At 46.1% G+C, this 72,089-nt stretch overlaps 1 protein-coding gene and 1 pseudogene across 1 annotated transcript; both read right to left on the minus strand.

The window, feature by feature from the left end:
* Positions 1-8,996: 8,996 nt before the first annotated feature.
* On the minus strand, positions 8,997-19,814 carry LOC124703297 (MACPF domain-containing protein CAD1-like). Its single transcript, XM_047235524.1, has 7 exons — positions 19,201-19,814; positions 18,212-18,450; positions 17,956-18,151; positions 17,799-17,876; positions 16,744-16,930; positions 10,795-10,958; positions 8,997-9,882 (listed from the first exon to the last, which is right to left on the minus strand). The coding sequence occupies exons 1-7, from the start codon at positions 19,462-19,464 to the stop codon at positions 9,247-9,249; spliced, it is 1,764 nt and encodes a 587-aa protein (XP_047091480.1). The 5' UTR covers positions 19,465-19,814; the 3' UTR covers positions 8,997-9,246.
* A 40,097-nt stretch (positions 19,815-59,911) lies between these two features.
* Positions 59,912-64,531, minus strand: LOC124699336 (annotated as a pseudogene).
* Positions 64,532-72,089: the final 7,558 nt, after the last annotated feature.

Genomic DNA, 72,089 nt, shown 5'->3' on the forward strand with positions numbered 1-72,089 from the left:
TCCTTTTCTTCGCGAAACCCTTCGTCCCGAAGACCTAAGCCACGAGAGGAATCCTCACGAAGGGTTACGGCCGCCTCGCGGGGCGGAGAACACCAGAGAGAAAAGAGCTCTCCGGCGGGCAGGAATCCGCCGGGGAAATTCCCTCCTGGACGGGGAAATCGACGCCATCGTCACCGCCATCGAGCTGGACATCATCTCCATCACCATCATCATCATCTCCACCATCATCACCGCCATCTCCACCGCTGGACATCGTCACCGCTGTAGCAATTTGGGTTTGATCTTGATTGTTTGATAGGGGAAACTCTCCCGTACTGATTTCTACTTGTTGTTTATGCTATTGAGTGAAACCATTGAACCAAGGTCTATGTTCAGATTGTTATTCATCATCATATCACCTCTGATCATGTTCCATATGATGTCTCGTGAGTAGTTCGTTTAGTTCTTGAGGACATGGGTGAAGTCTAAATGTTAGTAGTGAACTATGGTTGAGTAATATTCAATGTTATGATATTTAAGTTGTGGTGTTATTCTTCTAGTGGTGTCGTGTGAACGTCGACTACACGACACTTCACCATTTATGGGCCTAGGGGAATGCATCTTGTACTCGTTTGCCAATCGCGGGGTTGCCGGAGTGACAGAAACCTAAACCCCGTTGGTATATCGATGCAGGAGGGATCGCAGGATCTCAGAGTTTAAGGTCGTGGTTAGATTTATCTTAATTACTTTCTTGTAGTTGCGGATGCTTGCAAGGGGTATAATCACAAGTATGTATTAGTCCTAGGAAGGGCGGTACATTAGCACGAGTTCACCCACACAACACTTATCAAAACAATGAAGATTAATCAGTCGTATGTAGCGAAAGCACTAGACTAAAATCCCGTGTGTCCTCGAGAACGTTTGGTCATTATAAGTAAACAAACCGGCTTGTCCTTTGTGCTAAAAAGGATTGGGCCACTCGCTGCAATTATTTCTCTTGCATTTTACCTACTCGTACTTATTTCATCCGTTACATCAAAACCCCCGAATACTTGTCTGTGAGCATTTACAGTGAAACCTTCATCGAAACTGCTTGTCAACACCTTCTGCTCCTCGTTGGGATCGACATTCTTACTTATCGAAGATACTACGATACACCCCCTATACTTGTGGGTCATCAAGCCTCTACTAGCAACGGAGAGCATGCAATATCATAAACAACACATATATAATAGATCAATAATCAACTTGACATAGTATTCCATATTCATCGGATCCCAACAAACACAACATGTAGCATTACAAATAGATGATCCTGATCATGATAGGCAGCTCACAAGATCTAAACATGATATCACAAGAGGAGAAGACAACCATCTAGCTACTGCTATGGACTCATAGTCCAAGGATGAACTACTCACGCATCAGTCCGAAGATGGGCATGGTGATGTAGAGCCCTCCGGTGATGATTCCCCTCTCCGGCAGGGTGCCGGAGGCGATCTTCAGAACCCCCGAGGTAGGGTTGACGGCGGCGGCGTCTCAGTATGTTTTCTCGTATCGTGGCTCTCGGTACTAGGGTTTTCGCGACAGAGAGATTATATAGGCGAAGGGGCAGAGTCAGGGGACGCTCGAGGGGCCCACCCCATAAGGCAGCGGGGCTAGGGGTGGGGCCGCGCCCCCTATGGTGTGGCCGCCTCATCGCCCCTCTCCGTCTCCTCTTTGGTGTTCTGGAAGGCTCCGTGGAAAATAAGACCGTGGGCTTTTGGTTCGTCCAATTCTGAGAATATTTCCTGTGTAGGAATTCTGAAACCAAAAACAGCTGAAAACAGAACTGGCGCTTCGGCATCTTGTTAATAGGTTAGTGCCGGAAAATGCATCAAAATGATATAAAGTGTATATAAAACATGTGAGTATTGTCATAAAACTAGCACGGAACATAAGAAATTATAGCCCGTTTGAGACGTATCACCCGCCACCGCTCTCCCGCCATTTTTTTGCCGCCACAGCTCACCCGGCATATTTTCCCGCCACGCTCTCGGATTTTTTCCTATAAAAGCAGGGATCGACACTCTTAGCTGCACAAGTGCTTATATCTCTTTTTTTCTGTTGGCTCACTCTTAGCCATCATGAGTGTGTCGTGCTCTGACCATGAGTTTAGGCCGGTGAAGGCGAAGGCTGCAAGTTTGCCCACGGGTGTGACTGCGGAGCGGTGTTGGTGTGGCCGGCTTGCTAAGGTTAAGCAGGTGGAGGATTTCTCCGATTGGTTCGGTATAAAAAATTCATGTGTGCGAATTATGATCATGATCCACCCCCAAGCTCAGCTTCGTCGTCCACCAGGCCTCCGGCATGTTTTGACAGAATTTGGTTTAGGCATACTTGCAAGTCTTTATTTTTCTAGTTTAATGTTATTGTTTGTGTTGCAGTCTTCCCAGCCTATATGCAAATGGTTTCACTAGATAGACAAGGGGCAGCCGGATTGGACGCGCAAGGAGGTTGAGGAGAGACGCGTGCATCGGCAATGTTTATTGAGGAGGAGCGTTAGGAAAATGCTCGTGCTAATGAAAAAGCAGATCGTGAGGGGCTGATTCAGAAATTAAGGGTGGAGCAAGCTCGAAATCGGGAGTTGAATCAGAAGAGGAAGGATGATGAGGTTGCACGTAGGTATGCAGAGAAAGAGGTGCGCAGGGAGGCCCATGAAGCGGAAAGAAAGAGATTAAGGGAAAGAGCTGCTGAGGCGCAAGCGGCAGAAGAACGCAGCGACAAGTCTGGAAAATGGCCACACTGGACGCGGGGAAAGTAGAGTGATGTGTCGTACTAGCTATGTATCTTCATTTCAGTTTTAATTTGTCGTTGTATTTAAAATTCCATTGTAGTGATAAGCCGTATTAATTTCAGCTATATTGTATCTTAATTTTGGTGGGAGATAAGTGGCGGGAAATTTTGGCGCGAGATACGTGGCCCGACATAGTTCTGTTGCGTGCTGTAATATTTCATGTGCTGCTCCCCATGAAGGATTGGACGCAGTATGCTGCGTGTATCATGTGGCACGAAACATAAGTGATGTCAAACGAAGAGCATTTCCACTCGTCCCCTCCCCATACGGTGTCCGGCGCCTGACCGTATGGGGGGTGCGGACGCGTAACCCCTAAACAGGAGGGCACCGGCACCCAGCCGCACCCCCTATACACCCACCCCTAAATTCGAAACTTGAAAACATAGGCTGATCAGATTTCGCGCACACGAAAACATACACCGGGTACTAAATATGGCGGGAGAGCTGTGGCGGTAAAAAAAAATGGCGGGAGAGCGGTGGCAGGGGATACGGGCGGCAAAATGTTTACCAGGAGATGACGGGAGGGAGATATCACCCGGAAATATTTGGGAAAGAGGAACCCTACTAACCTTAAACCCAAACCATGCAAATCATCGGTCGTTAGAAGGCTGGTTGGGTGCCGGTTTTCTAATATCTGATCGGTCAACAGCTGACGGACCGAGCCAAAAAATTGAAATTTCGTAAAAACGTGTGCTATTACTGGAAATAAATAATAAATTTGTATTATTAAAAATTCGCGGAGATCTCGTGCATTCCTATGTAGAGAAGGTAACTTCTATCCTGACGGGGGTGTACTTGGTCATCTTTTATGGGCCTAGCTTAACATATGAACCCAGCGACCCCGGCCACCATGCAATTAAGAAGACCATCTCTGGCCGTGTCCCCCAAAAGAAATTGGGGGCGCCGAACAGAAAAACGTTTTCAGCCGTGTTTCCCAAAGCCTCTTTTTGTCCGGCGCGGTCTGATACGATGTCCGATGTCCCAAACCCGTCCCCGCTACACAGAGGACGCTCCGGGGACGTCGGACATAACGAAAAGCGAGGTGAGGCGTGGCAGGCCCGACGCGTCAGCGGCACATTGAAGTTTAACCTAACCGTCGCTTACCTCGCGATGGAAGTTATTGGCGCGCAGCGACGATGCAGTTCCCGCAGAGGCGCAACGAAGCGTCTCGTCGCGCCTAGCTCTGCGTGCCGGCGGTAATGAGCACCACCGCTCCCCTGCCTCCCTCCGGTCTATAAAAAGGGCCGCCTCTCATCGTCTCTCTCACACACAAACCCTAGCGCCTCTCTCCCCAACCCTAGCCGCCACCATCTCAAGAGTCGACGCCATGGCTGGTAGAGGCGGAGGACGAGGTCGCGGGCGTGGTCGTGGCCGTGGCCGCGGCAAAGCTGCACACTCGTCGTCGCCTGCGATGCCGTCGTCTTCATCGTCGGACCTGCAGGAGGAGGAGCGGCAAGTGATGTTCGAGTTCGTCGTCGTCCTCAAGGGCGACCCACACGGCATCCAGAGGTTGCCGGACACGTTCGCCGACTTCGTCGCCGGCGACGAGCCGGGCTCGCTGCATCTGCGGGAGGCTTCCTGCGGCTGCTGCCGGTGGATTGTGGACGTGATCTACGACGCGCGCACCGTCAACAGATGGACTTTCCAGTTTGAGTGACTAGGAGTTCCTGAGAGTGTTCTTTCTTTTTCGATAAAGGGAATATATTAATATCGAGAGATACCAATTACACCCAGCCTCTGCAACAACGCACCACCCTAATGGCACTACGGATGCACACAGCCAAAAAAAGGAAAAGAAAACTAAGAAACAAAAGTCCCGCTACAGTATCACCGACCTAACAACAGCAATACGACCACCACCATGACAACACCTGAATTGCAGACTCTCCAAAAAACGACGCCTCCAAGAAGGGAACAGTGCTCCAACACCGTCGTCGCCCGATCAAAGATCTTAGGTTTTCACCCCCACTCTCAAAACAATGCCTCCACTAAGGTCACTGCCAGGCACAACCAGTTAAGGCCAGACCTTGGGTTTTCACCCTGAAAGGTAGGACTCTGCGCTTCACATGTATTGTCGCCCCCACTTTCATACCGCTGCTGTGAAGCCCGGACACCAAGCAAGCCCCTCAACAGCACGGAGACTTGAACCTCCCTTAGCTAGTCCTCCCCTCCGGCCTTCATGAAATTCTCTTCTTCCGACTTTCATCATGGATCCATAGTCACTTGATGTCAGCAGAGTGTTCTTTCTTGGCAGCGAACACATGAAATCTTCGATGCCAATACTAGTTAGGTTTAGTTATTTTGCAATGTTTTATATTTATGTCAACCATGGTTCAAACTATGTATTAGTTTGTGAAAAACCATGTTCCAAATTATATCTTCGTGTAAACCATGTTCCTAATTATGTATTAGTTTGTGAAATATTTTTCTCTTTATTGAAATAAAAATGCAAAACAAAAAAAATAGTATTTTAATGTTTGGGGACGACGTTTGGAGGACGTGGCTGGGGACCAACGACCCCCAACGCGGCACAAACGAAACACATCTCCCAAACGCTCGATCTGGCGCCGTTTGGGGAACGGTTTGAAAGACGCGAGTGGAGATGCTCTAAGCACCGAAAGGTGCTTGCTCCGCGCCTGCCTCACCCACATCATCATCAAATGTCTTCAATGCGACCTGTAGATAAATCTGATACTTACCTAGCAATAATCGCGGTTAACACTAACTCATAGTTGAACTCGTGGCGTAAAACAAAAATATATGATGTTCCATCTTGTGAAGAGTCTACAGAAAAAATGAGAAGAGTCATACATGCGTGCGTGTTGCAGCACATTTTCTGGTGCATATAAAACCATGCGTTCTTGTGCCTTCTGAATGGAGTAAGAAACCAATGTTGATGCCAGAAAGTTGCTGTATATTTTAGCCACTTATCTTTGCCTTCAGATCACAAGCTCCACGTGCATTCATGATTGCTGCACTGTGAGTCTGTGACGTAGATCTGGAATGGATTATAGTTCATCGTGAGAATTTGTAAGTACTACCTCCGTTTTACAGAATAAGGCACTCTCTTTTACATGTTTTTTCTTTGATTAAAAATTACTTTAAATATATAAAGATTGTTGGTTTAAAATTAGCATCATTAGAAAGTGTTTTAATGTGAATCCAACGATATCAGTTACATACAATATAATTAAGATTTTGTTGCTCAATTTGTATGATCAAAGTTCGTTTTGAAATGCGTGTGCACCTTATTCCTTGAAATGGTGTAATACTACCTAGTGAAAAATTCTCTATATTAGTTTTTTTTAATTATCATAAATATTTTCATTGCCACTTTAATAAAGAACACATGCGAACTCGAGAGCGAATTTTTTTGTTTGAATTGAAGCACATTTGCCTAAAAGGAAACAGTTAAATTTAGAGGCAATAAGACAATTGGCTTATGGAAAAGCAATAGGGATGTGGACACCTAGGCGCATATGCACTCTTTATTTGAAATGCATTTTAAACATATTTAAAAATGTTAAAAAATACAAAAACAATGTTTTGTGTATATCTTGACATGTTAGGGGCGCCACAGTGTATGCCAAATAGGGGTTTCAAATCTTGTATTTGGTTTTTGGCATTGGTTCACACCATTGTAGAGGGTATTGCCATAGCTAAATATTAGGATGTGGGAGAAAGTAGTTGCTTCTACAACCAAAAATTTCCTGTCACTACTGTCTCTCTTTGTTGCGGGCGAGAGAGAACATTGATTCTTTTGACAATCCACACACTGTGGTAAATCTAGCCATTTGTCATCAAAGCCATTTTTCACTATGTGATGTATTTGGCTTTTTAGCAACATCGTGGATGCTCTTACATGCTCACAAAGTTGTTTCAGCAAAGACCGACATGTTTTGTGCCATGTGTAAAAAAGAAAAAAATTGGTGCTAAAATATCCATTTCGCGAGACATTATTTTGTCGTTTTTCATAAGGTACAAAAAATATATGTTTTATGTGAAACTTTACGTGCACACATAGAACATGTCCCTCTACATGTAAAATTGGTTTCCTATTTTTTTAACTTTTTTGAATATGTATTGTATATACCGGGTACATATGCACTCAAGATCAGTTTTAAGTTTATGACATAGCCCTTTTGCGGAAATTCAATTCAGCTCCCGGGTGCGTATGCTCCATCTACCAAAAAGAAAGTATTTCAAACTGTCAAAAAAATTTAACAAAAAATTCTACATATACATCTCCATGATATATGTGCGTTCGTCAAGTTTCACGAAAAGCCGATATTTTTTGTGTTCTATGTAAAAAAAGAGAAAATTTATCTTGTGAAAAGCTTTATTTTTAGCACTGAATTTTGTTTTTTTCACACACATCACATGATAAGTTGATTTTTTATGAAACGATTTTGTGAGAGCGTAGCACGTGAAGATGTAAGTGCAAATTTTTTGTTTCAATATTTTTTTGAAATTTAAAATGTGTGCAAGATGCATTTCAAAATATAGGGAGCATATGCCCTATTGCAACATTTGCCATTTAGAAATATGCATGTCTACACGGATAGGAGGGAAACAAAGAAGAAAATTAAAATGTGTTAATCCGTTGTTGCATGCCTTCTTTAAGACTAACATTTTCTCTATATATAACAAAAACAAATCATTCTTTGAAAAATCTGAAGCAACCCTGATCGTTAATTATCCGACCATCAAATTTTAATCTATTTCATTGTATTTTCTGAACTTCAACATCCAAGGATGAGAACTTATTTGAAGCAAATTAGATTGCATATGTTCCTGTAGCATACCCTTGTTAGCAGTACAATACGTATCCACTAGAGATTAGAGATATGGCTAGAAATAGGATTGGTATAAACCTACTACGGTTTGCCTTGTACTCCAATCCTCTACCCTTTGTACCTCTATATATACTTCTTGAGGGTCGCCGTAATACAACAACAGAAATTAGGATCAATATTTTCTACAACCCTAAAACCGGATATCACATTTCCATTCAAGATTAGGACTCGGCCAGAATTTTGGCTAAACTCACGTTGGAAGGAGGGGTTTAACAAGGTCCCACACTCCCACTGGTTTTCTCCTTGCACAAAACACAAGAAGAGGTCTCCAAATAGAAGTTTTTCTGACCAAAAGATCACTAGTGTTTAGCATGTCTTGTAAGAGGAAACAGAAAAAGAATGCATCGTGCAGATGATTTCCATGTCCACGTCATGGGGCTAGGATTCATGTATTTTCCTTATTTCTGAACAAAGTAGGCAAATTTACAAAATTCTTATGTTTTCAATGTTTTGTACGGAGTACATACTGGTCATCGGGCACTTAAAAAAAAACATGCATATGGGTCATGCTGACAGATTGACAGTCGACTCTGTTCATCTGATCCTGATCTGTCAGGATAGATAAATCACATGCACATATGACTATATGAGCCCAAACATACGTGCAGCCCTTGCTTCCATGTCGTCGTCGTAGATCGATGACTCGATGCCGCCGGCCGTAAACGACAGTCAACTCTGTTCATCCCATCTTAGTCACGAGATTGATCCCGAAACATTCGAGCGGCAGGAGTTTCATTCTACAAAATTTGATGAAAACTTCGAAATTAGCACAAGATTTTTTCGACAGTTCCGATGCAATCTCACTCTTCCCTGCTTTCTCCGAGACACTTCAAACTTTAAAGATGACATGTCATCTACAGTCAACTTAGAGTCAATATATAAAATAGTGAGCTATAAAAATATAGTACTTTATCAATATATGATCCACCTTTTACTCTCACAAAGTGACTAGCAGCACGTGCTAGAGCTGGCTCTTGCATAAGAATCCACTCTCATTCTCTCTCCTCCTCTCTCCCCTCCAACTAAGCAGTAATATACTATTTTAATCTTTATAGCCAGCTGACTAAAATTCATTGTACTTGGTCTAAATCTTTTCTAGACAACTCTTAGCGACTGCTCATTTCTGCGGTTGCAAGGACTTCACAGACATTATATAATGGTCCACTTTGTCACCAGGTAGTTAAGATATTAAAATACAGATACTCTACCTCTCCAAAAGCAAAAAAAAACAAATAAAACAAATAAACCTTTAGCTTTGAGACTCAATGAAATGATTAGCTTTGACATTATCTAGGCATGATTGCAGATATTAAAAGTCGGACAAGGAATGACGAACATGCATTTACAATACTGAATTCCTGTAGAAACACAGGATAGAACTCCGCCAAAATGATTGTCATTACATTGAGAAAATCTCATGTAAAAACTGTATAGGAACAGCAATCAGCTGCAAACAAACTAACGGATCAATCTAGCACTGGTTTTACCAACAAAAATAGTGGAACGCTAACAACTACTACTGCACTTACAGCACAATATGCTGCACTACGAAGTTCTCGATAACAACAGCCACTGCTGTCAGTAATTCAGCAAGGAATACTTCACTCTCAGAACAATCCTGCCCTTCTCAACGCCAAGCTTCCCACCGGTCACCAGCCAGTGCCCTGGCATGTCATCGGGGCCTTTGCACAGCTCCGACCTGTCCACTATTTTCACGAGCTTCCCCGCATCGCTTGAGCCTGCACTCGAGTCCCCCAGATCCGGATAGGCGGTGTCAGAAGGGGTAACCGTCGGATGGTTGCTGGTGGTGGCAGGGCTATGATCCCACAGCGATCTCCGGGTGGTGCAGCCGGGCACCCTTGAGTAGAGAAGCTTCATGTACAGGACGTTCTTCGATCCAAAGTCCCACACCCCGAGCTGCGCCCCAGTGACAATATACGCGCCGGAGGCGTCACCGATGAGTGTCTCATGGTGTTCCACTGGAGCTGTGCTGACGTGGGAAAAATTCTTCCACTTCACTGCCTCGAACCAGCGGCTGTCCTGCTCCTCTGGCCCCTGCCATTTCAGCGCGCCGATGGTGATGTGTGCATCCCAGTAAGGCTTGAGAATCTTTGGAAGAGATGCTAGATGCTGCAGTTGGATGCATAGCCTATTCTGCTTAGCACCTTCCAAGCATAACCTTAGGCCAGTTATTGGCTTGCGACCAACTGATACCTGAAAAGGTATGACATGATATGATGCATAACCAAAGCCTAAAAGATAACTGTAGGAGAAATCGTGCAGATAGTTTGAGATAAGTATCCACCGTTACAATCAAATGCATATACTAGTATTCAGCTGGTTGCTTGAAGATTAAATGTTTCATATTTGATGGATATGGATGACTCAACCACAACTTTGGGGTGTGTAAATGGGTTTTGGATAGAAGCGTAAGCTTGGTCAGCAACATTTTAAATCACTCATAAAACATAACGCCCTTCAGGTCCTGTAACAAGTCCAGGGAGAGAGCAGTGGATGGAGGCTGCAAGGATCCGAGAAGCTCGACAAACTGATTAAAGGTTAGTCTAGTACTCCCTCCATCCCGTGAAACATGTCGAAGATTTGTCAAACTCTGAATGTATCTAGACACTAAATAGTAGTAATAGATACATCCAAATTTTAACAAATATTCGACATGTTTCGTGGGACAGAGGGAGTAATTCTGATTTCTCCGTTGCTGCTTGGTTTGTTCTCCATGTATGCTAGGCGCGAATTAAAACTGTAATATGTGATCGTCTCTAAAAATATACAATGTCCTTGGATGGAGTGCCAATATTTCATCCTTTTAATCAAATGATACACAACTCTCCTACTTTGAGAGAGAGAGAGAGAGGGACATATCCAAACATAGGGCAGTATCAGCTAAAACAACAACCAAGATAACATAGCATTTTTCTCTTAGTTTAATAGGGACAGGTACGACTACAAGTAAATTTGTTCAAGTATAAGTCAGGCTGACACCAAGGAAATACCGAAACGGATGGACAAACTGCATTCTAATAGCATATTTCTATCTCCACATGTTAATGTCGTCTATGAATTAAGCTTCTGATGAAATCAAATGACATAACCGCTATATCTAAGTACCTGTTCTTGGCTGATATACAGCTTTTTCCCCATCAAGCTGAACTGCAAGGATGGACACACTGGCTCCTTTCTTTGATAGCCAGGGTGCTCATCACGAACTGGCGCCCAAACTCTGGGAAGCTGGAACTCCAGGAAGTACCGCAGCTCCTCAATTGGAGGTTTATCTGAGGAAAGAAAGAAGATAAATGGTCAATAATCAAACCAAACAATTATTACTTTAGAGGACAATTCAATAAACAGAATGCAACACTAAGGTCCTGATTTTGCAAATATGATATAGCTTTGTTAGAACTGACAGCTCTACTACTTAGAGTTGTTGCTACTCACACATATAGTAGACACACAGACTCAAATAGAACTGAATGACACGAGCAGTTTTGGTGCAGCAAAAGAAGCTGCGTTTTCTTCACTCACTTGGTTACTGCTTGGTGTCCTGGACTGATACATATGGGGCTTATTTATACTAGTAGTGAGCTTCATAGAACAGCTCACGTACAACTATCCTAGGTGTGAACACTTGACTAGTGGAAGCTGAGAATTTCAGCCGTTATTCTCTGCTACCCTATCCTGACATTCTTCAGCTTATCACTGCAGCTTATCACCTTCCATCTTTGGCAGTCTATCTTCTGCAGCCTTGCAGGTTCTTGTTTGCTTCGTGCCCACTTGCTCTTCCTAGAAGTTTCACACTAACAACAAACTACTACTAGTAGTAGATGCACGTACAGGAGCATGCCTTATTTGTGGCTAAGCAAACTTGCTACTACTACTCTACTAGCAACTGATTAAACAACAATTCTCCCCCTAATCTAGTTGCGGTAGAGGTTGATAACCCCAATTCTTTCTCGCAGATTTTGAAACTGAATGCGACCAAGTGCCTTGGTCAGAATATCTGCGAGTTGGTCTTCTGTGCTGATGTACTCGACCGTGACAGTTTCATCCTCAATGCAGTCCCTGATGTAGTGGTACCGCGTGTCGATGTGCTTGCTACGGTCATGGTACACTGGATTCTTGCACAGTTGGATCGCAGACTTATTGTCCACGAGCAGATCAGCGACGAGAGGAGCAGATCCCAACAAGTCGCCAAGCAAACGGCCGAGCCAAACACCTTGACATGCCGTCGTCGCAGCTGCGATGTACTCAGATTCGCAGGACGACAATGCCACCACCCTTTGCTTCTGGCTCTGCCATGACACTGGGCAATTTCCGAAGAAGAAGAGTGTACCTGTAGTACTCTTCACTGTCATCGATATCACCAGCATGATCTGCATCGCTGTAGCCGATCAGGTGTGCACCTTCTGGCGCGGAGGAGAACGAACAGCCGGTGTCGATCGTCCCCGCAATGTAGCGGAGTAGGTGCTTCACAGCACTCAGGTGCTCCGTGGTGGGCGCTTCCATGAAGCGGCTCACCATGCCAACAGCAAAGCTGATGTCCGGCCTCGTGTGCACGAGGTAACGCAGACTGCCGACAATGCTGCGGTACAGCGTGACGTCGACCGGAGGATTCGTGCTCCTCTTCGAGAGCTTCAGCCTTGGTTCCATCGGCACATGAGCTGCGTTGCAGTCAGCCATGCCCGCCTTTTCGAGCACCTTTGCTGCGAAGGCGCTCTGCTTCAGCGTGATGTGGCCAGGAGCCCGACATACCTCGATTCCCAGTGCAGGGTGAGCAAGCCCGGGTCGCTCATCTTGAACTTGCTCGCACATCCGCTGCTTGAAGCTTGAGATTGCGGTGGTGCTCCCTCCGTGACGACGAGATCGTCGACGTAGACGCCCGAGCGAGGAGTCGTGAGTCACCCTCTCCACGAGTGTACACGGCATGCTCCGAAGCACTGCGCACGAAACCGAGTGACACCGGCACGGCATGGAGCTTGGTGTTCCATGCGCGCGGGCCCGACGGAGACCGTAGAGTGCCTTGTGGAGGCGCATCACCTTGCTCGAGTTGTTGCCGTCGACGAATCCCGGCGGCTGAGTCACATACACTTCCTCCCCCAAATCACCGTTGAGGAATGCCGTCTTCACGTCCATGTGGTGGACCTCCCACTTGAATTGGGCAGCGACGAGCGATCGGGAGCCCGACGAGTCCGGTCGCGCAACAGGGGCAAAGACTTCATCAAAGTCAATCCCCGGCCGCCGGACGTATCCCTTCGCGACAAGCCTGGCCTTGTGCTTGAGGACGTGACCATCGGCGTCGCGCTTGAACTTGAAGATCCACTTCAATCCAATGGGCTTGTGACCGGGCGGCGGATCGGCAAGCGACCATGTCCGGTTCTCCTCGATTGACCGCAGCTCATCGACCATGGCGAACCGCCAATCTTCGTCTCCTTCGGCCTCGGCGAGCGTCCGCTGGCTCGCCTGTGGGAGTGAGGAGGAGGCGCTCCGCTCGCCCTGGATTCTCCTCATCTGGGTTGAGGAAGTCTCGAATGCTGCGGTAGCGAGCGAGGCTTGGGTCAACGCCGGCATCCAGATTCTCGATGCCTCCATCTGCTGGTGGAGAGACGAAACGCACGGGCTCGCCTGATGGCGCAGAGATGGGCCGACCCACCATTGGCGGCCCAGTCGGAGTCGATGCTGCCTCTGGTGACGGCGAAGGAGAGCTTGATGCGAGTGCCGCTTCGCCTGGTTTCTCCGGCGGTGCTGCCGTTGGTTGCGACATCGTCCAACTCTCCACGAGCGAGAGTGGCGGCGTCGTCATTGTGCTCTCCCCAATCCCAGCTCGCGGCCTCGTCGAAGATGACGTCGCGGGAGACATGGAGGCACTTCTTCTCCGGGTCATACGGGCGATACGCCTTGCTTCCTTCCTCATACCCAAGCATCACCATCGGGCGGCTGCGGTCATCGAGCTTCTTCAAGCCTGGTTTCGTCTCCTTCGCGTATGCCTTGCGGCCGAACACGCGAAGAAAGTGAACACTAGGTTTTCACGCCATACCAGGCTTCAAATGGTGTCTTCCCTTCCGGGCTCCGTGTCAAGGATCCGTTCGGGACGAACACCGCCGTTGCCGCCGCTTCTCCCCGAACTTAGGCGGGACGGATTTCGCCTTGAGCATGCTACGGACGGCGCCGATGATCGTCCGGTTCCGCCGTTCCACTACCCCATTCCGTTGTGGAGAATAGGGGGCGGTGAGGTGACGCCGGACGCCATGCTCGCGCACCAATCGGCGAACTCGTTCGCCGTGAACTCGCCGCCCGATCGGTGCGGAGCACGCGCGAGAGGACGTTGCGTCTCCTTCTCCGTCTCGGCCCGAAAACGCCGAATTGCCGCAGCTGCCTCATCCTTTGACCCGAGCGGTACAACCACATGTACCGGCTATTGTCGTCGACGAGCAAGAGGAAGTACTTCTTCCTCCCGGTGTTCTTTGGCGAGATTGGACCGCGGAGGTCACCGTGCACGAGCTCAAGAGGCTTCGTGGCGCGGTACTTGGTTCGTTGCGGGGAAATGGGGAGCGCCGGTGCTTCCCGTGATGCGAGCTTCGCAAAGCTGCTCGGCGTGGGCTGATGGTGGGGAGACCCCGCACCACTCCCTTCCTCGACATCTTCTCGAGGCTATCGAAGCTCTGATGGACAAAGCGTGAGTGCCAGCGCCACGCGTCGTCGTTGGCGTGCGCCGCCAGACACACTGGCTGCACGACTTGGAGCTGCGCCACGTAGAGTCTGTTCATCGTCCTTGGCACCTTGGCAATCAGGACCTTGGCACGATCGCGGACCTCCATGTAGCCGTGCTCGACGTGGGTGGGGTACCCGAGCTCGTCTAGCTGCCCAATGCTGACGATGTTCGACTTGAGCCGTGGGATCCAATACACGCTGGCCAGCTCGTGATGTCGCTCGTTGTTGATGACGAAGAGGACGGTTCCGCGGCCGCAGATGTCGACGACCGATCCATCGCCGAAGCGCACCTTGCCGGAGACGGTCCTGTCCAGCTCGGCAAAGACGCTGTCGTCGCCGGTCATGTGGTTCGACGCTCCCGTGTCGAGGTACCACGCTGCGTCAGTGTCGTGCGCCGTGCGCCTGAACACGACGCGGGCGCGCTCCTCATTGAGATACACCTGCTCCCCGTAGGCGGTGCGGGTGGATCGGTCGATGTCGAGGAGGCTGCACCGGCGGTGCGAGAGATGCGAGCTCGACGATGGTGGCCATGTGCAGCTCCGGGTGCCGCTTTCCGCCATTCTCGTCCTGGATCAGGTGTGCCGCCGCAGCAGCTTCGTCCCGCTGCTTCTTGCGGCAGTCACGCTTCCAGTGCCCCTTCTTGCCACAATAGTGACAGTTTACACGGTCAGCGTTGCCGCTGGAGCCTTGCGATAGCGAGGACTTGGGCGGCGGCTTGCCACCTTTTTGTCCACCGCCACCGTTCCTGCCAGAGTCGCCGCCCCGCTGCTGCCTCCTTCTGTCCTCCCACTGCTTCTCTGTTAGCGACGAGTTGCCGCCGGAGGCGGTGTTGCCCTGCTCGGGGTTCGAGGCGATCCTCGACGGCCCGAAGGTGTCCAGACAACCTCCTCCACGGTGAGTGTGGCCGGGTTCATCATCGTCTCCATCGAGAAAGCGATCCGCACAAGCCGATTAGGGACGACGGAGAGGAATTTCCTTACTATCTTCTCATCATCACGGTATCCCCGAGGAGCGCATGGTGGCGGCGAGGTTCGTGATGCGCAACCCGAACTCGTCGATGCGCTCGCCATTCTTGAAGGCGATCGTCTCGAATTCCGTCCGGAGCCGCCGCACGCGTGAATCGCGCACACGATCGTTGCCCTGGTGCTGCACCTTGATCGCCTCCCAGGCCGCCTTGGCACTCCCCTTCCCGATCAGCATCGGATGCATCTCAGGTGGAGTGGAGCGGAGCAGTGCCGCCAAGGCTTGCTTGTCCTCTCGCCGAGAGACTGCGGCGTCCTCGATGGCGTCCCAGAGCGATGCCGCCTGCAGGTTCACCTCCATCACCATGGCCCAGTTGGTGTAGTCTCCGCGCTTGAGCATTGGGAAGACGAGGCTCGTACCGCCGCCTCCGCCGCTAGTCATCTCGCGGATCACCTCCCGCTGTACCACGACCTCGCCCCCGCCGTGTCGCACCTCGCTCCGTCCCCGACTTGGCGATCGCCGTCGCTCGTTTGCCGGAGGAGGGGTTGCGGACGCACGCCGCTGCTGGAGAGGTGGTGGTGCCGACATCTCCCAGGTTGCTCTGATACCAATTGACAGCTCTACTACTTAGAGTTGTTGCTACTCACACATATAGTAGACACACAGACTCAAATAGAACTGAATGACACGAGCAGTTTTGGTGCAGCAAAAGAAGCTGCGTTTTCTTCACTCACTTGGTTACTTGCTTGGTGTCCTGGACTGATACATATGGGGCTTATTTATACTAGTAGTGAGCTTCATAGAACAGCTCACGTACAACTATCCTAGGTGTGAACACTTGACTAGTGGAAGCTGAGAATTTCAGCCGTTATTCTCTGCTACCCTATCCTGACATTCTTCAGCTTATCACTGCAGCTTATCACCTTCCATCTTTGGCAGTCTATCTTCTGCAGCCTTGCAGGTTCTTGTTTGCTTCGTGCCCACTTGCTCTTCCTAGAAGTTTCACACTAACAACAAACTACTACTAGTAGTAGATGCACGTACAGGAGCATGCCTTATTTGTGGCTAAGCAAACTTGCTACTACTACTCTACTAGCAACTGATTAAACAACAAGAACAGCATATTTCTTAGATAATATACCTGGTAGACCAGTCCAGAAATATGCAAAGTATATATGTAAAATGTAAACTGAGGGACCATCTTTTGTTATATATATTTGTTTTCCTTGAAGAAATAGTTCTATTATCCCCATATAATATCTACGGACAATTTTCTTTCAAGATTGACGATCTACGGACAATTCTTGGAAGCAAGCAGGACATCTATCTAAACAATAATTTGTGGAGAGGCTCATTCCAAAAATAAATATAGGTGAAGACAGTGCTTACATTCTAGATAAAGGTTGATCGCCCGGATAAGATGGTCTTTTCCAGGGATGGCTGCTTCGAACAGAGTTGTTATAGGAATAAAAGTCATATGTATAACATCAGGCGCTGAGTTAACAGTTCTTGCCCATTCCGCATGACTTTGAACTAAATCATCTCCTCCTCTCCTTCTGAAAATCACAGTGACATCCTGCAGGATAATCCATCTCAAAGTTCCAATATGTTGCACTAAGGTACATTACTTAAGTAACACAGCATTGGCGAACGAAAAGAAATGATAACCAAGATGGCAAGGTTGATTGGTTTGTTCACCAATTTACTACCAAGAGAGTTTGTTCTAGCAAATGGACACAAAAACGCAGTGTGCATCCACCAATTCAGTCATGCAGCATATTTCAGCATATGCTAACCACGCTCAGCACCCATGAGCCAATTTAGCCTAGAATAGTAAATTACTGTTGTTGTCAATCTCAGATGCAGGAGTTGTCGGTTGTGGCCATCTGCTGGCAGTTTCGGGCTTGATACCGATATTTTAGCAACATTCCTAATAAATCTAACTGCAGTGGTTGGTGTTTTGATTTTCTTTTCTGGAAGGTCTTCTGGCAAAAATATATGAAGGGACATTGGCAAAAAATCTGCATGCGAACTGTGATATTTGACAGTCAAGTAGCTAGAAAAATATGTAGAAGCATAATGATGATGGGTATATAGTGCAATAGTGGAGTGGAACGGACATGGAATTAGTAAATTCACATGCCATGATACATAGTGAACTGTTGGCACGAAAATATATCAAACAGAGAAAGGATAATCACGATTGCAATGACTGGTCAGGAGGAATTTGATCAAACGGAAATGGAGATCCTACAGGACACTGTCTGGCTAGCCAAGTTGGGGTGCTAGCTCATACTCTGATACCAATTAAACACCCCCTTAATATTTTGTTGAGAGGAAACTGACAAAAGATTGTTTGTAAAATATATTAATTGCTGCTCAGAGTTATTCAAAACATAAAAAAATGCAGCATGGAAAATTTAATTAGGTTAGCATGTCCTTGCCTCTTTTGCAGGAATATAAGGTGTAGTTGCAGGTTGTGGATATACTCCTTGGCTGTTGAACCCAAGGGCTTCTGTTTCCTGACCAAAAATCATAACTGAAGTACAATAAGATTACTTCACTTGTACTGTTGATGAGTGTAGCTAAAGAAAACCAAACCTTATTCATTGGTCTTATAGGGCCTGAGCCTGTAAGGGTTTCATTTTCGGAAAACCTCTGATATCCAAGATCATGTAGATAATTTTTTATTTCCACCGCAGAAAGTGATGATGACGTATGCTGCTTGATGTAAATCACATCCTTCCCACCAATGGTGATGGAATTTATGACATGTGTTCCATAATTCTGAATGAACCTGTTGAAAACTGTTAGGGCCTAAATATCTTCTTAGAGCAATCTGCATGTGTTTGTTTACCTTGCTAGAGATGATGGTTCCCATGAGTGTGGAACTGCATGCTTAACTTCCTCTACCAGCGTTAAAGGCTGTCGCACAAGTTGGACCTTATATAAAGAAACAGTCTTCCCCTCCATCCCAAGACTTTTGGTAGCCATAGCATCAAATTTCTTGGATCCAGTGAAGCTATATGCTGAATTAAAGCTTCCAAGAGGTAAATTTCCTGCGATCTGGGATTTTTTGTTGAAATGCCCAGCCATCTACAATCCCTCGCAAACAGGAAAGGAAAACAGAACACGTGAGACTGAAGACTGCATGAAGCAAGATGGGAAATAACTACGCAGTTGATGTTGGACCAAAAAACGACATGTTAAGCCATGATTAATAGAGAGTTATATTTTATACTCAAGTGCCAATGGGGCAAAAAAAAACTAAAGATCCAAGAAAAGTATTACTGAACTGTCGGTACTAGCCTGCAAGATACATTATGCAGATTTCATGATCGGTCCCGGTCGGAACCTAAATTTTTTTCTGGCAGGCTAGCAGTAGAGAAGATTAAGGAAAACCACAACAGAAAGAGGCATCAGAATTGTCCCAGAATTAAGTCTGTGTTACGTGATAGAAAAGACGCTACTTTCGATCCTGTGAACTCTGGATTCTCTATTCGAACACCTGTACTCACTTTTAGTGATACTACACAGATCCTGAATTACCAGGTCTTACAGTTTCACTAGCTAGACAAGCAACGCAAAGCACCATGATCCTCTTATCACTGATATACTAGCAATTCAAAGTTTCAGATAGACATGTCACGGTAAACGAAAGCACGGCTTCAACAAGTAATTGTGACGCTTGTCCAGGGCACGTGTATCCAGCTATATCCCGACTCTACCAGGATACCAAGAACAGTACAGAAACAGCATGCATTTAATCATACAACTAGTGATGATTGACGAAAACCAACAACAAAGTTCAGAGACAAAGAAAAGATTACTGCCAGTCATGAGCACCTCGTAGAAGCCGCACGGGCCGGCGGTCTCCTGCCCACCAGTCCCACTGTCAGCCGAGAATTCAACATCCTTGGGCACACCGGGGACCGTGAGCCCGTCAGACACGACCAGATCCCTGGAGCTCAGCTCGCCGTCGTCGACCTCGACGAGGCGGGACCCCTTGCAGTAGAGCAGCCTGGTGTCGAGGTTGGCGTCGAACCCTCTCCCCAGCGCGTCGATGCAGCTCCGGATCACGCGCAGCGCCGCCGGGGCGGCCTCTTCCATTTCGGAAACTGGTAGTGGAGGATGTGGTCAAAGATTCAGCTCTCGGGGCGAGAGAGCAGCGTAATCCTCTCGCGAATCCGCGGAATTTTCTCCGGGATTAGGTACTGCTAGTACTCCCGCCACGTGGCAAACAAATCCGCAGCGACGAACTGGATGGATTGGACAGCAGAGGAACTGAGGAAGGGGTCAACAAGATTGAGAAGTGAGAACAGTAGGTGCAAGTAGAGTGGGACGACGACGGCGACGGCGACGGCGAGGAGAATTTTTCGTCGGAGGCGGCGGCGTGCCTCGGCCTTCGTCGGAACGCGGGGGAAAAAGCAAGAAAGAGGATAAAGGGTGGTGGACTCGTAGCGACGAGGGGGGAGACTTTGCCGGGTCTTTCTTCCCATCTTTTCGTTAGCGGACACAAAAGTGACAGATACAGCTTCCTCTTGTTTTGAGCAAAAAATACAGCATTCAGTCGTGCTAGAACACTTGCTGGCGTATCCTGCAATGCTGCACAGCTCGTCAATGTTCACATCAGACGTGGACAGTTAGTAGGAGCCAAAGATGCCCATGACCACAAAACTGTATCATTTGGAACATGGTAATTGAATGTCAACAAATCAACAGAGCCTCAATCAGGCTTGCTGGTGGGTTTTTCATTAACATTGCTAGCGCAAAACATTGTCAGACTCAGCAAGTCAGCAAGTTGAGTGCATAAAAATGAAACCTTTTCCACCAAGATGGCCCATTTTCATTTTGATTGTTTCAAAAGCCAAAGTCAATTCTTTAAAACTGCAATAACTCCACTACCAAATATTTCAAATTCCTCAAAACGTACAACTCAATTAGGTTGCTCCAGAAAAAGGAAGGAAATGAAGCGTTTCCAAGGGTTCCAAGGCTCCATCTTGAAACAGGCAATATTTTTCAGGTTAACAGGGCCATCTCACGTCTGATGTGTAAACGGATTAACCAACACAGCCTCCGGTCTTCACTTGGAACTTGGAGAGAATTGAAGCAGCAACCTGCGGCCTATAAAATTACATCCACCAGCCATTAAAGATGTGAATATTATCACAGTATACAGAACAGTGGAATCAGGAATGCTGCCTGGCTTCCAAAATCCAAAAGCCAAAAAAAGCACCTATTTAGGTGCTTTTGGTGGCTTTTGCCAAAGCCAAAAGCCAAAAAAAGCCACACCAAACACCCCCTAAGTCACCTGCCCAAGCTGCTGCCTGGCTGTAGTATCAACACATTCGATTTGAAATAGCTGGTCACATATACCGCGTGGTATCTGAAGTTGGTCATTGTAGGCTTCAGTTTCTGGCAGAAAATATTGGCTACGTTACATTAACTAGACTGTGTGCGGAATGCTTCCAAACCCTGGTTTCGATCACCTTCGTTCTCAGATGCTCAACGTCATCCCATCTATTTGATTCTGCATAAACATTTGATATCGTGATCACATCCCCATCATTGACTGGCACCAGCTCACGCAGTTTGTGGAAAACCTTGTCAGCGACGTCCATGTGCCCGTGCACTCGGCATGCAGCCAACACCATCTTCCACAGCACAGAGTTTGCCTTGATGGGCATATCATTGATCATTTGATAAGCTTCTGAAACTTTCCCACAGCGGCATAGCATGTCTATCATGCAGCCATAATGCTTCACATCCGGCACGATTTTGTAGCGTGCAGTCATGCTATCAAAATATGCTCTCCCCTCGCTCACTAGGCCACCATGGCTGCAGGCAGTCAAGACACCGAGAAATGTGACACGATCAGGTTCAAGTTTCATCGAATCAAAGAGCCCCAGGGCCTCGCGTGAGAGCCCATGGACTGACAACCCAACGATCATCGCATTCCAGCAAGTAATGTCCTTGGTTGACATGCTTTCAAAGACCTGCCTGGCAAGCTCCAATCTGCCACATTTTGCATACATATCCACGAGCGCGTTACCAACATACCCATCAGCTGCAATGCCTGCGCTGTCAAGGTAACTGTGGACAACCTTCCCGAGTTCCAGCTCGCCAATCTCTGCGCACGCGCCAAGAACCGACACAAGTGTTAGCTCAGTTGGTTTGACACCATGGTTCTGCATCTCTTGGAAGATCTCCAGTGCTCGCCTATACCTCCTAAGCTTTGCATAGCCACCGATCAAGGAGTTCCACGACACGGCATCCCTATCAGGCATCTCTCTGAAGACCCTCGCCGCCGCCTCCATATCCCCGACCCTCGCATTCCGCATGATCTCGGCATTCCACCATGAAATGTTCCTGTCTGGCGTATCCTTAGACACTCTCGCTGCACCCTGCGAGTCCCCCACCGCACCGTGTGCCCCCACCAGCGCGTTCCAAGAGACAGCATTCCTGACTGGCATTTCGTCGAACACCATGCTCGCGTCCCTGAGGCGGCCGAGCTTGCCATACATGGACACGAGCGCGTTCTGCACGTACTGATCCGTGCCGTAGCCGAGCTTCAGAACGCGGCAATGCAGCTCCATGCCCTTGGACGTGAAGGCCGCGGCGGACTTGCTGGCTCGGGAGCACAGCTTGAAAGCGCGGGCGCAGGATTTGAGGAGGGCGGGGAAGGCAGGGAGCGGGGTGGGGAGGGAGAAGGAGGAGACGTGGTTGAAGATGACGAGCGAGGAGTACGGCACGGGGGAAGAGGAGAAGGCGGCAATGGCCGGGCAGAAGATGGACGGGGAGAGGACGCCGGGCGGGGCGGAGAGTAGGAGGGAGAGGGACGACGGTGAGGCGGGCAAGCGGGAGAGGAGGGCGCGGAGGAAGGGCGGGTGGTGGAGGAGGCCATGCTTGGTGAGGAGCGCGTGGAGCTGGTGGCCGGCAGCAGCGCTCCGGGGAGAGAGGCTGCGCACGGCGGCGGCCGGCGTGTTTGGGCCGGGAGCCGTCGACTGCATGAAGCCACCAGGTCCACGACGACCACTAGTGGCCCTGACGTGTGGTAACTGGTAACTTGGCTCTGACGGGTGGGCCTGGCAATTCATCCAGATGCGCCATACTTCGCTTTTGGCGCATCTTTAGCGGCTCGACGCATTCCAGTGACAAAATGGCCGCATGTGTTCGTTTATATCGAGTTGTGTACGTTAAAAATGGTCTTCGGACCATGATTGTCGGTTTGCTTCTGGGGTACCGCCAGACTTATTTTCTCTGCCTAGGCCGAAATGTTTTTAGGCATTTCACAAATGCATCATAAATAGATTAATTCTAGCCATGAGCGTTGTCATCCATGTTGCTCAAGTCGGTAAGCATGATTTTAGTGTCCTCCATCAACATTTGGCCTCGGCGTCAAGTGTCATTCAAAATGATGTCATTATTGAGTGTTTATATTTCATAATACTATCTTATAAATAATATTAGTAACTTGTCTCGCGAGATGCAAGACACATTAAAAAGTTCACTTACAACGATTACAAATTTATTCAAATCAATAACTAAGAACGTCGATGATAAATGTAGAGGCAGAGTGTTATCCGCCATCAACATTTTGCTCGCTATCAAACACGCGCGTCTCCTCCTTTCCCCACGGCAGCTCCTCGATTGGAAGGTCCTATTTTCATGCAAAACAGCATAAGTATCAAATACTTAGTAAACTACAATAAGTGTTGGTGCTACTTCCAGAGTAAAAAACTCATCCATAATTTCATGAAAGGTGAACCATTCTCCGCATGAAATATATTCCATGACATGATTTTCGTAGCTAAGGGGAAGCGAGCGCAACACCCCGGCTATCACAAGATCATCGGCTAAGTAGTAGTCCCAAACGTCTACAAGGTTTGAATGAGCTTTATGTAATATCGCCATATGGCTCCCCAAGCAGGTGTCCTCTTCCATCTTAATAGAAAAGAATTCGTCCAGGCATTTGTACTCAGGATCCATGTTACAACGCATAGTACTTTCAACTTTGATGAACAAGTCAAGGCGCATTTGGTAAGACAATTTATCAACTTCACTCGTTGGAGTTCTCACGTCTATCTCCTAGAAGTTCTTCTAATACAAAGAACACACCATTCACCCAGAGCATACTCCTTAGGCGTAGGTACCAATCTATGAAGTTTGATCCAGCATTTTTAAGGTTGTACACCGTACATAAAATGTTTGTCATCAAGATAAACCTCCGGTAATCCATAATCTACAAAGACATTATGCAAAGACATTGTTATCACCAGATTTTGGCTAAATCAAGAGATGGGCCGCGATCAAGATGGGCTTGGAGATTACATACAGAAGAAATACGTGGATCGGCCTTGTATGCAAAGTTTGGGCTAATTGCCCGTGTATCTGTAGCATATTAGATTACGAGTCGGTTAGGAGATAGAGTTTTACCCGTGCACGGTTAGGTGCACGCTTGAATTAGAAAGTCCCTTGGACTATAAATATGTATCTAGGGTTTATGAAATAGACAACAACCAACGTTCAAAACAAACAAATCTCGGCGCATCGCCAACTCCTTCGTCTCGAGGGTTTCTCCGGTAAGCACTATGCTGCCTAGATCGCATCTTGCGATCTAGGCAGCACAAGCCTACCTACGTTGTTCATGCGTTGCTCGTGCTGAAGCCTTTTTGATGGCGAGCAACGTAGTTATCTTAGATGTGTTAGGGTTTGCATTGTTCTTCGTATCATATGCTTGTCGTAGTGCAACCCTTATACATCTAGCCGCCCTTACACCTATCTTAGGTGTAGGGGCGGCACCCCGCTTGATCATAGTTTAGTAGATCCGATCTCGTTACGGTTGCTCCTTGTTCTTCAAGGATTAGTTTAATATCCGCAATAGTTAGGCCTTACAAAGGGTTGGAGGATCCAGCGGCGTGTAGGGTGGAGTTTGCTAGCCCTAGACAGGATGTTCCGGGGATGAACCTCGTGTTGTTTTTAGGCCATGTCTAGGATCGGCTTGCGGTCACCGTACGCGAGCGCGAGGCCCAATCGTGAGTAGGATGATCCGATTATGCGGTGAAAACCCTAAATCGTCGTAGATCGCATTAGCTTTATCTTGATCAAGCAGGACCACCATATATTCGGACACCTTGTACGAATCATGGGTGGATCGGCTCTTTGAGTCGATTCACAGGATTACCTGAGAGCCGATCGAGGCTCGTATTTAACGTTTACGTGTATGCCATGCAGGAAACTAAGCAAGGCATCATCCAACACCTTCTACGACCGGGTATAGGTCGGGTGGCACGCCCTTGCGACGGCATCGGACGTGTGGCCGGGAGGCTTTGCGGGCCGTCGCTCCGAGGGACCGGGGCCGGCCGCAGCCCTAGTTGTTCCCGGCTCTACGGTGTTGCCGATCCACGCCCGCCGGTGGGTTTCGACCGCAACACATTCGGCACGCCCGGTGGGACAATCTTCGACATCCACCGCATCGCCATCTACATCCGAGATGGCGGAAAGCACTCCGGTCAAGTACGAGGATCTGACTGACGAGCTCAAGAAGAAGCATGACGAGATCAAGGCAGTCCTCGAAGTCGAACTCATCGGCTCTTTCCACAGAACCCGCTCCCACGGCGTCAGGTGGAAGGGGTTCTCACCTGAAGGCGCACTCGATGGAGTGGACCTGTCCGCCCCGTCAGAAGAACGCACCAGGTCGCTGCGTCAGGAGGTCAACTTCATGGTGGCTCATTCGCTGCACCGCCACTCGAGAGCACTGGTAAACACTTTGGAGCGTGTCGCTCGCGCGTGGTCCAGGAAATCATGAGCCACCGGTATTCTCCGTCGGGACCGGCTCGGGGACTTACAAAGGAGAGATGCCACTCCGGTCCCATCCTCCGCTGCCGTTTGCATGGGCGGCACCGAAGTGCCGAACTCATCGGCATACGTCGTCTACAAGATTGGTGGTGATCCTAGTGACTACCAATTCCTACCGAGGCACCCAAGGAGATCCCGCACGGATACGCGTGCGCATACGTACTGAGACTGCAATACCTGGGCACTCTCGAACCAGGTTGCAACAGGGGCCTCTGGAACAGCAGGAGGAACGTCGGGAGCCGATCTTGAGAAGCAAACGTGGTTAGCTAAGTACGCCACTCCGACAAACCTCCAGAGCCCAGCTCCTGCAGTTGGCTCAGAACCGGAAAAGCAAGCATGGCTGGCTAAGTATGCCACCCCGGCGAATCTTCAGGGTTCGACACCTTCAGCCATCACCGCGGATCAGATTTGTACAATTCGAAAGATCGGTTCGGCATGATGCCGAAAAGGAAGACGTTCGGCTACACCAAGCCGTACCCCAACGATTACGAATTGATCCCGCTACCACCCAAATATCGGCTCCCGGACTTCACAAAGTTTAGTGGATCGGATGGTTCCAGCTCCATCGAGCATGTGAGCCGATATTTGGCACAGGCTGGGCACGATCTCGGCATCGGACGAGTTGCGTGTGAGGTTCTTCGCACGATCCCTCACGGGATCGGCTTTCGGGTGGTACACATCGGCTGTCACCGAACTCCATCCGGACTTGGAAGCGGTTGGAAGAGCGGTTCCATGAGCGGTATCACTCGGAGGCTTCCGAGGCTGGCATTGCCGATCTAGCACAAGTACGACGAAGCGCGGGGAGACGAGTGTCGGAATATATCCAGCGCTTCGGGACCATTAGGAACCGATGCTTTTCGGTTCACGTAAGTGAAAAAGAAGCGATCGAGTTGGCGGTGGTGGGTCTCTCATCATCGATCAAGGACGTGGCCTCCCAAGCGAGACTACCCTTCATTGGCGCACATGGTGCGAAGGCTGTCGGCATATGAACGGCGCCACCCGGATGTTTACCGGGACAAATTCAAGCGTGCGGTGGCCTTGGTTGAGGCGAGACGAGGATGAAGGTGCTGCGGGAGATCGAGAGGTAGCGAGTGGCTGAATGGACTCGAGCGGCGAGGCCCCGTGTCACTGCAAATGGGTTAAGCCACAAGGCCCTCCAAAAGGGTTCGACTTCGACGTGACCAAAGCGAGCAGATTTTCGATCTCTTACTCACGGAGAAGCATATAAAGGTACCCGACGGCCACAAGATCCCCACGGTGCGGGAGCTGAACGGAAAGTCGTCATCGCAAGTGGCATAACACGTTCACCCACACCACTAACGGCTGCGGGGTGTGGCGGCAGCAGATCCAAACGGCGATAGAAAATGGACGGTTAATTTTCAACCGGTACGCCATGAAGGTCGACACACACCCCTTCCCCGCCATCAACATGGTGGAGTATACTTACCATGGAGGGTGCCGGCCAGATTTCTCGTGCAATATCAACATGGTAGGACCTGGACACCACTCGGTAGGGACGGAGATGAGGGCAGCTGCTCTCATAGCAAAAACACAGAGGAAGCCGCTCCACGCGATCGGCTCCGCCAAGACGGCAAGCGCTACGTCACGAGAGGGAGAAGTGAAGAACATAAGATATCAACGACCTCTCTCCGATCACCTCCTCAACAAGTATGTGAGTCGGTATGACCAACGCCGGCGATACAGCGACGATGATGAAAAAGATCGTCTGGCTAGGGACGACAGGAGACGTCGTCGGCATAATCACGACGAGGAGCGATACGAGCGCCACGCCAAGGAAAGGTCAAGGGAGCAAGACGACGAGGATAGGCACTGGGACTGCCCCTTCTTCAGACACTGCTGGGATTCAGGAATGTGGTGACCCTGCATACCACTGCATGTTGTAGTATGCCAGTCGTTGATATAACATTCACGAAGTACCATTCCGCAAATATTACATCCCTCAGAGTAGTACAACAGAACATAGCAGGGTCCATAACTCATTCACTTATTATTACAAACATCAAACATATATTGTCTTGGAGCTCCTCTTGGGTCCTAAGAGGAATACTCCTGGGTTCGAGGTGAACCCAACTCAACTTACAATATAGGAGTCTCATTAAACTATACATTTATTGCCTCGAGCGACTAAATACTAAGAGTTCGGGCTGCTCGGTTACTACTACTACTTGGATGTCTCTAGGCTTGATCTCCTCCGGAAGCCTCCCCGGATCCGTAGACTATGAGATAGTCTACGCCTTCAACACCTCCTGAGAGGTCAGGTTCTTCATAGCCGATGATCTCGGCTCCTTCATTGCTATCGTAGTCCTCCTCCAGACGATTCAGACAATCTAAGCATGGGATTTAAGAGTGGTATGAGTACGAGCGTACTCAACAAGTTCATTATAGATAAGAGGTGTTTAATGCACTAGCTACGATATTAGACCAGAAAGTCTAATACCAATGCAAGTTTTGGTAAACATTTCTTCAAGAGATTGCTTTTATTTCAAAGAGCTATGTCCGTCGGCCTTCACCGGTTTACTAGAACTTCATGGAGCTCCTTTCCGGCCGCGTTCGCGGTTCCTCAATCCCGGAACAGGGAGTGACGAGTCACTGATTCTTTACACTCTGCGGAGGTGTGTTGCTTTACCCATAAGAGATCTTAACCTTGGTGCCAACCGGGCAGCTTTCCCGTCCACACTTCCGTCGGTGTGAGGCCCGGTATAAGGTCTAGCCAATCATGTTCCTCCGCTGCCTCGCACACCCACCCTTTGTTGCATACCCCGACCACGGGTCCTCGTCGGTCCTCTTACACCAATTAAGGATGGACCCCGACCACGACAACAGATTGGGACTCGTTAACCAAACTCCTTCGCCGGTAGCTGCAACCCATCATAGACCACTTACCGTGGGGAATTAGAATGGGATCCCCACCCCACCGCTTGCCCAACATGGGTCAAGTGTCTACGGTAAGCGCATCCGTTGATGTACGAGAGGTGGAAACACTTTTGACTACTCCGTCCCACTCCGGATCTTATGGTTAACACGGGTATTACGGCACAAGAATCACTGGCGACATTTGTTGTTTAATCCTAGATGGATATTAACCCTTGCAACGGAACCTCCACCATATCAACACAATCCATGGTTCCATTGCCCACCACATAGTCATATTCATAGTTATGAAAGTAGTGGTTTTGGTTTTTATGCAATAGTGATAACCATAGTACTTTGCAAGTAATTTGATAGAAATACTCAAATGACATGAGCAAGCGATGAACTTGCTCGAACACCTGCAAAGTTTTGCGGTTGGAAGGTGTGGACTGACCCTTGTCCTCTCGTCTCTGAAAAATAGCATCATTGTCCGATAAGGGCAATGGTTAAAGAAGCAATTATGCATGATTCCAGTTTTAGGGTTTGTTCCCCCCTTCCGATGTTGTTATTATTTCGTGTAAGAGGTTAATACTAAGAATAATTTGGAGATATTATATTTAGAGTAAATACAACCTTGAAATGTTGTCAAGGTGTTTTTTCTAGTCCAAAACATTAATGGACTTATTTTTATTATAGAAAATAATATGTGTGATTTAAATGTTTATTTAAATCATCAAATCATGACTTATTCATATTTGTCTTTAATAATTCTCTTTAATATTTTATTTAGGTAGAGAATTTTATGCTGATCAGTTTTTATATTTTTAATTATTTTTTTAGAGCTATTAATAATTTTCTATGATTATTCAAAGTTTCAGCATTTTTATTTGTTTGTGAAAAGACAAAAACACCCCTGGGCCCACCTGTCGGTGCAACCTAGTGGGTTAGGTCGAACCGACCGGCCCGGTCCGGCTCGACCAGCCCCACTCCTCTCTCTTCTCCGCACGCGCGATCGAACCCTAACCCTAACCTGCTCTGGCGACTCGCGTCGCCTCCGCCGTCGCCGCTCGATTCCGGCGAGATTCGCCGGACTTGGCCCCCGCCATGGTGCGCAATCAACGCGCCACACGACGGCGGTCAATCATATCCGCGTCGATCTGACGCGGGCGACCTCGTTGCTCTCGGTCTCGTCCCCGTCCGGGGCTAGGGTTACGGGATCCGCTCGATCCTCGCCGTTCTCGGCGCTCCTGGTGCTTGGACTCCGCCCTGGCTTCGCCGCCGTGGTGCGGGTGGTGCCGTGGTGTCGCCATGGCCTGGCTTGGCTTGGCGCCGCCGCGCTCTGGCGTGTGCCACCGTGGCCGCCATGGCCGTGCCTATCTGCTCGACCACGGTAAGTGCGCCACTCTTTCTTCTCCTTTGCGTTCTATTTCTTCTCCTCCTAGCTTGAGATGCGGCTACTCCCCTTCATGGAGAGACCATCTCGTGCTGCTGCTATTGCTCTACTAGCTGCTGTTGCTGTGCTTCTTGTTGCGATGCTTGCTTGTTCTTGTGCGCATCTTTGCTAGGCTTCTCGTTGCTATCCTGGATGCTAGCTACTGTCTGCTCTCTTGCTAAGCATCTGCTGCTCGTTGTCGTTGTTACCATGGCCACAGCCTACGTATTCACACTTGTGCTTGTGCTTGTGCTTCTCTCGTGCCTCTCGTTCTTGATGCTATTCTTGTCAATTTCTCAAGTGTATTCATATGAATTGCCACGACTTGATTGCGGTATGCAATTCCTTGCGAGTTTGCAAGAGCCGAGTGCCTCACAGTGTACTTTCCTGTGTGATATAATTCATGGAGCTTGCTCCATTGAGCATAAGCTGTGCTTGCACAACTCTATCTCTTGATGAATTGCTACTGAATACCATCATATCTAGCTTATTTGATTATCTCGCTATGCCATTGTCCTTGTCTGTGGCTAATTTTAATTGTCTGGCCATGTGATGGTGCTGTAATTGATGTCTAGCATGTTGTGGCATGCCCTTGCAAGTTTCTGGTGGTCATATGATCACCAGTTGCTTGTAGAAACTATTCTTTGTTGTCAGTGCCTCACTGTGATCCATTCTGTGTTGTGTGTGTGTCACACGAGCTTGGCTCTGTGTATGCTTGGTGCTTGTCCAAGCATCGGTGGATGCTTGTAATGATCCATTGGATCATCCGCTAGATTTTGTGCATGGTAGCTTGATTATTTCATTTATACGTGTAGTTCCGATTGTTTAAATAGATAAATGATGTGAACTGTGACACGATGATGATCATAACGATTTAATTTGCTTGGCTAGAGGGATGCCAACACTTGTTGGGGACCCTAGCCCACTACGAACCCACACGGGTGATGATGCAAGTACTCGGGCTTGGTGGTTTGACTGTTTTGGGTGGTTGAGGTGGCCTCGGCAGCCATTCTTGGCTGCTCGGGAAGCTCCCACCATAGTTGGCTTGATGTGTATGGACAAATGCTTTACGGTTAAACCATATTTGGTTGCCGGATGCTTTTAATGTTGACAAACATATATAGACACTTAATGGTCTATACGTACGATGGTTTAGCTGGCTATAGGTTGTCAAGTGAACTTGTGTAGCTAGCTAGAGATTAAATCCATGTTGGATTTCTCCGATTGTGTCCCTGTGTGGACACAATCGGTGTTCCACTGGATGATCTAGCTGCTGGCTTTTTCTATGTTTGCTTGTACCAAATGGCTAGATAGCCATATGATGACACAAACAGGGCTTCCTACCCTTTTGGTGTGCTTGAGATCATGCCTGTGCAATTTATGAACAAAACCATCTGGTTTGTTCATGATGATGTGTATACCTCACTCCAGCTCCTAGAAATTGAGTGTTGGTGTAGAGGTTTTGCTTCTGTGCTGGTCTTTTGCTTGCCCTGCTCCTCCTAGCAAGCTTGAGGTCTTGGTTTAATTTCTGGTGATTGTGAATAGATGAGACAGCTCTAGCTGTTCACCTGTTCTTGGTGTTCTTGGCTGTTCTTGGTGCCTGGCGACTTACCCTGCTGCTTGGTCGATGAATGAGCTAGGGTTTGCTGTGGAAAAGTTTTTATATGGTTGGCCCTTGCTTCTCTGATCGACAGCTCCACCTTTCTCTTTGGGTGATTCACTGTGTATGTGTGATGCATGCACACGGCCATGTGAGCAGGGTCGTGTGTGTGTGTATGCCTGATACCCTGTACTTGGCTGTGAGAGTTGGATCAGCTCGGCAGACTTGATATTATCCACTGTTTCCATTCTTTTTAACCTGCCAAGTGGCTATGCCACTTGGCATAACTTCTTTCTTTGTTGTGCTAGTGTGCAGGAATCAAGAATTGATCAAGATGATCCAGAAGATCATCAAGTCCAAGATCAAGTGTAGATGTTCTTGTAGTATTAGGATATTTAGATAACTTGTAATTTTTCCTTTTAATTTTTCTATTTCTTCAATTCTTGTAATGTGTTGTAATATTTATTTGTTTCAAATTCTGAATATTGTAATTGACAATGTATCTTGTGTGATTATTAATAAAGCTCAAGTTTTCCTTAATGAGCTTTACTTGGTTGTTGTATTACTTATAATCTTGATTAATGATAATTGTTTATTAAATTATCTCAAGTTTGAATTATGTGATATTCATTTGAGGTTTGAATTTGAAATTCAAATTCAAATTTGGTTTGAATTCAATCATACAACTTAATTTAGAATTCAATCATGCAACTTAAGTTTGTGATGCAACACTCTCCCTCTCTTCTTAAAACCCTAGTTTAGTTGAATAAGGAACGGGTTTATCGCACTCTCGAAACCCTAACCTCTGTAAGGTGTCGAGAGAGAAACTTGTCCTCCTTCGATGCGGTTTTTGTTTAAAAGCGCGAAATTTCCCCGAAATTTGCAATGCAATGCACATCCCTTTCTAAAATCTACCCCTCGATCGTCTCTAAACCTGGGACATTACAGCCTTTCCCCCTTAAAGAAAACTTCGTCCCGAAGTTGTGGTTGTAATACCTGAACAGTTCGGGGTATGTTTTCCTCAGGTCTTCTTCCTTTTCCCAGGTGGCTTCCCTCTCGGGGTGATGCTTCCATTGTATCTTGCAATACTTGATAGCTTTATTTCTGAGTTGTTTCCAGCTTTCCTCGAGAATCTTGGCTGGCTTCTCGATGTAAGTCAAATCTGGTTGTAACTCGAGCTCTGCATGTGATATTGGCTCATCTGGGGTCTTTAAGCATTTCCTGAGTTGAGACACATGGAATACATTGTGAACTTGTGCGAACCTTCCCGGTAGATCCAATTCAAAGGCTAAACCTCGGTTCTGACTCAGTATCTTGAAAGGTCCTATATATCTAGGACTGAGCTTTCCTTTTACTCCAAACCTCTGAAGTCCTTTCATCGGGCTTACCTTAAGATATACCATGTCTCCAACTCGGGGCTCCCATGTTCTCCTCTTCTGATCAGCATAACTCTTTTGCCGACTTTGGGCTATCTTGAGCCTGTCTCTGATAATGTCAATGATTTGTTGTTTTTCCTTGACATAATCAGGATTGAACTCCTTACTTGCTCCGGCTTCATACCAACATATCGGTGATCTACACTTTCTTCCATAGAGAGCTTCAAATGGTGCCATCTTGATGCTTGCTTTGATAGCTATTATTGTATGAAAACTCTGCTAGTGGCAAGTGCTCCTCCCATGATCCTCCGAAGTCTAGGGCACAAGCCCTAAGCATATCTTCTAAGATCTGGTTGGTTCTCTCAGTTTGTCCACCGGTCTGGGGATGATAAGCTGTACTATAGTCCAACTTGGATCCTAAAGCTTCGTGAAGTTGCTTCCAGAATGCTGATGTGAACACGGATCCTCGATCCGATACTATCTTTTTAGGCACTCCATGCTTACTCACGATCTCTTTGATGTAAAGATCGATAAGTTTCTCTCCTTTATCCTGCTGGTTTACCGCTAAGAAGTGGGCGCTCTTCGTCAACCGGTCCACGATTACCCATATCATGTCCTTCTTTTTATTAGTCATAGGTAGTCCGGTGATGAAATCCATCCCTATTTCTTCCCATTTCCACTCGGAATAGGTAAAGGTTGTAACTTCCCTGCCGGACTCGGTGTTCTGCTTTCACTCTTTGGCGGGTATGGCATTCGCCACATATTGTGCTATCTCCCTCTTCATGTTACTCCACCAGAATAGTTCCTTTAAGTCCATGTACATCTTTGTACTTCCCGGATGTATGGAATATGGTGTTTGATGAGCTTCCCGGAGTATTACTTCCTTAATTTCAGCAATATCCGGAACGCAAATCCTTTTCTGGAACCATAATGATCCAGATTCTCCGCGGTGAAATTCTGATGGTCTTCCCTCATCTATTCTTCTCATTTCCTCCACGATGAATGGATCGTCCAGCTGACCCATCATTATCTCATTCTTCAGGTTGACATTCAACTCATCGGCTACTTGCAACGCCGATAATACTTCATGGGCTTCCTTCTCCCAAAGTTGTATTTGGGCTTGACTTATTTCCTTCCTCAACTCCGGTGATATTTCTTGTTCCACTCCTCCGGTACTCTTCCTACTCAGGGCATCTGCTACCACATTAGCCTTCCCTGGTGTGTAATTGATTGTCAGATCATAATCCTTGATCAATTCTAGCCATCTTTTCTGTCTCATGTTGAGTTCCTTCTGAGTGAAGAAATATTTGAGACTCTTGTGATCTGTATAGAGCTCACACTTGGCTCCATAGAGAAAATGTCTCCAAGTTTTGAGTGCAAATACGACTGCTGCTAATTCCAAGTCATGTGTTGGATAATTCACTTCATGAGGTCTGAGTTGCCTCGATCCATAAGATATCACTTTCCGATCTTGCATGAGTACACAACCCAATCCATGTTTGGATGCGTCACAGTACACGGTGTAATCCTTGCCAACTTCCGGAACTGCTAACACCGGTGCTGTGGTGAGTTTCTCTTTCGAGTTTGAAAACTCTTCTCACACTCCTCTGACCACACAAATGGTGTGTTCTTTCTTAACAGCTTTGTCATTGGTCCTGCTATCTTGGAGAATCCTTCAATGAATCTCCGATAATATCCTGCCATTCCTAGGAATCCTCGGATCTCCTTGACGAGTCTTTGGTGCTTCCCATTCTAGAACTGCTCGCTACCTTACTCGGGTTGACAGCGATTCCATCTTTGCTAATGACATGACCAAGAAATTCCACTTGATCTAGCCAAAATTCACACTTACTAAGTTTGGCATAAAGTTGATGTTCCCTTAGTGTTTGCAACACTAACCTCAAATGTTCGGCATGTTCAGCTTTGTTCTTAGAATATATCAGGATATCATCGATAAATACGATGACAAACTTGTCTAGATATGGCATGAATATCTTATTCATGAGGTTCATGAATATTGCTGGGGCATTGGTTAATCCAAAAGGTACTACAAGGTATTCATGATGTCCGTACCTCGAAACAAAGGCTGTTTTCGGAACGTCTTCCTTCTTGATCTTAATGCTGGTGATAACCGGATCTTAGATCAATCTTGGAAAAGACTCCCGCGCCTCTAACTTGATCAAATAGATCTTGTATTCTTGGAAGTGGATACTTGTTCTTGATTGTGACGTTGTTTAGATTCCTGTAGTCTCCGCACATCCTTCTTCCTCCATCTCTTTTATCCACGAAGATCACGGTGTGATCCCCATGGTGAAACACTCTCTTGAATGAATCCCTTTTGTTCCAAGTCATCCAATTGCTCCTTAAGTTCTTTCAACTCTTTGGGCCCCATCTTATATGGTGCTTTGGCAATCGGTGTTGTTCCTGGAATTAGGTCGATAGTGAATTCTATCTCCCTATCTGGTGGCATACCAGGTAATTCTGCAGGAAACACATCCTGGAATTCATTTACTACAGGTATATCCTCTAACTTCACCTCCTTCATGCTATTCAGTTGTAGCTCAACTTCAATCTGTGTATGTTTGTCGCCTTGGTAGATCATTCTACTTCCATCGGGGCTTTTCAACGATACCGTCTTGTTCACACAGTCGATCAATGCTCCATTAGCTTCCAACCAGTTCATACCAAGAATGACATCAATGTCCTTCATCGGTAAAATGAACAGGTCCGCGTCAAACGCGCACTTATTGATCATAATGACTTGTTTTTGTTTGGCATGGGTTACTACTATCGTTCCCCCGCGAAAGTATGGTTATGGGTGTATCTAACTTAGTGCAACTAATCCCATGTTTGATGATGAATTGTTGAGAAATGAATGATGTAGTTGCACCGAGTATCAAAAAGTACTTTGCCGGGATGAGTGAGTATCCGGAGCGTACCTATTACCGCCGGTCGAGTTGACCACCTCCTCCAGGACTGGTACGGTTCAGCTTGCCGAAGGGCTTCTTATTCTTCCAGCTCCCTCCGGTGTTTCCTCGACTTCCTCCCCCTCCAGATTGACCTCCTCCAGTGTTTCTCTTGGGGCAGTCCTTCAGCATGTGCCCCTCCTGGCGACAAACAAAGCATACTATCTTTGGCTTCTTACAATCTTTCGCGACATGTCCTTTGAATCCACAGGAATGGCATATAATCTGATTTGCGGATCGATATCCTTGGTTCCTCCTCTGGTTGTTGTTGTTGTTGTTGTTGTTGTACCGTGGCTTGAAACTCAAGCTGGTATTGGGCTTCTTACTAACAAACCTCTTAGGCTCAAACTTGGCCTTCTTCCTCTTCTCCTCTTGTAACTGTTTGAAATCATCTTCTAGAGTGATGGCTGCATCCACCAACTCTTGAAACTCAGTTGCTCTCATCATTCGGAGCTGTACCTTGAACTGGGGACTTAACCCCCTCAGAAATCTCTTTTTCTTCTTGTCCTCGGTGTTGACTTCTTCAACAGCGTACCGGGACAGTTTAGAGAACTCCCTGACATAGGTCAGGATTGCCTTGTCCTTCTGCTCGAGACTTTCAAATTCTCGACGCTTTAGCTCCACAATACTTTCAGGGACATTGGATTCCCTGAACTTCCTCGTGAATTCCTCCCAGGTAAATACTTTTCCAGCCGGGTAAATGGCTACAATATTGTCCCACCATGATGCGGCGGGTCCAGACAAGAAGTGTGTAGCATAGCGGACCTTCTCCTGGTCATTGCATCCAACGGTGTTGAGCTTTCGCTCAGTGTCCATGAGCCAGTCTTCCGCGTCCATTGGCTCGGGCGCGTATGCAAAGGATATGGGCTTGGTGTTCTGGAAGTCTGCTAGTGTGACTCCCTGGTTCTCAGGTCTCTCCATCCTGTTTTGCTGCAACAAATCCTGAAAGAATTTGTTCTGCTGCTCCAATGTTACTCGCTGTCGCTCCTCTACCAGCTGCATGTACTGAATAAAGTTTTGCTGCGTCATGGGTGGTGGTGGTGGTGGAAACTGATCTCTGGCTGCACCCTCAGCCTCTTCCTTTTGTTTTGCTTCGCGCTCCATGCGCTGTGCTTCGATCTCGTCTCCTAGCGTTCCCGACATAACCCCCTAGTTACGCAACACAAGATGATACTCATAGTTACTCCATGCGCAAGTTTTCTGAGCTCAACATTGTGCACAGAACTAGTCACGCAATGGAAATCAAGAAGCAAATCCAAATCATACAAAACATATACCATATATTTACATACATAAGCGGTCTTATTACAATACTCAAGTCGATGTGAGTATGCAAACTCACTTATTAAAGTATATATACAAATTTCTACAAAATATTACACTCTACAATACACGTGGTACTTGTGTATTGTAGCTTGGCTTCTCTTGGTAGACTTCTAGTCGATCTTCACTCCCGATACATTCCGGGCTTCCATCCGGTCGAACGTGTCGTTCTCCTGAAAAACCACGGAACATAAGGTCTCCCCGTTGGCTGATAATCGGAATCCGACGATGATCCTAAGGCGAAATCGGTGTTCACAAGCTGATCATTCGGTGCATCGTAATCCACCCATCGGGTGTACTCTCCGTAGCCCCACCATAAGGGTTACCAAAACTCATACCCGACTCAACTTGTGTCGGATATCCTCCATCCACTCCTTCATTACTAGGATAGCTCGATTCGGGTTGTTGCGTCATCATTCATCTCTCCATCATAATACGCGGTGGTACTATGAGTTCCCGTATCCGGTCCCCAACGCCAACCCCTAGAATTCTCGATAGGAGTCTCGGAACGCCGGTTGTTTCCGGATTCCTCTCCGCCTTCGTATCCCCCATAGGAACTACCCGAGATAGTTCCCAGGTGTAACAGTGTAGGTTCACGTGCAAGTGGATCAATACGATGTAGTCACCAGCTGAATAAAGCTGGTGTGTGTACCACATTCTCCATAGGTTCTTTCCCCTACTCTCCTCCTTGGGTTCGGTGAACTCCTCAAGCATCGTATCAATTGCTCCTATCGGATGATGATTCAACCGAAAGAGTAATGATAGGAAGTTACGGCTATTGTCCATGTATTTGGCTGCTTCGGCTGGTTTACTTTTGGCATATTTGAAATGGTTCAGCATGGGATCATTGTCCTCCTCCATATGAGGAATGTGTGTGAATTCGGAACCCATAAGCGCTTTCGTCTTATGCTCCCGAATATCGGTTATGGCTCTCATAACAGCTATATGGTAAGCTGTGTTGGTTGTCCTCGCTTCCCCAGCTGGCATGACTACGCTCATTCCCAAAGATTCGGGAAGTCGCAATCCTACCCTGCACTTGGCCAACACCGGACCATCATAGAACATGTACTTCTTTACTGGAATCTGGGGATCGCACCCAAATTCTAGTAACATGGCTCGTAGGATATCTGCCAGTCCTCCTTGGTACTCGTTCAGTGTGGAATCCATAACTTTCACGTTTCTTCCCGGTCGTGAACTTGCCATGTTGGCTGTAGAAATAGAAAGATTATGAGATTAGTAATAATGCATCATAATAGAGATAATAAAGAATTATCGCACTAAAAGATATGGTTGTTGCATTCTCAATTGAACATACACCATATTTTTAGAGAATTCTTTACTAATCCTATTTGACTCCTAACGTTTTAGTCCCATTTACTAGGTTCCAACCTAAGGTCAAAGCTTTTGCTCTGATACCAACTGTGGTGACTCACGCATACCATCGCATGTTGTAGTATGCCAGTCGTTGATATAACATTCACGAAGTACCATTCCGCAAATATTACATCCCTCAGAGTAGTACAACAGAACATAGCAGGGTCCATAACTCATTCACTTATTATTACAAACATCAAACATATATTGTCTTGGAGCTCCTCTTGGGTCCTAAGAGGAATACTCCTGGGTTCGAGGTGAACCCAACTCAACTTACAATATAGGAGTCTCATTAAACTATACATTTATTGCCTCGAGCGACTAAATACTAAGAGTTCGGGCTGCTCGGTTACTACTACTCTTGGATGTCTCTAGGCTTGATCTCCTCCAGGAAGCCTCCCGGATCCGTAGACTATGAGATAGTCTACGCCTTCAACACCTCCCGAGAGGTCAGGTTCTTCATAGCCGATGATCTCGGCTCCTTCATTGCTTGTCGTAGTCCTCCTCCGGACGATTCGGACAATCTAAGCATGGGATTTAAGAGTGGTATGAGTACGAGCGTACTCAACAAGTTCATTATAGATAAGAGGTGTTTAATGCACTAGCTACGATATTAGACCAGAAAGTCTAATACCAATGCAAGTTTTGGTAAACATTTCTTCAAGAGATTGCTTTTATTTCAAAGAGCTATGTCCGTCGGCCTTCACCGGTTTACTAGAACTTCATGGAGCTCCTTTCCGGCCGCGTTCGCAGTTCCTCAATCCCGGAACAGGGAGTGACAGTTCACAGTTCTTTACACTCTGCAGAGGTGTGTTGCTTTACCCATAAGAGATCTTAACCTTGGTGCCAACCGGGCAGCTTTCCCGTCCACACTTCCGTCGGTGTGAGGCCCGGTATAAGGTCTAGCCAATCATGTTCCTCCGCTGCCTCGCACACCCACCCTTTGTTGCATACCCCGACCCTGGGTCCTCGTCGGTCCTCTTACACCAATTAAGGATGGACCCCGACCACGACAACAGATTGGGACTCGTTAACCAAACTCCTTCGCCGGTAGCTGCAACCCATCATAGACCACTTACCGTGGGGAATTAGAATGGGATCCCCACCCCACCGCTTGCCCAACCTGGGTCAAGTGTCTACGGTAAGCGCATCCGTTGATGTACGAGAGGTGGAAACACTTTTGACTACTCCGTCCCACTCCGGATCTTATGGTTAACACGGGTATTACGGCACAAGAATCACGGCGACATTTGTTGTTTAATCCTAGATGGATATTAACCCTTGCAATGGAACCTCCACCATATCAACACAATCCATGGTTCCATTGCCCACCACATAGTCATATTCATAGTTATGAAAGTAGTGGTTTTGGTTTTTATGCAATAGTGATAACCATAGTACTTTGCAAGTAATTTGATAGAAATACTCAAATGACATGAGCAAGCGATGAACTTGCCTGAACACTGCAAAGTTTTGCAGTTGGAAGGTGTGGACTGACCCTTGTCCTCTGTCTCTGAAAAATAGCATCATTGTCCGATAAGGGCAATGGTTAAAGAAGCAATTATGCATGATTCCAGTTTTAGGGTTTGTTCCCCCCTTCCGATGTTGTTATTATTTCGTGTAAGAGGTTAATACTAAGAATAATTTGGAGATATTATATTTAGAGTAAATACAACCTTGAAATGTTGTCAAGGTGTTTTTTCTAGTCCAAAACATTAATGGACTTATTTTTATTATAGAAAATAATATGTGTGATTTAAATGTTTATTTAAATCATCAAATCATGACTTATTCATATTTGTCTTTAATAATTCTCTTTAATATTTTATTTAGGTAGAGAATTTTATGCTGATCAGTTTTTATATTTTTAATTATTTTTTTAGAGCTATTAATAATTTTCTATGATTATTCAAAGTTTCAGCATTTTTATTTGTTTGTGAAAAGACAAAAACACCCCTGGGCCCACCTGTCGGTGCAACCCAGTGGGTTAGGTCGAACCGACCGGCCCGGTCCGGCTCGACCAGCCCCACTCCTCTCTCTTCTCCGCACGCGCGATCGAACCCTAACCCTAACCTGCACTGGCGACTCGCGTCGCCTCCGCCGTCGCCGCTCGATTCGGCGAGATTCGCCGGACTTGGCCCCCGCCATGGTGCGCAATCAACGCGCCACACGACGGCGGTCAATCCTATCCGCGTCGATCCGACGCGGGCGACCTGCTTGCTCTCGGTCTCGTCCCCGTCCGGTGCTAGGGTTACGGGATCCGCTCGATCCCGCCGTTCTCGGCGCTCCCGGTGCTTGGACTCCGCCTGGCTTCGCCGCCGTGGTGCGGGTGGTGCCGTGGTGTCGCCATGGCCTGGCTTGGCTTGGCGCCGCCGCGCTCTGGCGTGTGCCGCCGTGGCCGCCATGGCCGTGCCTATCTGCTCGACCACGGTAAGTGCGCCACTCTTTCTTCTCCTTTGCGTTCTATTTCTTCTCCTCCTAGCTTGAGATGCGGCTACTCCCCTTCATGGACGGACCATCTCGTGCTTGCTGCTATTGCTCTACTAGCTGCTCGTTGTTGTGCTTCTTCGTTGCGATGCTTGCTGTTGCTCGTGCGCATGCTTGCTAGGCTTCTCGTCGCTATCCCGGATGCTAGCTACTGCTCGCTCTACTCGCTAAGCATCTGCTGTCTTGTTGTCTTGTTACCATGGCCACAGCTCATCGTATTCACACTTGTGCTTGTGCTTGTGCTTCTCTGTGCCTCTGTTCTTGATGCTATTCTTGTCAATTTCTCAAGTGTATTCATATGAATTGCCCTGACTTGATTGCAGTATGCAATTCCTTGCGAGTTTGCAAGAGCCGATGCCTCACGGTGTACTTTCTCGTGTGATATAATTCATGGAACTGCTCCATTGAGCATAACTGTGCTTGCACAGCTCTATCTCTTGATGAATTGCTACTGAATACCATCATATCTAGCTTATTTGATTATCTGCTATGCCATTGTCCTTGTCTGTGGCTAATTTTAATTGTCTGGCCATGTGATGGTGCTGTAATTGATGTCTAGCATGTTGTGGCATGCCCTTGCAAGTTTCTGGTGGTCATATGATCACCAGTTGCTTGTAGAAACTATTCTTTGTTGTCAGTGCCTCACTGTGATCCATTCTGTGTTGTGTGTGTCTCACACAGGCTTAGCCTGTGTATGCTGGTGCTTGTCCAAGCATCAATGGATGCTTGCAATGATCCATTGGATCATCTGCTAGATTCTGTGCATGGTAGCTTGATTATTTCATTTATCTGTGTAGTTCTGATTGTTTAAATAGATAAATGATGTGAACTGTGACACAGTGATGATCATAACGATTTAATTTGCTTGGCTAGAGGGATGCCAACACTTGTTGGGGACCCTAGCCCACTCTGAACCCACCTGGTGATGATGCAAGTACTGGGCTTGGTGGTTTGACTGTTTTGGGTGGTTGAGGTGGCCTCGGCAGACCATTCTTGGCTGCTCAGGAAGCTCCCACCATAGTTGGCTTGATGTGTATGGACAAATGCTTTCTGGTTAAACCATATTTGGTTGCCAGATGCTTTTAATGTTGACAAACATATATAGACACTTAATGGTCTATCTGTCTGATGGTTTAGCTGGCTATAGGTTGTCAAGTGAACTTGTGTAGATAGCTAGAGATTAAATCCATGTTGGATTTCTCTGATTGTGTCCCTGTGTGGACACAATCAGTGTTCCCTGGATAATCTGCTGCTGGCTTTTTCTATGTTTGCTTGTACCAAATGGCTAGATAGCCATATGATGACACAAACAGGGCTTCCTACCCTTTTGGTGTGCTTGAGATCATGCTGTGCAATTTATGAACAAAACCATCTGGTTTGTTCATGATGATGTGTATACCTCACTCCAGGCTCCTAGAAATTGAGTGTTGGTGTAGAGGTTTTGCTTACGTGTCTGGTCTTTTGCTTGCCCTGCTCCTCCTAGCAAGCTTGAGGTCTTGGTTTAATTTCCGGTGATTGTGAATAGATGAGACAGCTCTAGCCTGTTCACTCGTTCTTGGTGTTCTTGGCTGTTCTTGGTGCTCGGCGACTTACCCTGTCTGCTTGGTCGATGAATGAGCTAGGGTTTGCTTGTGGAAAAGTTTTTATATGGTTGGCCCTTGCTTCTCCGATCGACAGCTCCACCTTTCTCTTTGGGTGATTCACCGTGTATGTGTGCTTGCATGCACACGGCCATGTGAGCAGTCTGTGTGTGTGTGTATGCTCGATACCATGTACTTGGCTGTGAGAGTTGGATCAGCTCGGCGAGACTTGATATTATCCACTTGTTTCCATTCTTTTTAACTCTGCCAAGTGGCTATGCCACTTGGCATAACTTCTTTCTTTGTTGTGCTAGTGTGCAGGAATCAAGAATTGATCAAGATGATCCAGAAGATCATCAAGTCCAAGATCAAGTGTAGATGTTCTTGTAGTATTAGGATATTTAGATAACTTGTAATTTTTCCTTTTAATTTTTCTATTTCTTCAATTCTTGTAATGTGTTGTAATATTTATTTGTTTCAAATTCTGAATATTGTAATTGACAATGTATCTTGTGTGATTATTAATAAAGCTCAAGTTTTCCTTAATGAGCTTTACTTGGTTGTTGTATTACTTATAATCTTGATTAATGATAATTGTTTATTAAATTATCTCAAGTTTGAATTATGTGATATTCATTTGAGGTTTGAATTTGAAATTCAAATTCAAATTTGGTTTGAATTCAATCATACAACTTAATTTAGAATTCAATCATGCAACTTAAGTTTGTGATGCAACACTCTCCCCTCTCTTCTTAAAACCCTAGTTTAGTTGAATAAGGAACAGGTTTATCGCACTCTCGAAACCCTAACCCTGTAAGGTGTCGAGAGAGAAACTTGTCCTCCTTCGATGCAGTTTTTGTTTAAAAGCGCGAAATTTCCCCAGAATTTGCAATGCAATGCACATCCCTTTCTAAAATCTACCCCTCGATCGTCTCTAAACCTGGGACATTACAAGGAATGAGCCGATTGCCAACAATCGGCAACTGCCCAGAATGCAAACAGAAGAAGAAGGATGCAGCTAACGTGTCCGTGTTCAAACGTCTAGGGCCTCTCCCGCCTCGGAACAAGCATGCTGAGTCCGCTCGGGTGGAAGATCTCGAGGAACTAGAGGACGATGACGAAGAAGACAAGTATCATCGGCCAAGGTGGTGCCCTGATGGGCTCAGCCGTTCCTAGAAGCGAAGGGTTCAGCGTCTGCGTGGGTTAGAAGAAGCTGAAAGATTATACCTGCACACGTTGAGGAAGGCACGGCCTGATCTGGCCGCCAAAATTCAGCGAACCCTGGACGAAGAAGGTCGGCCACAAAGAAAAGAGTGGCGCCCCAAGCAAAGGAAAGCCGATGATGAGACATCGGCTGGCACAAACATGGTCCTCGTCCTCCCAACGGAGTTTACCGCTCGAGGATTAAACGATGCACTCAAGGTGGACGACGGCGAGCGCATCGACATGACAGAGGATGAAGTTAGGCTGGTCGTATCCACTGGCCTAACCATGTAGCTGGAGCAAATCAATGAGCAAACGTGGCGAGGCTGATCCTTGTGATCGGCCCCAAAAATTTATGGAGAGGCATTACAAAACCTTCATCGAACAAGCAATGTGGAGGCCGATTCCAGCAATCGGCCAAAATTATCCTCGCTGTACATTCTACCTGGGTTCAACATTCGATCCAACAGGGAATACCTGAAGAGCCGATACCATCAAATCCCTTGAAAGAATCGGCTCGGGGGGCACCTAGGTGGATAAAACACGAGGATATGCAGTAGAAGCGTCTTACAAATGCCCAGCAGCCTAAGATGTCCTTTGATGATGGGTATTGAAGTATGGGGGCCGATGCATAAATCGGCCGTAAAAAATTTAAATTTTTTTTTTAAGCACAACCGATGCAGCAGACATCGACTTAAGGATATAAAGCCGATGCATGACCATCGACTCAAGAGGTATAACTGTTATAATCAGAGGGTCAATGGAGCAGGAGGTGGGCCACGAAGAGAGACTCTAATGGAAGGACTCCTCAATGGAGTGGTTTAATGGCTCAGATCCTCTCTTCAAGAACAATGCCAAGAGCAGCATGGATGTGCAGATCAGGCTAAGGGTGGGTTGCATCAGATCCACCGAAGGAAAGGAGCCGATCTGACCTGCAAAGACAAAGAAGTGGACTGAAGAAGCTCGGGGGACAGCTCACCCTGAAGGTTCTCTGCTCTGGAGAGCCGATTTCGTTGAGGATCGACTGGCTCTGCATCATGACTTGGAAACCGATGGTGACACGTTTGATCAGCCCACTGCTATTCTCGCCTTGATGGAGGCTCGGGGGGCAACTGACTGCGTAGATATTCTGTTCTTAAGCAGCCGATTGAGATTTCATCGGATGGCCCTCCATCATGACCTTTTTTAAGAGGATTGGGCAGGTTTAAGAGTATCATTGAATATCTGAATGTCCAGAGGTATCGGCTTCAGCATCAAGTCGTTTCAGCAGCGGTTCTGGGGCTCTCGTAAAGGCGTTGATCTGCCTCGTTGTCCGCCAGAGCTCAAGTTCATCGGTCGGAAAGGCGAAAGATAGATCGTGAAGGAGTGATGTTAACATCAGCTTTTGAGCATTGAGCAAGTTCACGATCACTCCGACGTCAAAAGGATGAAGAATGGATCATGAGAGACCGATGCGTTGTCATCGGCTCATTAGGCATTGGCTAAGTGACGATCGGCGGGATCGGTATGAAGGGAAATCGGCTAAATTGGCATAAAGGAAATCGGCAAAATCAAATTGGGGAATTTCTTCATTGATAAACGAGATTTCTTACATAGAAGAGCTGATTGCTCTCAAAAGGGAGTACCAAGGGGATACATTGCCCCGTCTACTACTACTGATCCTATGCTAAGGGTCCTATCTACGGGCCGTCGCTGCCCTCATCGTCACCCTCGTCGCCGCTGTCGGCGCTACTCCCGGCGGGCTCGTCGTCGTTGCTGTAGCGGCCGCCGGCAGGACCTTCGTTGTCCTCATCCTCCTCATCGTCGTCGTCGTCGCTGTCGTAGTCACTGAGATTCCCCGGCCAGGGGCAGTGGCGCTTGGCCGGCGGCTCGTCGGAGGGGCTGTCGTCGTCGTCCTCCTCCTCCTCCTCCCTCACCTCCTCGGAGGTGGTGAAGTCATCCCAGGAGAAGCGATCGTCATCGCTCTCCTCCTCCGATTCCCCGTCGGCCGAGGAAGCGGAGGTCGCTCTCCCCATCCGTCGAGGACTTGTCGTCCTCGGACCGGATGGAGAAGTCATGGTCGGGCTCCTCCCCGGCCTCTATGGCGCGGCGGGTGTTGGCCGCATGGACCTCTTGTGGGTCCCGTTCTGGCGTCGGCTCGTAGGAGGAAGAGGACTCGAGGGAAAGTCCCGATGAGGCGGAGGAAGAGGAAGACATGGTGCGCAGAAGGGCTTTTGGAATGCTAATGCGGAGAGGATGAGGAGGAGAACTGTTCGGTGCGGTTAAATAAAAGAAGTGGGGATTTAATGTTCGAACAGTTTTCGAGGAGGTGGTGCCAAAAACTCGTCAAGTCGTGCGGAGAAGTTGGGAAGGCAAGTTGTCATGATGGAAAATATCGCGACGGTTCGCTGCTCGCCACGACATGACCCCTCGGAGGAAAAACGAGTGGTTTTGAAATTATCATTACCAAAACCAGGGGGGCATGTGTTATCACCAGATTTTGGCTAAATCAGGAGATGGGCCGCGATCAAGATGGGCTTGGAGATTACATACAGAAGAAATACGTGGATCGGCCTTGTATGCAAAGTTTGGGCTAATTGCCCGTGTATCTGTAACATATTAGATTACGAGTCGGTTAGGAGATAGAGTTTTACCCGTGCACGGTTAGGTGCACGCTTGAATTAGAAAGTCCCTTGGACTATAAATATGTATCTAGGGTTTATGAAATAGACAACAACCAACGTTCAAAACAAACAAATCTCGGCGCATCGCCAACTCCTTCGTCTCGAGGGTTTCTCCGGTAAGCACCATGCTGCCTAGATCGCATCTTGCGATCTAGGCAGCACAAGCCTACCTACGTTGTTCATGCGTTGCTCGTGCTCGAAGCCTTTTTGATGGCGAGCAACGTAGTTATCTTAGATGTGTTAGGGTTTGCATTGTTCTTCGTATCATATGTCGTCGTAGTGCAACCCTTATACATCTAGCCGCCCTACACCTATCTTAGGTGTAGGGGCGGCACCCGCTTGATCATAGTTTAGTAGATCCGATCCGTTACGGTTGCTCCTTGTTCTTCAAGGATTAGTTTAATATCCGCAATAGTTAGGCCTTACAAAGGGTTGGAGGATCCAGCGGCGTGTAGGGTGGAGTTCGCTAGCCCTAGACAGGATGTTCCGGGGATCAACCTCGTGTTGGTTTTTAGGCCCTGTCTAGGATCGGCTTGCGGTCACCGTACGCGAGCGCGAGGCCCAATCGTGAGTAGGATGATCCGATTATGCGGTGAAAACCCTAAATCGTCGTAGATCGCATTAGCTTTATCTTGATCAAGCAGGACCACCATATATTCGGACACCTTGTACGAATCATGGGTGGATCGGCTCTTTGAGCCGATTCACGAGATTACCCGAGAGCCGATCGAGGCTCGTATTTAACATTTACGTGTATGCCATGCGAGGAAACTAAGCGAGGCATCATCCAACACCTTCCTGACCAGGTATAGGTCAGGTGGCACGCCCTTGCGACAGCATCGGACGTGTGACCAGGAGGCTTTGCGGGCCGTCGCTCTCAGGGACTGGGGCCAGCCGCAACCCTAGTTGTTCCCGGCTCTACGGTGTTGCCAGTCGCTGCCCGCCGGTGGGTTTCTGACCGCAACAGACATTAAGACTAAGTTCATAATTACTATGAGTTTAAATTTTAATATTAAATGAGCTCCTACTACAAACATCATTCCTAAGAATGTTTAAGTGATTACACGATCCCAATTCACTATACCATCATCGACCGTCACGACTAGCGGCATAGTTGCAAAAGTGGACACCAAGTGTCGATCACATCATTCATGCGACGCATGCTCGATCTTTCAATCTCTCGTGTTCCGAGGCCATGTCTGCACATGCTAGACTCATCAGTTTAACCCTAGTGTATTTGCAGTGCACCGTGGCTTACACCCACCGTATGCGAGCACCGATGTATCTGACACCTGATCGTCACGGTCTGCCTCATAACGGAGAATTTTTTTGATGATGCACACTAAAAGGAAAAGCACTTATATTGGTATTTAGTTCAGGGATCATCTTATTTAAAGCTATAGTTTAATTAACTTGGCACTAGCTATTAAACAAGATGCATGAGGTATCTACAAAATGTATTAGGTGACATGATATGGGTGATTTATTTACGCAACTAGATCTCCATCATGTGCTCTGGCATGGTGCCCACTTTGTGTCGTCGCCTCCAATTGATCGATCGACTATCATGGTGATGGGTCATCAATACAACTTATTAACAACTAGTAGAAAAAACTATTTTACACCATGACCATAACATGTTACAGACCCCCTTGCAACACAAAGTTAGACACATCTACTTATCTCTTGTAATTTTTATGTGGTTGTTAGGTCCTTCGCTAAAATAAATGTTCCTACCTACGAACATACAACCACGACACTGATTAGATAAAGTGTCTCTATTACACCGCTTTCGGGACCCTCCGTTGCAAATGTCATGGCGCTAAACCAAGAGAGACAAACACCTCCCCCCCCAGTCACATATAAGGTACAAGCCATATGTCAAGTGCGGAACCAGTCTCGCGTAAGCGTACACATAAGGTCGGTCGGAGCCGCTTCATCAAACAATGCTGCAATATAGACAAATACACGTGAGTGGGTAACAATTATAGAATGGATGCCCACATATTACACGTGTTCTTACCGTACAAACATAACTACGCATAGATCGGCTCTGATACCACTGTATAGGTTTCGTAGTAGAAAACAAAAACATTCTAACTAGTGCTCTTTGATTTCCCATGATCTATCTAAGAGTAATGTTGTAGCAGAGATGGTTTCGGTGGCGTACCGTTGTAGACCGAAAGAAGTTAACGTTCTGCTAGAACATGGTTGATGTAGTCGTACTCATCGTCTACCTCGGGGTCGTGTTCAGTATTCTCGTCCGACATTGAGTGCCACAAGTGTTGCACCTCGTAGGTATTGCACACGTACGGTGCCCAACGACGCTCCTGGCTCTGATCCAACAGAGTTGCGGAAGTAGATCTTCTGGATCCGGATCCCACCAGCGATCATGCGTACTAGGTGGATGATATCTACGCACGCCTCTATTCTTGTAGATAGTGTTCGGCCTCCAAGTGCAGATGTTTGTCGAACAATAACAAGTTTCCCTTAAGTGAATCACCCAAGGTTTATCGAACTCATGGAGGTAGAGGTCAAAGATATTCCTCTCAAGCAACCCTGCAATTACGATACAAGAAATCTCTTGTGTCCCGAACACACCCAATACACTTGTTAGGTGTATCGGTGCATTAGTTCGGCGAAGTGATAGCGAAATACAAGTAATATGGATGATTATATTATGAGTGGTAATTACAATCTGAAATAAAAATGGCAGCAAGCAAACATGTAGTAGAACTGGTTGTAAAGGGTGTTTCAATGTTTAGAAACAAAGCTTAGGGATCATACTTTCACTAGTAGACACTCTCAACAATGATATCATAATTGAATACATAAATATCATCTCTTCACTATGCTACTCTGAACCACTCTCCGGTTGGATAACGAACACAAATTCACCGTGTAGGGCTATAAAAGCACTCCTTAAAGTTTGCATTTCAAATCTAGGGACGCCCCGCGCTGTCACTTTGAGCATCAAAAGATAGTACTAATAAAACACCAAAATTTATAAGTATTTCTATAAAGTTTATCCTAAGAGACACACACGGGGTGCACACTATCACCTTCACACCGTGGGATAAGGTATCTTTGGAGATCACATAATAAAACCACTTGAGTAGCATAATAGTTGAAGAATAACATCTACTTATTCAACTAGATTACAAAGCTCATGATCACATAAAGATCATACCATGGGAGAGATAGATAGACCACATAGCTACCGGTAAAGCCCTCAACCTCGGGGGAGAACTACTCCCTCCTCATCATGGGAGACAACAACAGCGATGAAGATGGCGGTGGAGTCGATGGAGATGGCTCCGGGGGCAATTCCCCATCCCGGCAGGGTGCCGGAATAGGGACTTCTGTCCCCCGAAACTTGTCTTCGATGGCGGCGGAGTTACATAACTTTTCGTGGATGGAGGCTGGTTGATTTAGGATTTTCACGTCGGGGGGCAACTTATAGGCGGAAGGGCGAGGTCGGTGGGCACCCGAGGGGCCCACACCACCCCTAGGCGCGGCCAGGGAGTGGCCCGCGCCTAGGCATGGTGTGGCCACCTCGGTGCCCCCCTTCATCTCTGCTTTGGACTCCGTCTTCGCGTCGGGAAAAATAGGAGGTTTGGCTTTTGTTTCGTCCAATTCCGAGAATATTTCCTGTACAACTTTTCAGAAATAGACAAACAGCAGAAAATAGGAACTGTCACTGTGGCATCTTGTTAATAGGTTAGTTCCAGAAAATGCATAAAAATGCCACGAAGTGTAAACAAAACATATAGAAATTGGTGTAAAACAAGCATGGAGAATAAAAAATTATAGATATGTTTGCAACGTATCAGTGGGGTTGTTGATGGTGCTCTGATGATGGAGCCAGACAATCTTGCTGAGCGATATTGTGAAAGCGGTTGGGAAACCCCAAGAGGAAGGTGTGATGAGCACAACAGCAAGTTTTCCCTCAGTATGAAACCAAGGTTTAATCGATCAGTAGGAGAAAGGAGTGACTTCTGAAGGTGTTGCTAGCTGACTAGTGGTAGGGCGCAGGCGTCAGCAACAACGTGGAACCTGCACACAACACAACCAAAGTACTTTGCCCCAACTTGTTGTGAGGTTGTCAATCTCACTGGTTTGCTGAACACAAAGGATTAGACGTATCGAGTGGAAAGAGATGTTTGCAGAAAGTAAACAGAACGGGATTGCAGTAAGTAAACAGAACATGATGATTGTATCAGTGTCAAAGAAACGGACCGGAGTCCACAGTTCACTAGAGGTGTCTCTCCATAAAGATAAATAGCATGCTGGGTGAACAAATTATAGCTGGACAATTGACAGAATATCGACCATATATGACAAGATGATTACTATGAGATTTTATTGGGCATTACAACATAATACATAGACCGTAATCCAACTGCATCTATGACTAATAATCCACCTTCCGGTTATCGTCTGGACCCCTTTCAGTATTAAGTTGCAAGCAACAGATTATCGCATTAAGCAATGTGTGTAAAATAAATAATAGAATTACCCTCGGATTAAACATTGTTGTTTTCTCCCTAGTAGCAACAACACATCTACAATCTTAGAAGTTATTGTCACTCTCCCAGAAAACTAGAGTCATGAACCTACTATCGAGCATAAATACCCCCTCTTGGAGTCACTAGTATCCACTTGGCCGGAGTATCTACTAGCAACAGAGAGCATGCAAGATCACAAATAACATATGACAAAAAAATATAATCGACCTCAACATTTTATACAATATTCATCGGATCCCATCAAACACAACATGTAGGATTATATAAGGATGATCTTGATCATGTAGGGCAGCTCGCAAGATCTATACATGAAGCACAAATTGGAGAAGACAACCATCTAGCTACTGCTATGGACCCATAGTCCAGGGATGAACTACTCATACATCAATTCGGAGGCGGGCATGGCGATGTAGATGCCTTCGGCGATGATTTCCCCTTCCGGCAGGGTGCCGAGAAGATCTTCAGAACCCCCCGAGATGGGTTCTTCGATGGTGGCCGCGACGGAACTTTTCGTGTATGGAGGCTCGGGTATCCAGGGTTTTCCCGAGAAGATGTATAAATAGGCGGAGGACTTAGGTAGGTAAGTGCAAGAAATTAAATGTTCCATCAAGTTCGTGAGAGCTTTACTGACTAATTTTCTCGTACCAAAGTTTAATTTGGAAGATAAATAAAAACACGATGAATTACTTGGAATAGCAATAATGCTACTAGGTAGATATAATGGACATAATTGGCAAACTTTGGTTTATGGTGGTTGGATGCACGTGTATAGTTCATACTTAGTACAGGTGGAGGCTAGCAAAAGACTGGGAGCGACCAACGAAAAGAGCAATAAAGACCATAATCATGCATAGCGACAAAACATTATCAATCAAAGCATAAAGTGATATTACAAGTAAAAAACTAAATGATCATAGAGGTTTTAGTTGACTGGTTATAGTCATAATACGGTATAGGCATGTGCCAAGTCAACCCAATAAAACATCAAAGGAGAATACCACAATATTATGCTTTTATGATTGAAACAACACATGATTCTTTCAATGACATATTATGCACTCTCAGCTATTTGAAACAAGTCATGCTACAACAATAAATACTAAGCATATGAAAATAATAACATCCAACATGACATGTCAAAGTCTATGTCACAGTCTAGACAAGCTTTCTTTTGCATCACTTATAGACATGAAATATTTTACGCGTATCCAACACCAATCAACTTATTTGAAATAACTCTCAGAGATGAAATACATTATGGACCAGACAGCTAGTAATACACAAATAAAGAATACTAACGAGCTCTGAACAAAATTCAAGTGAAAAAACAAGAGCTAAATGCAGTAACAGAAAACTAGAACACTCGCAGAACAATAACAACGAAAACTAAAGCGTTCTATGCAATTAAAACGGGGCGGGTCTTTCTCCAAAACAAATGTGCCGGGATCCAATATATTCTACAGTAAACAAAACTAAACTAAACTAAAAACAAAAATAAATACGCTCCAAGAACAACACATAGCGTATGCAGCAATAAAAATATAGTGCATAGAAAGATGATCTGTTGCTTTGTTGATGAAGAGGGCATCCCCAAGCTTTGACGCTTGTACCTCTTGAATATTTTTTGGGGTGCAGGGGAATCCCCAAGCTTTAGCTTTTGTCCATTCATCATCTCATCACATCATTCTTCTCTCCCTACACTTGAAAACTTTCTTCGTACAAAACTTCACACAATTCTTTATTAGCAACATTTGTACAACCAAAATAAACAAATCCACTTGTGTATTACTAACATATATCAAATATATATTAAAGCATAAGCTACTGTAGTAACTCTTCAAAAAGCTCTTTGATCAAAATAACTCAAAAAGAAAGAGATTTAAGAGGCAAATGCAAATAGTGCACAAATCTGTCAAAACAGAACAGCAGGTAAAGATCGATTTTTTCGAAAATCCTTTGTTGCTCATATCGAAAAGTGGTCAACTAACGAAAGTTAGATAGTAACCTGGGGCATATGCATAAACAATTACAGCTGAATATTACACTCTGGCTATTTATACGAATTTTTATGGTGACAGCACAAAATCTGTTTTTAGGATAGCAACTTTCTCAAATCTTACTTTCGTCCTGTTAGAGGCTATTCTTGGCACAAAAAAGAAATAAAAATGATAAGAAGAGGTTATTAGAGAGGTAATAACTTCCAAGAATCAACAAAAAGTAAAATTACTGTAAATAAAACATGGGTTATCTTCCAAAAATGTTTTTCTTTAACGACTTTCAGCTAGGCGCAGAAAAAAAGCGAGCATCAAGTATTATCAAGTGAAGAAGCATCAAGAAGCAAATTCAAAACACATTTAAGTCTAACCCACTTCCTATGCATATGAATCTTGTACACAAATAAATCTCGAAGAACAAAGTGACAAGCATAAGAAGATAAAAACAAGAGCAACTTTAAAACTTTTAGCATATAGAGAGGTGCTTTAGTACCATGAAAACTTCTACAACCATATCTTCCTCTCTCATAATAGTTTTTAGTAGCATCATGAATAAATTCAACAATATAACTATCACATAAAACATTATTATCATGAGTCACATGAATAAAATAATTATTACTCTCCACATAAGCTTAGTCATTCTTATTAATTGTAGGAGAGTGGATTTGGTGATCAGGGGGATACGTGAGCACCCCCTAGACACTGTCGGATTTACTTTTAGATTCGCTCTCCGCGAGTAGATGCTCACGGCGATCAAACGGCCGTTAAATCTACTTTTCTGCCTCCATGCCTTTGTGCTAGTTGTTCCGAGGCGCGTGCACGGTAGTACATTGGTGCTAAACTATTCTGAGCTGCATGTGCATTCACTGTAGTATATTGCATACAAAACATTGATGCTCGCGGCGGAATCGCTCGCTGCGGTCACCTATCAAACAGCTTGAAGAAGAAGTCGGCCAGCTCAAGAGATCGTCACTCATCAGGAACCGACGCCTTTCCAATCGCAGCTGGTCAAGTGCTGGAGGAGCTACACTGCACCAACCGCCGAACCACACCAGAGCACCGCCCGTCTCTGGCTCGAGAGACGATGAGAAATCCTGGGGAAAAGAAGGAAAATATGATGCAGTGATAGTTGATCTGCTGATGCGGCGGCCAGGCCTCGGGGCCGGCATGGAGCGGGAGATGTGCCAGCGGACGATCTCGGCCACGCTGAAAACCGCGTCCGCACGATCCCGGCCACGCCATGGACGCAGGTGGACTCCCGCGGGAGGGCCGGCGGCAGCGAATTGGGGGTGCTCCTCGAGACGGGGCACACGGCGGCGGAGCTCACGCTGCCTTCCCGGCCACCACCAACGGGAACTGCTGTCGTACTACAACGCGGTGGTCGAGCTACTTCTGAACGACGCCGGCGGCGGACTTGGGGGATGTTCGCTCCTCCACACGGGCGTCCACCCCTGCCCCAGAATTCGGGCGCGCTCGCCGAGCTCCTTCCGTGCGGGGCGGGCGGAAATGGCCTCGGGGGAATCTTGGACGGCAAGCACGACGAGGCCGGCTTGTCGACGGAGGGCGCGGGCACCATCGTTGCTGCTGAGCACGCATCGGGGGAGGCCGAGCGCCGCCGCGCACGAGTGCCTTCTGCCGCCGTCGCCAACGTGCACGCATCAGAGAGGCTGCGGGCCATCGAGTGCGAGGAGGAGCCTTCTGCCGCCGCCAACCCCGTCGGGGGCGCGCCGCCGAGTGTGGGGAGGAGGTTTCCGCGGCCACAGCTGTCGACGAGAACGCGTCGGGAAGGCTGCGCGCGGCTGAGCTCGAGGGGTTCATCGGCTAGTGCAGGGGAGGCCACCGACGAGCACGGAGCGGACAGGCTGCTGATGGCGTGTATTTCACACGTTCGTTGGGCAACCCCAAGAGGAAGGTATGATGCGCACAGCAGCAAGTTTTCCCTCAGAAAGAAACCAAGGTTTATCGAACCAGGAGGAGCCAAGAAGCACGTTGAAGGTTGATGGCGGCGGGATGTAGTGCGGCGCAACACCGGGGATTCCGGCGCCAACGTGGAAACCGCACAACACAACCAAAGTACTTTGCCCCAACGAAACAGATGAGGTTGTCAATCTCACCGGCTTGCCGTAACAAAGGATTAACCGAATTGTGTGGAAGATGATTGTTTGCGAGAGAAAACGGTAAAATAAGTATTGCGGCAGATTTGTATTTCGAGTATTAAAGAATGGACCGGGGTCCACAATTCACTAGAGGTGTCTCTCCCATAAGATAAAAGCATGTTGGGTGAACAAATTACAGTCGGGCAATTGACAAATAGAGAGGGCATAACAATGCACATACATGGCATGATAAGTATAGTGAGATTTAATTGGGCATTACGACAAAGTACATAGACCGCCATCCAACTGCATCTATGCCTAAAAAGTCCACCTTCAGGTTATCGTCCGAACCCCTTCCAGGTATTAAGTTGCAAAGCAACGGACAATTGCATTAAGTATGGTGCGTAATGTAATCAACAACTACATCCTCGGACATAGCGTCAATGTTTTATCCCTAGTGGCAACAAGCACAACACAACCTTAGAACTTTCTCGTCATCGTCCCGGTGTCAATGCAGGCATGAACCCACTATCGAGCATAAATACTCCCTCTTGGAGTTAAGAGCAAAAACTTGGCCAGAGCCTCTACTAGTAACGGAGAGCATGCAAGATCATAAACAACACATATGTAATAACTTGATAATTAACATAACATGGTATTCTCTATCCATCGGATCCCGACAAACACAACATAGAGTATTACGGATAGATGATCTTGATCATGTTAGGCAGCTCACAAGATCCAACAATGAAGCACAATGAGGAGAAGACAACCATCTAGCTACTGCTATGGACCCATAGTCCGGGGGTGAACTACTCACTCATCACTCCGGAGGCGACCATGGCGGTGTAGAGTCCTCCGGGAGATGAATCCCCTCTCCGGCAGGGTGCCGGAGGAGATCTCCCGAATCCCCCGAGATGGGATCGGCGGCGGCGGCGGCGTCTCGGTAAGGTTTTCCGTATCGTGGTTTTTCGCATCGGGGTTTCGCGACGGAGGCTTTAAGTAGGCGGAAGGGCGAGTCGGGGGGCGACGAGGGGCCCACACCACAGGCGGCGCGGGCCCCCTTGGCCGCGCCGCCATGTGGTTTGGCCACCTCATGGCCCCACTTCGTATGCTCTTCGGTCTTCCGGAAGGTTCGTGGCGAAATAGGCCCCCGGGTCTTCGTTTCGTCCAATTCCGAGAATATTTTGTTACTAGGATTTCGAAACCAAAAACAGCGAAAAACAAGAATCGGCACTTCGGCATCTTGTTAATAGGTTAGTTCCAGAAAATGCACGAATATGACATAAAGTGTGCATAAAACATGTAGGTATCAATAATAATATGGCATAGAACATAAGAAATTATCGATACGTCGGAGACGTATCAGCTGCCGTCAGCAAGGTAGGAGTAGGGGAGGACGAGACAGCGAGGTGAGGGGAGGTCGGGTGGATTGGACATGGTCAAAGATTCAATACATTTTTTTTCTCTTCTGACGCTTTGCACCGAAGGAACATGACTAATCATTGCATACCTGACGATCGAGTGCGCCGGCTAGACATGACAACAATCAATAGTGTTAACGGATTAATGGATGACGTTAGACACGTTTTGAGCAGCTAGGGGGTGCTCACGTATCCCCCTGATCACCGGGCTTCATTTGTTAATTGTAGTGGGAGCAAATTCAACAAAATAGCTATCATTATTATTCTCATCACTATAATCATCATATATAGGAGACATATTGTAATCATAATTAATTTTCTCCTCAATAGGTGGATTGAAAATATCATATTCATCATTGTAATCATCATATTAAACTTTCTCCTCTAAAGTGGGGGAAGTAAAAAAAGATCATTTTCATGAAAACTAGCTTTCCCAAGCTTAGACTTTTCTATAGCATTAGCAATAAAGGTGTTCAAAGAATTCGTACTAATAATATTGCTATTAGCATGCAAGTAAAGTTTCATAGATTTTTTAATTTCCTCTTCGAACACTTCATGTCCCAACTCAAGATAAATGCTATAAAGCTCTCTAACTTTTTGTTTGTTTTCCATTAAGCCTAGCTAACTAGTGAAAAATAAAAACAAGAAACATCAACATGGAAAGTAAGCATAAACAAAGCAACAGAAATAACAGCTATAATAGAAACTAATTTTTATATTTTTAATATAATAAAGAAAACAAGACAAAATAAAATAAACTAAGCAAACTATAACAAAGTAAAGAGATTGGAGATGAGAGACTCCCCTTGCAGAAATCCTCTTTCTCCCCGGCAACGACACCAGAAAATATTGATGGTGCAATCTTGCTGAGCGTTGTTGTGGAAGCGGTTGGGAAACCCCAAGAGGAAGGTGTAATGAGCACAACAACAAGTTTTCCCTCAGTACGAAACCAATGTTTAATCGATCAGTAGGAGAAAGGAGTGACTTCTGAAGGTGTTGCTAGCTGACTAGTGGCAGGGCGCACTACCGACGTCAGCAACAACGTGGAACCTGCACACAACACAACCAAATTAGTTTGCCCCAACTTGCAGTGAGGTTATCAATCTCACCGGTTTGCTGAACACAAAGGATTAGACGTATCGAGTGGAAAGCGATGTTTGCAGAAAGTAACAAAATAGGATTGCAGTAAGTAAACAGAACAACATGATTGTATCAGTGTAAAAGAAACGGACTGGGGTCCACAATTCACTATAGGTGTCTCTCCATAAAGATAAATAGCATGGTGGGTGAATAAATTCCAGCTGGGCAATTGACATAATATCGACCATACATGACAAGATGATTACTATGAGATTTGATTGGGTATTACAACATAATACATAGACCGTAATCCAACTGCGTCTATGACTAATAATCCACCTTCCGGTTATCGTCCGAACCCCTTTAGTATTAAGTCAGATTATCGCATTAAGCCATGTGTGTAAAGTAAATAATAGAATTACCCTCGAATAAAAACATTGTTATTTTCTCCCTAGTAGCAACAACACATCTACAATCTTAGAAGGTATTGTCACTCTCCCAAAAAAACTAGAGGCATGAACCTACTATCGAGCATAAATACCCCCTCTTGGAGTCACAAGTATCCACTTGGCCAGAGTATCTACTAGCAACGGAGTGCATGCAAGATCACACATAACATATGACAAGAATATATAATCGACCTCAACATAGTATACAATATTCATCGGATCCCAGCAAACACAACATGTAGGATTACATAAGGATGATCTTGATCATGTAGGGTAGCTCACAAGATCTATACATGAAGCACAAATTGGATAAGACAACCATCTAGCTACTCCTATGAACCCGTAGTCCAGGGATGAACTACTCATGCATCATTTCGGAGGCGGGTATGGCGATGTTGATGCTTCCGGTGATGATTTCACCTTCCGGCAGGGTGCCGGGAAGAGCTTCAGAACCCCCGAGATGGGTTCTACGATGGCGGCCGTGACGGAACTTTTCGTGGATGGAGGCTCGGGTATCCAGGGTTTTTCTGAGAAGATGTATAAATAGGCGGAGGACTTAGGTCGGTGGGGTGCCTGGGGGGGCCACACCTAGCCGCGCCATGGGGTGGTCTGGCCGCCCTGTGGCGCCTCTTCGACCCCCCCCTCTGGACTTTATCTTCGTTTCGGTAAAATATTGACTTCGGTTTTTGTTTCGTTTAATTCCGAGAATATTTCCTGTATAACTTTTCTGAAATACAAAAACAGCAGAAAACAGGGAGCTGACACTGTTGCATCTTGTTAATAGGTTAGTGCCGAAAATCATATAAAAGTGCAACGAAGTGTAAGCAAAACATATATGAATTGGTGTAAAACAAGCATGGATCATCAAAAATTATAAATACGTTTGAGACGTATCAGTTGTCTCCCTCCCGGCTCGGCTCTTCAAGGAACCGCGCGGAGAAGAAAACTAGAGAAAGAGATAATTTTGTAATTAATTATGTATTTTCCTCACTCCATCTATCCAGTATATATATGGGGATTGGGGGACTTCGGCACATGGCTTGGCAAGGTGGGACAAAAGGAGTGGAGGTAGAGGTGGTGCGGCCAGCCGGCCCATCCTGGGCCGCCTCCCCCTCTCGCCACCTATCCCGGCCGGGGCCCCTTAGCCCATTGGGTGGCCGGCCACTTCCCTCTTCATGGGCCTCCCTTTCGGGTGAGGCCATTTAGGGTGTGCAGCCTTTTATTATTAAATAAATTATTATAATTAATAATAATTTAATTAATTAATACATAATACAGATTATTTAATTGCCATTGATCAAAGACACCTCCCGAACCGAACACCCTTCGGATACTCCCAAAACCCTTTTCGTCATTCTCTCTCTATTTCTGATGAATCCAAAGTTATCTTAAGTTTCGTTGAATCCTTAAGTGTGTTATCCTACGGTTCGAGAACAACACAGACATAATCGAGATGACTCTTCAATCAATGATCATTAGGGGGTCTGGAGAACCATAGTGATCCCTATGTATTCTAGGAAGATATGATTGTCGTTTGAACCATTACGTTGAGTCATGTTCGCTTTGTTACTTCGGTACCTGCACTCGTCCCAGATATGATCGTCTGTATCATCATACCTAGTTTGATCTTGTTACCGACAAGACTATTCAACTCGTTCCGTGTGATTCCACTCCCATGACCTAGTCATACGCTGCGCAGTTTTATGGATGTAATCTCACCGAGTGAGCTCAGTGTATCTCTTCGTCATGTGGATGAACAAATCCCGCTACTGATATATACGCCTCAACTCATCCCTTTCGAATAGCTAACTACACCTTTATGATCACCTTGTTATGGTGTGATGGTTGACTGTGAATGATATGATCCCATTATCAATGGTGTGTATGTCCATGACCAGAAAATCTCGATCAACAAATGACCATAATGAGCTAGTTCGCACACATGTGCTTACTAGGGATCCTAGTTTGTTTATATTATCACACATGTACCAATGTTTCGGTTTAATACAGTTATAGCATGTCATAAAACTGTTATGGATAATTGAAGTATAATAATAAATATTTATTATTATTTGCCTATAGAGTACTATGTCCAACACTCACAAACCAGTGTGCTTTGGGTAACGTCAAGCAAACGATTTTTTTATTAGTATTACCTCTAACGCTGCATTTCGCAATGCAGATGCATATGAGAGGTGGCTATTGTGATATCTAAAGCATCTATGTTTGATTCGTTTCTGATTTGCTTATTACAGGTCAAGCTGACTGCTACATGTGGGGTTGACGCACGGATACGCGCAGTCAATCTCCTTCACTCCATGGTCTTTACCGACATACCAATCCGCAACAGCTTCAGCGATCGTCTGTAAAACAAAAGAGGAAGAATGGGAATTGAAACTAAACTACGTATATCAATCCAGTTAAAAGAACGAACATAAAAAAAGACGACAAAAGACTAGCTGCGTTTATGCAGCTTACGGTAAAGTGACTCTGAACCTCACCTTGTTACCGAGTCTTAGGGAGATCGGCGAATGCCATGAGATTCTGAATGGCGTTTGGCAGTGGTTGAAGCATGAGTCGATGAAGAGTCCCCAACCACTCTTGTGTTGAGCAATCTTCAAATCCTCAATAATTTTCTTCCGGAATCCTGAAGTATGGAGAAAGAAATTTCACATGTAGTATGATACTAGTCACCAGATGAGGGTAGACAACACACAAGAGATTGTGAAACTAAGCTAACCATTAAGTGCCTCAATTTGAGTGGAAGTACAGTTTCCAATATCAGCTTTACACCTTGCCCATGATTGTCCCGGATCAGATCCGCCTGGCGCAACCACATTTCCTACCTAGAGAGCAGTTCGCCAGCTCGTATTTTAGCCATGAAATATACAAGTTGAAGGGAAAACAAAGATTGTAAATGATCACCTGATACGAATCATAACCAGAGTTCCGAATAAATGTTGGGGTGCTAATGCTCTTGGTAAGCTCAGGTGGAAAAAAACACTGCAGCAAAGAATTTTTTAAAAAAATGAAACTTGGCAGCTTAATACTATATCAAGGTAAACTGAAATTCCCTAGACAATGAGCGATTAACAACCTCTGTCGGATCCTTGTTTGCAAGACAGTCCTTGGGCAAAACTTTTCTCACATTCTAGAAAAAAAAGATTGAGAAAAGCTAATTCAACATTGATTGTTACCGAGCTGCATATACGAAACACTCTTTTTGTTGCAATGCATCCAAAACAAGAAAAAAAAGAGCCAGAACTTGAGGAAATCGGCAAATTAAACCTGAAGGTGAACAACTCCCCTGAAGATGGAGCGCATGAACCTTTCGCCTGATGAATCCTTTCTGTGGTAGAAGAGAGCTGGTACTTAACAATTCTACTAGGGATACTAGTTTCTGAAGTTTTTATTTTAATTATAAGAAATAACTTTCGACCAAGGATGCCCAGAGCCATACACATCAAGAAAGAATCCAGCATCTGAAAGGCACTTTACTGGAACCTCCGGAGGAAACGTGCACGAAATTTGTCGCAGTGCAGCAGTGCAGCAAGACCACCAGCAGAACAACCTGCAAGCAAGGCCTGAAAATTTGGACATGGCTCTGCTCAGATGCCGTTGTCAGATTATCATGACAGCGACGATATGCAGCATATGTATACAAAAATCAATATATAGCTGAATTAACCTGTTTAGCATTATCCATTCCTTTTCCCATGAGTTGGTCGACGACTGCTTCCCAGATACGCAATCCTCTGTAGAAAAGTTTGGTTCCATTCTACATCAACGGCACCACATCATCATCAGTTGAGGAATGAAGATAGGCAGGCAAATGGCCCAAATCAGAAGTGCCAGAATAATCACTCACCCGATCTTGGCCCTCCGCATCCCCGGCAAATGATCCCCCGTCACAGTACCTTATGTCAACTATATTCCAGTTGTAGAAATCTGATCACACACATGCATGCACCAATAATTGAAGTTTCAGAGTCAATCTATACCTAATAATAAAGGAGCTAACGTTTCCTTGGTTTGGTCCGTTAAAATACGTTTTCGTCCGCCGTTGGTTACGTCTTCAACCGTCAAACCTTTTTCGTCGGCCGAACTTTCCTTTTTGCTCATGTTGCACAGCGGAAAAAAAGAAGTGTTCACGACGAATACGTTTGACTGGGACTAGGACTCCAAGCTTGACACGAGGGTCTAGAGTCCGCGATTCCCGAATCCAACTCGATCATATTATATCCTACCGAATCTCGTGTGGGCGTCGACGTTTAGAAGGACAAGCTGCAGAACCGAGCGTGACCAAGGACGAAATCCGCAATATCCTGGATTATGTGATCGCCGAGAGGATCGAGTCGGATATACACGTGAGATCAAGGAGACGAGATCGACCACAGGAACGTCTGCTCCACCTACACCGCCCTGGGAGCGATCACGAGGTGACAGCAATGGCGAGCAAGAAGTCGTTCCTAGGCGGCTGCTGCTCCTTATATCTAGCACCTGCCCCGGAGCAACTCCTGATCTGCCTCAAAGCGTGTGTTTTCATCTTCTGGTCTTCAGTATAGTGAACTCGGTGGAGGCGATGAAGCCTTGAAGGTCCTCCGGCCTTCTGATCTGGTGATTGATTCCTGCACGTACTGATGCCTTGGAGTCCCGATTCTCGTTCAGATCAAGGCACGTTTGTTCCCACTCGGAGAAGTTGCGAGGTCATGCCTGCCCTCATGCTTGCGCGCGTCCGTGACAAAGGCGGCCGTGGTCGACACCAACTCACCAAGTACGCCATCAGTGCAGATCAGGAGCAATGCATGCCAGCCAGTGTATACAAGGCTAGAAAGATAGATCGATGAAGCTTGCTATACTCGATGAGGAAGGCCGTCGGCAAACACAAGCCCGTGTAGCAGCTCAGCTCATGGCCTCCTGCGCCCATTGGCCAATGAAAAAGTTGAAAACGTGAAGAACAGCAAGATCGCCCGAGACATGTGCTATCCACACGATGAGAACTTACAGTTTGTTTGCTCCCAGGAAGATGGTCCGTCGACCGTCGCCAAGGACATGAGCCATGCCGTGCAGCGAGTTGAGCCATGAGCCATGGTCATGCATGGCGCGCACCATGCTGACAGAACGGAAGGCGACTGCCTCCGGTAACTCGACGAGTCGCACGATGCGGATCAGGAGGTACATGGAAAGGCCCGAACAGTTTGGAGTTGCATAAGGTTCTGCCATTGTGACAAAAAAAATCACGTCTAGGTATTGTTTGAAGAAAAATACATGCTTCTTTCAAATAATAACTGAAGTTCTGTACGCCAAAAAGTTCCATGAAATTAAGAAGCTTCTTTTTTTGCGAGGAAATAATTAAGAAGCTTCTTAATTTGTTCTATGGCACAACAAGGAATTTATTGCATTTACTTGAGTCACCAACTAGAAAATGGTTTAATTGTTGATTCCTTTGGTGCAAATCTTCGGCTAACAAATAATAAATTGACTTATGGGCATACTGCAAGACTAACCATGCTTCTGCTCCATGCAACAAGATTGGACAATGCACTACTTTCAAGACTTTGCAACACCTGCATAATAATTAATTCTGAGTTGGCAGATCTTTTTCAAGGTTTGAAGAAATTTCTTGACAATTTTGTTGGTAGATCCTACTTGATCTTAAACTTTAAGGATGCTATTTATTTTACCTTCAATACTGGAAAGCGGAAGGACCAATTACTCCACAGGCCGTGGTAAATATTTGTTTAAACGAGGACAAGCCCTGTGTGCCAAATTCTTATTTTAAAAGATTTTATATATGCCTATGTCTAAAGTCACTTGGCGAATACATCCCACACTGCAAAAATATCCAAACGATTCAAACTATACAACACCGCGAAATAAATTGACTATTTGCTTGTTATACTATTCATTGCTAAATTTGAGATAAGTATAATTTTTTTTGAAATCTCTATTAAGATGAATATATGTAAGAGAAGTAAAAAAAAAATAGGAGAACGAGAGGAGCGGTTTTATGAGTAAAATATATCCAAGATAATAGAACCAGGTTATTCTCCGATGTTCTTAAGTTTGTGTTGGCCGATGTTCTTAAGTTTGTGTTGGCAATGTGACCAAAGTTATCATTGTCACATGTATTTTATTCACTATTTGATTGTTTTTATTTTATTTTTTTCCGTAGCAACGCATGGGTTTTGTCCTAGTCTCAACCTAAAGCGTTAAAGATTGGTTGGGGATCAAACAAGTTTATTTACGTACAGGGATTTTCCGAGCGATTGTTGCTGAGCATTCCTTCAAACTCTATTGGTTTCATGAACTTGGACGAACCAAGGTCAGTCAGTCTGCGGCTGGAGCAATCTTCGGTGGTGTTGCACCATGCTCCTCCCTGAATTTATTCAATTCATAGAGAATCAGCACTGACAGAGAGTGAATGTATCTTATGTTTGTTCGTTGCAGTTTCCAGATTTACATTCGGCACATGCACACAGAAAGAAAAAAAAACATGGATCGATCAGCATCACCTCAAGATTGAGGAGCCAGCTTCGTGTTCCGGAGCCAAAGCCTCTCCGGAGTTGGTAAGCCGGCGGGCTGCCATCCAAGCAGACTGTAAGGAGCAAGACGGAGCAAGCATATGCAATCACCAATCATGAGGCAGCCCCAGGACAGAGACAGACGCTAGTGCAAATGAACGCAAGCAAGGTTAGCTGCTGAGTACCCGCGCCCTTCTCCTGAGCGTTTGCGAGGAGGGTCAGCTCGACGAGCTCCGCTGCCGCCGCCGGCACCGATAATCGGGACAATAAGGCTGACACGGCCAGGAGCGTCATCGTGATGACGCGTGGCGCCGCCGCGAAGCCTGGCCGAGGCGCGGTCGCCATGGCCTTTGCGCCCAAGACCCAAACAACGCCCAGGATGGCTGTGGCGTCGGGGAAAGTGCAAACGTTTGTCAAACCGCGGAATGGAGAGAGAGTATGATCCTGATTACTACTCCGTATTATAATCCCATTTACGATCAGGACTGTGGAACTGACACAAAGAAAAAGCTTATCCATACTCAAAAAGTTTCACGCAATTTCCTGAAGGGACGTTTGTCAAGCACGACGGCTTTCCTTGGAGCAGGAGAAGAGCTTTTGATCTGTGCAGCGTGTACAATTCGAGAATACGACGAATATGATTGATTGGTGGTGCCATGCCATGACTTGGTCAGTTCACCAGTTCGACTTGGAGCGCTCAAAAGCAGGGAAGGCCATCATAGGATTCATAGCGAGTACAATAAAATCTAATCACATAACTATAAAAGATATAAAAGATAAGGCAAGCGAGTGCGCAGCCAGCCCACCTAGATTCGAATCCCCATCTCGTGGTAATTTCGCAGGGAGGGGCGAACTTTAAACCGGGTTATCATCCTAGCGTCCATCCGCGGGAAGAGTCTCATCCTACCTAACAACATATAGCCAAGGGAGGGATCATTCCCCCGTTGGTCAACGTTTTAACTATAAAAGATAAAGTATTATATTATTTAGTTGAAGAAGAGAAGGTAATGGACTCTTGGCGGAGTTGGAAAAATATGCACAACTTAGACATCGAGCTTGAATATGAGACCTGATGCACCAATACTTGTCGAACCTAGTGCATTGGTTGACTCAGTAGCTAATTGCTAGTAAAAAAAGTATTTCGACCCTGATGACCCTTTGCATCAGGGTAGCACCAAGCAGCTTCGCCCCCGCTCTCATGCAAAAACTAACTTTACAACGTGTTTCTAGACACTTTGTGAAAGTGAAAGATGGACCTTATATTGTAAAAAATGATATGTTTTTTTATAGCCAACTATTACACATTCTAGCTATAAGCTTTTAAATGAATCATACATCAGCATTCCTCCTAAAGAAATCAAGACATAATCTAACACTTCATGGTGACCACGATAAATCTAGGTAAGAATCACCTCACGCCTTAGAATCTGATCGAGGTTTGATAAGTTTGTTTCGGTAGGAATTTCGTATCATCATGGAATTATTATCAAGGTCTACTAAAACCAAAACTCGCATTATGTTTTCCTAAATAAATTTATAGAACTTTTTTTAGGATGTGTCTAGTACCGCCGGCTTATGCTGAATACAGTACTCAATTGGATGTAATGGTGTTTCCATATTATCATTGTCTAGCTACTATATATTACGTGAAAAGATGTGCTACCTCAATCTTCAAGTTGCCACCTGAATCTTCAAGTTGGCGGTTCGTTAGCGTTTCGGCTTCAAAATAATTCATGAGAACAACAGAGATTCCATTCTCAAAGAAAAGATATTTATTTTGGGCCGATAAAGGAAATGGAGATTACCAGTTCAGAAAGAAGAACCTCTTCTCATTTTTTTGAGGGAAAAAAACGTGTTATCATTGTTTCCCTTTTACCCCTACCAACAAAATACAAGGAGTTGTTCTTTTTTCTCCACATCAAAATTATATCTTTTTTTTCTACGAGAGGAGATTTTTTTGAAAGGAGGTTTTTTTTTAATAATCAGAACCCAAATCCGTATCCCTAGTGACTTGAATCTGGGTGGTTTGCTTGTACATCCACTTCCCTAACAAATTGAGCTAGGTTCGCTTCTCAGAGGAGAAAAAATTCAGCAACCCTAACGCCACCGTGGAGTTGCCATGTGGCTCCTCTTGTAGGACGTATCTGAAACACCGAAAGTTCGTGGACCAAGACTAGAGGAGCTGGAATTAAAACGTCAGGACAACCGTTGTAGCAGTTCGTGGACAAAGACTAGAGGAGTTGGAATTAAGACCGCGCCTGAATGTCATAGTCGGTGGAGATGTTTCCAACACCTTCGCTAACGTATCACCTTTGTGGCGTACAATATTGTACAAAACTGGATATTGTTCTCGAAGGGTGGTTGCTCCCAATCCCTAAACCGTATCTTCGATCCATTCCTAATAGAGAAGGAACCATATGGGAAAAAGTGATTCTTAGTTACCATAATGCAAGCCCAAAGAATGAGAATCTCCAGGTTTCCATACAACCCGAGAAATCGCTTTTGAGCCAACATACTTTCTCCGTAACAAGTTTTGTCAGACACCGTCCTCAGTTAACAAACTAGCCAGCCATTTCCCAAGCAAGACTCTATTTTTAACCTCTAGATAATGAACCCCAAGTCCATATTGATCTTTTGAACGGCAAATGACACTCCACTTAGTCAACCGGTACTTCTTCTTTTCACTATCTCCTTTCCAAAAGAATCTCGAACGGAAATAATCCAATCTATGCAAGATTCCTTTGGGCAGTTGGAAGAAAATGGAGAGGGTGTCTCTGCCTATTTTCGCGGAAACTCGTCTTCATCCTATGTGGGGTATGCCTAACAATTACATGTCCATATATTATGTTAACACATCTATTAATCACCAATTATATATATTAACACGCATGGCATGGAAGTGAGTACTAGACCAATCTTCATAAATGTATATTGTTGTGTGACTTTATACATGCATATTTGAGAATATTAGATCAGATGATTCTAACTTAATACTTTGTGTCTCTGTCTGTATTTACATGTCGTGTGTCCATGCATTCTAACTCCGTAAACATTGTCGGATTTTCTGAACCCTATGCATTTGTGCACAAAATTATAGAAATTGAAACAAGAGAGGGGTTTTCCCGCCTGTTTCCATCCATTTTTACCCCTGGGGTGTCTTGTGACAAATAACCATGATTATATATGGTACTCAGCACATTTCATCATTGTATATGGTACTCGGTACATTTCATCATTAGCAGGGTGACCTAGCCAATATAATGTTTGATGTTTTTCCAATGCCCCACAACAACAAAAATTGCCTTAAGGAATCACCTTCAAGGCTTTAAGAACTACCTCTAAAGTTTGTGAAGAACATTGCATGGAAAACCAGTTGACGAGGGAATACCTCGGCAATGCCTACGGATTGTAGACTAGGGTTTCGGGAGAGAGCGACGATGGAGATTCCGGGGACGAGATTAGGCACACGACGTACCCAGCTTCGGGTCCCCTCGGTGGAGGATCCCTACGTGCTGCTAGCAATCCAAGTATATGAGCACAAGTATCTTTACGAGGTGCCGCCGTAGGCGGAGCTATGTTGTCTATATTCCGTCTATCCGTTGTTCTCCCTATTTCGGGTGCCCTGGCTAGCTTTATATATGCAACAAGCCTAGGGTTTTACAAGAGTCCTAGTCGACTACTTCTTCGGGTTGCCTTGTTGGGCCTTCTCCATATTGGGTCTTCTCCATATTGGGCCGATCCAGGTATACTAATAATGGGTACCCGAAGGGTATGCCCATGTCAGTAGCCCCCGAGTTTATAGGGAAGTCGAAGACTTGCGTAGAAACTCCAAGCATAACCATCTTCGAAGTCGAAGAAATACAAGGCGAGGTCCATGTCGAAGATCATCTGTAGCGTGGATGATGTCTCGAAATTATTTTCTATCGGGTGCGCGACAGCGCTCCCGATGGGAGTAGCCCCCGAGTCTATGGACAAGTGCTTGCACTTGGGCATAGACTCAAGTTGTACTACTCGATGAAGAACTTAACTATATTTCTGGAGGACTTGATGAAATCCATGGGCTCCCGATGGGAGTAGGCTCCACTCGAATCATAGAATCGAGTTGAGTCTACAAAGCTTGATTGTCGTAGATGCTGTCGAAGTTATTTTTCTATTGGGTGCGCGACCAGCGCTCCCGATGGGAGTAGCCCCCGAGGCTACAACCAAGTGTTTGCACTTGGGTGTAGGCTCAACTTGCTTTTAGTCGACACCACAATTTTTCCTCTTTCTTGTATCTTATCGGGAGAGTGAACAATTCTCTCGATAAGAGTAGCCCCCGAGCCTATGGGCAGGTGCTTGCACCTAGGCATAGGCTCGAGTTGCACTACTCGATAAAGAACTTGACTATATCTTTGGGCGCAGCCCCTCTTTTTATCGACTCCAGGCCGTTGCTATTTTATTTGACATCCATATCTATATTGTACAGGGATAATGGTAATTGGGGCTAGTTCATCTGACGGATCAGGTACTAGTTAACTGCTCTAGTGGCAATCCGCAAAAACCTACTTCAAGATCACGTCCCTGGACATGATCCCGGGATACCTGGTGTAAACTTCGATAGGTGCCGCTTAAGGTCTTACCATTCTATCGAGTCCCGGTCATATTTATCGGGTACCTAACGCGTCCGTTAGGATTTTTCTTCGTATCTGTTGATACGGATAAAAGTAGCAGAGCGCAGTCTTCGGCGATGCCACGCCCAGCAGAACGGATCTGGGGTCTTACCTTCGCAGAGTTTTGCGGCATTCAGAGATTGTTCGCGACTTTGGCGCTCTGAGAATATTTTGTCAAGTGCCTTGTTCGGCTGATGCAATGACCCATTTTGCGGGTTCTTCTATATTTTTCTCTGGCGTGATGAGACAGCCGAATATATTGGATTCTTCTATATTGTCGGGTTCATCACCGATGCTCTTGCTTGGAAGAATATGACGAGTTAATGGACCCGAAGATTTATCCACCCTCTCTTCTATATTTTTTTTTAAGTTCCTCCTTGAAGAAAATTTCTTCGAGTTCTTCTTGAGGGAAATTCATCGGGTCCTCCTTGAGGAAAAATTCTTCGGGTTCCTTTTAAAGACAATTTCATCGGGTTCCGCCCTGGAAAGGATTTCATCGGGTTCTTCCCTGTAAAAGATTTCGTCGGGTTCTCTCTTGAAGACAATTTCTTCGGGTTCCTTCTTGAGGAGAATTTCGCTAGATCCTTATTGAAGAAAATTCTTCGGGTTCTCCTTCGGGGAAATTCTTCGAGTCGTGTCCTTTCTTGAAGATAATTTCGTCGAGTTCTCCTTGTAGACAATTTCGTCGGGTTCTCTTTTATATACTTTGAAATTTGCTTTCTCCTGCACAAATAAACAAACTTTTTCTATCTTTTCCTCCACTCTCTTTTTTGCATGCGGTGTCAGATGCTCGGATCCGATGATATGTAAAGCGAATTTATGCCCCGCAGCCCCCGAGCGTCGGGTGCGGCGAAAGTAAATGATAATCAACTTTGCATAAAAAGAACACTTAGCTTATTGGATATGACGGAGTCGACAGAAGTAGGTCGTGCATCTGAGTTGATGAAGTCTTCGAATGAGCCCCCCGAGCACTACTGGGATGATGTCATGATTGTTGCTTAAACGCCATGTCACAGTTGTTACTTGAGGCGGAGTCGTTGTCGAGCCCCTGAGTATTATCCGTGTCGCCGAAAGAAGGCCATTAAGGATGAAATACTGAAGATGAAGTCCGAGATGAAGTACTTGAGATGAATCCGCGTTGAAGATTACGCCATTAACCATGAAGCATATATTGAAGATGAATCCACCGATATCATAAAGGATGAATCCATTGACCCGAAGAAAGTAAATCCAGTCATAACCGTAGAAGATGAATCCAAGATGACCATATAAGATGAATCCATTGACCCGAAGAAAATAATTCCAATAATAACCATAGAAGATGAATCCAAGATGACCATATAATATGAATCCATTGACCCGAAGAAAATAAACCCAGTAATATTCATAAATCCACTGACCCGGAACTGCGTCGGGTATTATTGTATTAGAGAAAACCAATTATAACCTTATAAGATGAATCCGACGAAGACAAAATCCAATAAGCCGAAGAAGATGAATCCACTGAGCCGAAGAAGATAATTTCACTAAGCCGGGGAAGATATATCCAGAGCCGGAGAAAAGAAATTCACCAAGTAATCGAGTATACTTGTGGTAACGAAGTAATGACACAATCACGAATGTCGGGTGTATTTGCTGTAATATTTCAATGGCACAGCCCCGGAATATTCGGGTATGGTGAAAGTAAATAAATAATTGGATCTTGGAGGAAGAGGAAAACTTAGCTTTTTATTGGGTGCGGTGAAGCCGTTATGGACGCCAGTCGTGCCTCGAACGCAGTCTGTAGTCACGCGGTGCCTGGCCGAAAGTAGTAGATGTGGCCGACATAGTCGATGAAGAGGACGCAATCGATGTGACGGATGCGCGACGGGTGAGCACCCGAATATTTTTAGTCCGTAATGTCGGGTCTACGACACCCAAGCCCCCGAGTACGACAAGTGCGCGACAGCGGGCGCGGTCGACTGGTCTATATATCGGTTGGACGAAACGACGCAAATACGCAGGTCTTGATGGGAGACACGGTCACGTGAAACCAAGAATCCTTGAAAGCTATACTTCTTTCTTCTTCTTCTTCTTTTTTCCCTTTCGGCTAGCGAACTTGAATGCAACCAGATGGTCGGATCTGGTTGGGGTAATTGTTGATGTTGTACAATACTATGGCTAGAGTAGCGCGTGTTCAGCTTCGTCGGTCTTGGATTTCCATGCATTGGTCGGCTCCGTTTTGGCTTCACGTGTATCTCCTTGAAATCTGTCGAGTACGTGACGTAAGTCTGTGGATATCGTGCGCGCTGTAGAATCCCAAGCTTGCCCGCACGATTTTCTTTCCTTCTTCTCCCCTTGAAACTTGTTCCAGACGTGAACTCCAACCGATCTTTGCTCCATGTATCTTTCCTCCATCAGCGCCGTATCGTTTCCTTCAGCCTTTGATCAATTTCTTCTTGGGAATTGTTCCAGCTTAATTGGCCAACCCTGCTGTGGCTCATCACGTAGGACCCATCCATCAAATCAGCCGAAGAAAATAGAATACGTACTTCTGATCTATCTCCTGCCAAGCCTTCTTTTTGTCGTGAACGGATGCATGTGTATAACTCGAAAGATGATTGCATCTCCATTCGAACGCGTGAGAGCCTGGTGCGTCCCGACCGTGCTGTCGGAAAAGTTTCTCATCGAAGCACGCGCTGCAGCCGCAGCTGTTGATTTCCGTTTAGACGCGAAAAAAAAAAAAATCCCGCCGGCTGGCCGTTGACGTAGAGGATGAACTCGACAATTTTCTTCCTAGATGAGATCTGAACTTTATTGACGATGAACTCAATAGATCCCGCCCGGATGACAAAATCCAGTCGTCGCAGATTCCCCACAGACGGCGCCAATTGACGAGGGAATACCTCGGCAATGCCTACGGATTGTAGACTAGGGTTTCGGGAGAGAGCGACGATGGAGATTCCGGGGACGAGATTAGGCACACGACGTACCCAGCTTCGGGTCCCCTCGGTGGAGGATCCCTACGTGCTGCTAGCAATCCAGTATATGAGCACAAGTATCTTTACAGGGTGCCGCCGTAGGCGGAGCTATGTTGTCTATATTCTGTCTATCTGTTGTTCTCCCTATTTCGGGTGCCCTGGCTAGCTTTATATATGCAACAAGCCTAGGGTTTTACAAGAGTCCTAGTCGACTACTTCTTCGGGTTGCCTTGTTGGGCCTTCTCCATATTGGGTCTTCTCCATATTGGGCCGATCCAGGTATACTAATAATGG

Source organism: Lolium rigidum, chromosome 3 (genome assembly GCF_022539505.1).
Source record: "Lolium rigidum isolate FL_2022 chromosome 3, APGP_CSIRO_Lrig_0.1, whole genome shotgun sequence".
Taxonomy (NCBI): domain Eukaryota; kingdom Viridiplantae; phylum Streptophyta; class Magnoliopsida; order Poales; family Poaceae; genus Lolium; species Lolium rigidum.

Bases quoted from the DNA above. Each gene is read 5' to 3' on its own strand.
- LOC124703297 (XM_047235524.1), bottom strand. From the start codon at position 19,464: ATGGAAGAGGCCGCCCCGGCGGCGCTGCGCGTGATCCGGAGCTGCATC. The intron at 10,959-16,743 runs GTAAGCACTGTC...TTCTTTCCTCAG, and splicing joins GATCAACCTTTATCTAGAAT to ATAAACCTCCAATTGAGGAG. The intron at 9,883-10,794 runs GTACTTAGATAT...ATACCTTTTCAG, and splicing joins TGTATATCAGCCAAGAACAG to GTATCAGTTGGTCGCAAGCC.